Here is a 72,089-nt window from a genome sequence, read left to right as displayed (position 1 = left end):
TGCTCTAGTGGGCTGAAATTACCACTCATGTACCATGAGTTGGCACATGAGTTCAAGTAATTTCAGGATGGTATTTTGAAGGGTTTTAAGCTGACCGCGCAGTTCACCTTTTGTATCCTCTGCTATCTAGCTTAAGCGGGCCTCATTTTGCTGAATCTGTTTTCATAACTACGTTTGTGCCTTCCTCTCATTTCACCGTCATTATATGTGGGGGGCTGCTATTTCTGTGGGAATATTTCTCTGGAGGCAAGATAGGTCTGTGATTCTTCTGATAGGGGTAGCTAGATCTCCGGCTGGCGCAAGACGTCTAGAGTCCCCCCAGGAACGTTCCCCGGCTGCTGTTAGTTGAGTGTTGAGGTTCAGGATCGCGGTCAGCTCAGGTTCCATCACCCTAGAGCTCGTCCTGTTTTTGCCCGTGTTATGTGTTTAATTCCCTGCCATTGGGAACATGAAAGTATAGCCGGCCCACAAAGTGTTAATTGTTTGGGCTGAAGCAGGAGAAAAAGAAGTGTTGAAGGGAAATTTTTTTTTTTTTTTCCCTCAGAGTTTTTGCTGCCTAGCCCTTAATTGCTGTCTAGCTGCTTCTTACCTCCTCTTAACCCTTGAATGGCTCTGACCTTAGCTGTTTAACATGGATGTCCAGAGTTTGGCTTCCAGCCTGAATAATCTTGCTGCAAAAGTTCAAAACATACAGGATTTTGTTGTTCACACTCCTATGTCTGAACCTAGAATTCCTATTCCAGAGTTTTTTTCTGGAGATAGATCTACCTTCCTGAATTTCAGGAACAATTGTAAATTGTTTCTTTCTTTGAAATCTCGCTCCTCTGGAGACCCTGCTCAGCAGGTCAAGATTGTAATATCTTTCCTGCGGGGCGACCCTCAGAATTGGGCATTTGCATTGGCACCAGGGGATCCTGCATTGCTCAGTGTGGATGCGTTTTTTTCTGGCACTGGAATTGCTCTATGAGGAACCTAACCTGGAGATTCAGGCTGAAAAGGCTTTATTAGCCCTCTCTCAGGGGCATGATGAAGCGGAAGTATATTGTCAAAAATTTCGGAAATGGTCGGTGCTTACTCAGTGGAATGAGTGCGCCCTGGCTGCAAACTTCAGAGATGGTCTTTCTGAGGCCATTAAGGATATTATGGTGGGGTTCCCTGCGCCTACAGGTCTGAATGAGTCTATGGCTATGGCCATTCAGATTGATCGGCGTTTACGGGAGCGCAAACCTGTGCACCAGTTGGCGGTGTCTTCTGAACAGGCACCTGAGACTATGCAATGTGATAGAATTCAGTCCAGAAGTGAACGGCAAAATTATAGGCGGAAAAATGGATTGTGTTTTTATTGTGGTGATTCAGCTCATGTTATATCAGCATGCTCTAAACGCACAAAAAAGGTTGATAAATCTTTTGCCATTAGTACTCTGCAGTCTAAGTTCATTTTGTCTGTAACTCTGATTTGTTCACTGTCATCCATTTCCGTCGATGCCTATGTGGATTCGGGCGCTGCCCTGAGTCTTATGGATTGGTCATTTGCCAAACGCTGTGGTTTTAGTCTGGAGCCTCTGGAAGTTCCTATTCCTTTGAAGGGAATTGACTCTACACCATTGGCTATGAATAAACCGCAGTACTGGACACAAGTGACCATGCGCATGACTCCCGTTCATCAGGAGGTGATTCGCTTCCTTGTACTGTATAATTTGCATGATGTACTAGTGCTTGGTCTGCCATGGTTACAAACTCATAATCCAGTCCTGGATTGGAAAACAATGTCTGTGTTAAGCTGGGGATGTCAGGGGGTTCATGATGATGCACCTCTGATTTCAATCGCTTCATCTACTTCTGAGGTCCCTGCGTTTTTGTCTGACTATCGGGATGTTTTTGAGGAGCCTAAGCTCAATTCGCTCCCTCCTCATAGGGATTGTGACTGTGCTATAGAATTAATTCCTGGCAGTAAGTTCCCTAAGGGTCGTTTATTTAATCTGTCAGTGCCAGAGCATACTGCTATGCGGAATTATATTAAGGAGTCCTTGGAAAAGGGACATATTCGTCCATCTTCGTCCCCTCTGGGAGCAGGTTTTTTTTTCGTGGCAAAAAAAGATGGTTCCCTGAGGCCTTGTATAGATTATCGCCTTCTGAATAAGATTACAGTCAAATATCAGTATCCATTGCCATTATTGACTGATTTGTTTGCTCGCATTAAGGGGGCTAGGTGGTTCACTAAGATAGATCTTCGCGGTGCGTATAATCTTGTGCGGATAAAGCAGGGTGATGAGTGGAAAACCGCATTTAATACGCCTGAGGGCCATTTTGAGTATTTGGTAATGCCTTTTGGACTTTCTAATGCTCCTTCAGTCTTTCAGTCCTTTATGCACAATATTTTCCGTGAATATCTGGATAAGTTTATGATTGTGTATTTGGATGATATTTTGGTGTTTTCTGATGACTGGGAGTCTCATGTTCTACAGGTCAGGAAGGTGTTTCAAGTCCTGCGGGCCAATTCTCTGTTTGTGAAGGGCTCAAAATGTCTCTTCGGAGTCCAGAAGATTTCTTTTTTGGGGTACATTTTTTCTCCTTCTACTATTGAGATGGATCCCGTCAAGGTTCAGGCGATTTGTGACTGGACACAACCTACATCTGTTAAGAGTCTTCAGAAGTTCTTGGGTTTTGCTAATTTTTATCGTCGGTTCATTACTAATTTTTCCAGTGTTGTTAAACCTTTGACTGATTTGACTAAAAAGGGTGCTGATGTTGCTAATTGGTCTCCTACGGCTGTGGAGGCCTTTCAGGAACTTAAGCGCCGGTTTTCTTCTGCTCCTGTGTTATGTCAACCAGATGTTTCACTTCCTTTTCAGGTTGAGGTTGATGCTTCCGAGATTGGAGCGGGGGCGGTTTTGTCACAGAGAAGTTCCGATGGCTCGGTGATGAAGCCATGTGCGTTCTTTTCTAGAAAATTCTCGCCCGCCGAGCGCAATTATGATGTGGGTAATCGGGAGCTTTTGGCCATGAAGTGGGCATTTGAGGAGTGGCGTCATTGGCTTGAGGGTGCTAGACATCGTGTGGTGGTCTTGACTGATCACAAAAATCTGATTTACCTTGAGTCTGCCAGGCGTCTGAATCCTAGACAGGCTCGTTGGTCGTTGTTTTTTTCTCGTTTCAATTTTGTGGTTTCATACCTGCCAGGTTCAAAGAATGTGAAGGCAGATGCTCTTTCCAGGAGTTTTGTGCCTGACTCTCCTGGAGACTCTGGGCCTACTGGTATCCTTAGGGATGGGGTAATATTGTCCGCCGTCTCCCCAGACTTGCGACGTGCATTGCAGGAGTTTCAGGCGGATAAACCTGATCGTTGTCCACCAGAAAAACTGTTTGTTCCGGATGATTGGACCAGTAGAGTCATCTCCGAGGTCCATTCTTCTGTGTTGGCTGGTCATCCTGGAATATTTGGTACTAGAGACTTGGTGGCCAGGTCTTTTTGGTGGCCTTCCTTGTCAAGGGATGTACGCACCTTTGTGCAGTATTGTGAAGTGTGTGCTCGGGCTAAGCCTTGCTGTTCTCGGGCCAGTGGGTTGTTGTTATCCTTGCCTATCCCGAAGAGGCCTTGGACGCACATTTCCATGGATTTTATTTCAGATCTCCCTGTCTCACAGAAAATGTCCGTTATCTGGGTTGTGTGTGACCGCTTTTCTAAGATGGTTCATTTGGTACCCTTGCCTAAGTTGCCTTCCTCCACTGAGTTGGTCCCTTTATTTTTTCAGAACGTGGTTCGTTTGCATGGGATTCCGGAGAATATCGTTTCTGACAGGGGATCCCAGTTTGTGTCTAGATTTTGGCGGACGTTTTGTGCTAAGATGGGCATTGATTTGTCTTTCTCGTCTGCATTCCATCCTCAGACGAATGGCCAGACGGAGCGAACTAATCAGACCTTGGAAACTTATTTAAGGTGTTTTGTTTCTGCTGATCAAGATGACTGGGTTGCCTTTTTGCCACTGGCCGAATTAGCCCTTAATAATCGGGCTAGTTCTGCTACTTTGGTTTCTCCTTTCTTTTGTAATTCGGGGTTTCATCCTCGTTTTTCCTCTGGTCAGGTGGAGCCTTCGGATTGTCCTGGAGTGGACAGGCTACATCAGATTTGGAATCAGGTGGTGGACAATTTGAAGTTGTCTCAGGAGAAGACTCAGCAGTTTGCTAATCGCCGTCGCCGCGTGGGTCCCCGACTTCTTGTTGGGGACTTGGTGTGGTTGTCTTCTCGTTTTGTCCCTATGAAGGTCTCTTCTCCTAAGTTCAAGCCTCGGTTCATCGGTCCTTATAAGATCTTGGAGATTCTTAACCCTGTATCTTTTCGTTTGGATCTCCCAGCATCGTTTGCTATTCATAATGTGTTCCATCGGTCGTTATTGCGGAGGTATGAGGTGCCCGTTGTTCCTTCGGTTGAGCCTCCTGCTCCGGTGCTGGTGGAGGGAGAATTGGAGTATGTTGTTGAGAAGATCTTGGATTCTCGTGTTTCCAGACGTAAACTCCAGTATTTGGTTAAGTGGAAGAGTTATGGTCAGGAGGATAATTCCTGGGTGGTCGCCTCTGATGTTCATGCGACTGATTTGGTTCGCGCCTTCTATAGAGCTCATCCTGATCGCCCTGGGGGTTCTCGTGAGGGTTCGGTGACCCCTCCTCAAGGGGGGGGTACTGTTGTGGATTCTGTTTTTGGGCTCCCACTGGTGGTTACAGCTGGTACTGGGTGACTTTGGTGGGTTGCGGTCTCTGGTTTCCACCTGTCCATCAGAGGCTGGGTGTTTCCTATTTAACCTGGCTTTCCTGTCATTCCCTTGCCGGCTATCAATGTATCAGTGTGTCTCTGTTACCTTTGCTACCTGCTCCTAGGCCTTCAAGACAAGCTAAGTCTGGATTTCCCTGTTTCATGTTTGCTTTCATGTTTTTAGTCCAGCTTGCAGATATGTAATTCTCTGCTGCTGGTTGCTCTAGTGGGCTGAAATTACCACTCATGTACCATGAGTTGGCACATGAGTTCAAGTAATTTCAGGATGGTATTTTGAAGGGTTTTAAGCTGACCACGCAGTTCACCTTTTGTATCCTCTGCTATCTAGCTTAAGCGGGCCTCATTTTGCTGAATCTGTTTTCATAACTACGTTTGTGCCTTCCTCTCATTTCACCGTCATTATATGTGGGGGGCTGCTATTTCTGTGGGAATATTTCTCTGGAGGCAAGATAGGTCTGTGATTCTTCTGATAGGGGTAGCTAGATCTCCGGCTGGCGCGAGACGTCTAGAGTCCCCCCAGGAACGTTCCCCGGCTGCTGTTAGTTGAGTGTTGAGGTTCAGGATCGCGGTCAGCTCAGGTTCCATCACCCTAGAGCTCGTCCTGTTTTTGCCCGTGTTATGTGTTTAATTCCCTGCCATTGGGAACATGACAGGTGAGCCATGGGGGAGGAGAGATTCTCAATGCTGCAAAGCCTGCCTCTATCGCGACATTACCACCCTCCCAATGCGATAGCCATCTAGTCTTCTATAATTACGGAGAAGCTGGTTTTGGAGGAGGAGTGCTGAGTAATTATTAGGAGGTACTGTAGACCAAAGCTTTCTCTGATGTTATCAATCTTCTGCTTGAAGAATGAGGCAAAGTCTTCATGTGAGATGACAGGGAGGAGGTGCTGGGGGACGGAGGTGAGAATTGAAGGTGTTGAATAGCTGTTTAGCATTGTGAGATAAGGAGGAAATGAGAGATGAGAAGTAGGTTTATTTTGTTGCAGGGAGTGTGGACTTGAAAGTAATGAGGAACTGTTTGAATGTGATGAAGTGCTCATTGGAATGGAACCTTTTCCTTCTCTGCTCAGCAACCCTGGAAACCTGCCTCAGTTCTTTAGTGGCAGAAGGGACTCAGAAAGTGAGTGTAAATTAAGGTGTTTGAGATTTCTGCAAGGGTGTGCAAGTTTGTGGAGTGGGGATTGTTCACTTGGAGATGAGAGGGAAGAGAATGGTTAGATAGGGAACAGAGGCGGGTGACGAGGCTCATTTAGTAAGGCCTAAGGAGGAAGTGAGTGTTAGAAGCTTGGGGATAGCTGAGTGGGAATTATAAATCAAGATGTTGAAGTCACCCATGATGATAGTGGAGATGTCAGTGGAAAGGAAATGAAGCAGCCTAGTGCTGAAGTGATTGAAAAAGGTGATGGCTAGCTCTGGGTGGGTGGTAATAGACAGTTGGAGGAGAAGTAGATGAGGACAAAGTGCACCTCAACAGAAGGGACAGTAACGGTTGGTGGCAGTGGAATTGGGGTGAAGGAGCAGTTGGCTTTATCTGACAGGTGAAAATCAACTCCTCCACCATGCTTGTCGCTGGGGTGGGGGTTGTGAACGATGGAATTCATCATTTAAAAAAAAAAAAATATATATATATGCAGTTGGAGAAGCTGTATCAGAGGGCATGAGCCCGGTTTCAGTGATGCCGAGAAAGGAAAGTTTTGTCAGTGATGACGAGATCAAGGATTTGTGAAGATTTGTTGCAGACTGAGCGAGTGTTCCATAGAGCTCATAAGTGAGAACAAGAAAAAAAAAAATATGCACAATCTGGGGATCTAAAAAAAAAAAGGACAATTGTTTATTAACACAGTATGTATACAAACAAGTAAGTTAAAAACAATAAACAAGGCCACATGAAAACAACCAATCGACCCTTTATGGCGTCGTGGTATACCCTAACTCACACAGGACAAACAGGTAAGAGACTGAAATTCCAACACATGATCAAATATGAAAACACTGCATGATCCATAATGTCAGAAGATAAAGAAAAATATTCAACAATGTGTCTAAATATAAAAGTGTAAGTCCTTGGTAATGTCTTAACACCTTACCGACCACGAGTCCTGGTACTTATTAACGCGGGAAGGATTATTACGTCCAGGCGATTGTGTGCATGCTGATTCTGACAGCTGACACCCGGCACTAAGTGCCAGGAGCGGTCCCGCACAGCTCCCGGCACTTTAACCCTCGAAATGCTGCGATCAAACTCGATCGCAGCACTCCAGGAGCTGGCAGAGGGTGACAGTCCCTCTGTCCTTAGATCGGAAACCCCGAAGCGTGACGCGGGGTCCCCATCTTTGCCATGGTGACCAAATGTCAACATGACAAAATCAGGGTCACCAGAGCTAGGAAAGTTGATTGATCACACACACAGGCATGATCAGAAACTTTGTCAGTACAGCGCTGACAGTTTCTGCAGCATGGGGATGCTGCTGCATCCTCATGCTATGCATGTGATTAGCCTGCAAAAAATTATATTCCCCTAGTGGGACAAAATAAAAAAAATATATTTTTTTAATAATTGTAAAACTATATTTCTTTAAAAAATCATACGATATTGTATCAAGAAATAAATATTTGTGTAAAAAAACAATAAAAGTACACATGTTTGGTATCACTGTGTCCGGAACAACCTGACCTATAAAACTGTCCCACTAGTTAACCCAGTTAGAGAACACCATAAAACGCAAGGCAAAAAAAACAATGCTTTATCATCATACCGCAAAACAACGAGTGGAATAAAACACGACCAAAAAGACATATATATATATATATATATATATATATATATATATATATATATATATATATATATATATATAAACATGGTATGGCTGAAAACGTCATCTTGTCCCGCAAAAGCAAGCCGCCATACAGCTCCATCAGCAGAAAAATAAAAAAAGTTATAGCTCTCAGAATAAAGCGATGCACAAATAATATTTTTTTTTCTATAAAATATTTTTTATTTTGTAAAAGCACCAAAACATAAAAAAAATATAAATGAGGTATCGCTGTAATCGTACTGACCCGAAGAATAAAGCTGCCTTATCAATTGTACCACATGCGGACTGGCATAAAAAAATTCCCAAAAACATTTCCTGAATTGCTGGTTTTTGTTCATTCTGCCTCCCAAAAATCAGAATAGAAAGCGATCAAAAAATGTCATGTGCCCGTCTTTTTAAAATTGCATAAAAGTGCTGTCGGCCACAGTTTTGTGCACTTCTGAAAAGAAGAACAACGCTGAACAGAGGCCAGATGAAGTCCAGAGTAAGTCTACTGCCTCATTATAGTGAATGGATCCCTCGGAGGTTTCATCTGAATCACGTCACTCAGAGGTGTAGATGGAAACCCCAAAATAAGTGCTCAGCGTAGAGCGCCGGATAAATGTGATCCCAAACGTTATGTAAAATGTTCCCAATAAAAGCTTCAACTCAATCCTCAAAAAAAGCAAGTCCACACTCAGGTCCGTCATCTGTTAACGGAAATATAGGGGGTTTCCACGTTACTGGTAGTACAAAGGCTCTGGAGAAGCCAAATGGCTCCTCACCCGCCAAAAGAAATTCAGCAAATTCTCCACTCCCAAATCCAAATGCCCCCTCCCTTCTGAGTCCCAGTGTGCATAAACCACATTTAGAGCCCACATGTTTGTCATTTCTGTAGTGATGAGAGCCCTCCTAAGTTACTGGTGGATGTCTCCAGAAGTAGGAGCTGGGCATAATGTACTGGTGACTACAATGTACCGGTCACTACAGCGTACTGGTCACTACAATGGGCAGTTCGCAATTTTCACTCTGCAACATTCATTGCTGCTTGTTTCTGGAAAACCCCCTTGGAGTCAAAATCGTCACTACACCTATAGATAACTTCCCCAAGGGGTATAATTTACAAAATTGGGTCACTTGAGGGGGGATTCTGCTCTTCTATTAATTAGGGGCTCTGTATATGGAGTCCGCAAACTGTTCTAGGAACATCTGTGCTCCAGGAGGCAAATAGCTCTCCGTCCCTCCCGAGTCTCTCCGTATGGTTACAACCACATATGGGGTATTGCCACGTTCAGTAGAAATTGTGGAACAAATTTTGGTGCCATTTTTACCCACTTCTTGTGTCAAAATGTAAAATCTGGGGCTAAAACTAAATTTTGGTGGTAAAAATTTAGTTTTTTTTCCATCTTTGCCTAATGGTGTAAAATTCTGTGACACACCCATGGTGACAATATGATCACTGCACCCCTAGATGAATTCATTGAGAGGTGTTGTTTGTAAAATGGGGTCACTTATGGGGGGGTTCTGCTGTTCTGGCACCTCATGGGCTCTCCCAGTGGGCCATGGCACCTGCAAACCATAACAGTAAAATCTGGTGCTCCTTGCCTTCTGAGCTTTGCGCTGTGCCTGAAAAATATTTCCTGATTACATGTAGGGTATTGGCACACTCAGGACAAAACGGACCTCAGTTTGTTGTAAAAATGTCTCCTATTGGCCCTTAGAAAAATTAAAAACTCGGGGCTAAAACAACATTTTAGTGGTAAAAATGTAATTTATTCTTTCTTCACCGCTCAGTGGTATAAAATTCTGTGAGGCACATGTGGTGTCAATATGATCACTGCACCCCTAGAGGAATTAATTGGGGAGTGCAGTTTGTAAAATGAGTTCACATATAGGGGGTTCTATTGTTCTGGCACCTCAGGGGTTCTGCCCATGTGACATGGTACCCTCAAACCATTCCAGCAAAATCTGAACTCCAATATGGCGCCTCTTCCCTTCTGAGCTATGCACTGTGCCTCGAAAGTAGTATTCCCCCACATATATGGGGTATCGGAGTACTGAGGAGAAATTGCACAACAAATTGGTGCAATTTCTCCTGCTACCAGTAGCGTAACTACTGGGGGGCAGAGGGGGCTGTGGCCCCGCGCTCTGAGGGGGCTTACCCGGAGCTGCACTACTGTAACTGTATCAGCGTGCACGTAGCGCCGATACAATTACATTCTGTGGCAGAGCAGGGAGAATTGATCTCCCTGCTCTGCTGCCTTGCTGATATGGGGCCCCAGAGCAGTCGGGGGGAGCGATGCCAGTAGCGGGCCCCCTGCCCATCATGGCAAGTTCAACTGTATCAGCATCTAGCCATTACAGCTGACTGCCTTGATGAGAGAAGAAGCGTTAGGTTCCCTTTCCCATCATCCCCCTGTCAGCGTCTGACGTCACCAACACTGACAGTGGGGGCGCAATGATGTCACTACTCATCGCCTGGAGTCCGAATATGAGCGGGAGCTCGGAGCAGAGGAGGAACCAGGAGGAAGAGAGTTTTTTTTATTTTAATTGAGGCAGCTTTACACTATAGAGGCTGCCTATGTGGGTGCATTATACTATATGGAGGCCTATAGGGCTGCATTACACTATAGAGGCTGCCTATGGGGGTGCATTATACTATATTGAGGCCTATGGAGGTACATTATACTATAGAGGCAGCATATGGGGGTGCATTACACTATAGAGGCTGCCTATGGGGGTGCATTATACTATATGGAGGCCTATGGAGGTGCATTATACTATAGAGGCTGCCTATGGGGGTGCTGCATTATACTATATGGAGGCCTATGGGGGTGCATTATATTATAGAGTCTGCCTATGGGGGTACATTATACTATATGGAGGCCTATAGGGCTGCATTTCACTACAGAGGCTGCATATGGGGGTGCATTATACAATAGAGTCTGCCTATGGGGGTGCATTATACTATAGGCTGCTTATGGGGGTGCATTATACTATAGAGGCTGCCTATGGGGGTGTATTATCCTATAGAGGCTGCCTATGGGGGTGCTGCATAATACTATATGGAGGCCTATATAGGTGCATTATATTATAGAGTCTGCCTATGGGGGTGCATTGTACTATAGAGTTTGCCTATGGAGCTGCATTATTCTATAGAGGCTGCCTATGGGGGTGCATTATACTATAGAGGCTGCCGCATTATACTATAGAGGCTGCCTATGGGGGTGCTGCATTATACTATATGGAGGCCTATGGGGGTGCATTATATTATAGCGTCTGCCTATGGGGGTGCATTGTACTATAGAGTCTGGCTATGGGGGTGCAGTGTACAATAGAGTCTGCCTATGGAGCTGCATTACACTATACAGTCTACCCATACATCAGTGATATCATACACAGGAGCTTTGTATATAGCAGACCTGGGCAAAGTGCGGCCTGTGGGCCACATCCGGCCATCTGGCTGTCTCAGTGCAGACCGAGACAGCAGAGGGGCTGAAAACAATGGCTCACAGTCCGCACTGTGGCCCAACATCATTTAACCCCTTACAAACATCAGTTGCTGTGAAAATCTGCTGTTTGCCCATTTTGATGCCAATTCTGATGCCCAGAACCCATTTAGGCCAGGCTGGAGAGACCTGCGTTTGATGAGGGGCACCACTATCTGTGTATTCTTAGTGTGAGCTCAGTGGCCCAAAATCATTTATTTATTATTCATTAACGCCCTTCGGTGCCCACTTTGATGCCCATTTTTGTGCCAGTTTTATAATTTTAATAACTGTATTTTTTGTTGTTAAACCTATAAAAAATAAAAAAAGGAAAAATTGCAGAATAAGGCTACGTTCACATTTGCGTTGTGCGCCGCTGCGTCGGCGACGCAACGCACAACGCAAACAAAACTACAACAAAACGCACGCTAAAACGCTGCGTTTTGCGCCGCATGCGTCCTTTTTTGCCGAAAGTTGGACGCAAAAAAAAATGCAACTTGTTGCGTTCTCTGCGCCCAACGCTTGCGGCCATGCGTCGCAAAACGCAGCACAACGCATGTCCATGCGCCCCCATGTTAAATATAGGGGCGCATGACGCATGCGGCGACGCTGCGGCGCCGAACGCTAATGTGAACGTAGACTTTAGAAACCAACTTCAGCTCACCCGCAGAGAAAGGACATGCCCGCGTTTCTACCAGAACGCAGCATGTCTGGCAGCGCTTTGCACGCAGTGAACATACGCCGAATCCAAAGCGCTGCTAGTTCCGGATCGTCTGCACCCGGTCTGACTGAAGTTGAACGTAGCTGAGCTCACTGAGGCAGCAATGCCGTATAATAATTCTGGACCTGACCACTAGGGGGCGAACTCTTCCTTTCTGGCGACGCGCTTTCGGATGCTGCTGTCCTCTCCGCTGTGTACTGCGCAGAACAGCCACAACTCAGTGCCCGACAGCATTCTGTGCTACCAGCGGCGTGACGTCATCTTCGGGCGCCGGAAGCTGCGCTGCTGGCCTGCGAGTGTGTCCACGTGAAAGAAGTGAGGAGAGAACAGTGAGCTTTGGTGAGTGCGAGTCGCCAGCTGCGTGTATTACCTGGGCAGTCCGGGCACATGGCACGGTGGGCTCTCTGCCATGAGCTGTGTAACGTGCGTTGTCTGCTGCTGTAAGAATTATCCATGATGTACATGTGTATTAAGAAAGAATTCTTATAGTAGCAACTCCTGACAGACTTGTGGCCATATCAGCTATAGTCACAGTGATTCTAGAGGAGAGAGTCCGGGCACATCCTTATCAGCTATAGTCACAGTGATTCTAGAGGAGAGAGTCCGGGCACATCCTTATCCGCTATAGTCACAGTGATTCTAGAGGAGAGAGGCCGGGCACATCCTTATCCGCTATAGTCACAGTGATTCTAGAGGAGAGAGTCCGGGCACATCCTTATCCGCTATAGTCACAGTGATTCTAGAGGAGAGAGTCCGGGCACATCCATATCAGCTATACTCTCAGTGATTCTAGAGGAGAGAGTCCGGGCACATCCATATCAGCTATAGTCACAGTGATTCTAGAGGAGAGAGTCCGGGCACATCCATATCAGCTATAGTCACAGTGATTCTAGAGGAGAGAGTCCGGGCACATCCTTATCAGCTATAGGCACAGTGATTCTAGAGGAGAGAGGCCGGGCACATCCATATCAGCTATACTCTCAGTGATTCTAGAGGAGAGAGTCCGGGCACATCCATATCAGCTATAGTCACAGTGATTCTAGAGGAGAGAGTCCGGGCACATCCATATCAGCTATAGTCACAGTGATTCTAGAGGAGAGAGTCCGGGCACATCCTTATCAGCTATAGGCACAGTGATTCTAGAGGAGAGAGGCCGGGCACATCCTTATCAGCTATAGTCACAGTGATTATAGAGGAGAGAGTCCGGGCACATCCATATCAGCTATAGTCACAGTGATTCTAGAGGAGAGAGTCCGGGCACATCCATATCAGCTATAGTCACAGTGATTCTAGAGGAGAGAGTCCGGGCACATCCATATCAGCTATAGTCACAGTGATTCTAGAGGAGAGAGTCCGGGCACATCCATATCAGCTATAGTCACAGTGATTCTAGAGGAGAGAGGCCGGGCACATCCATATCAGCTATACTCTCAGTGATTCTAGAGGAGAGAGTCCGGGCACATCCATATCAGCTATAGTCACAGTGATTCTAGAGGAGAGAGTCCGGGCACATCCATATCAGCTATAGTCACAGTGATTCTAGAGGAGAGAGTCCGGGCACATCCTTATCAGCTATAGGCACAGTGATTCTAGAGGAGAGAGTCCGGGCACATCCTTATCCGCTATAGTCACAGTGATTCTAGAGGAGAGAGTCCGGGCACATCCATATCAGCTATACTCTCAGTGATTCTAGAGGAGAGAGTCCGGGCACATCCATATCAGCTATAGTCACAGTGATTCTAGAGGAGAGAGTCCGGGCACATCCATATCAGCTATAGTCACAGTGATTCTAGAGGAGAGAGTCCGGGCACATCCTTATCAGCTATAGGCACAGTGATTCTAGAGGAGAGAGGCCGGGCACATCCATATCAGCTATACTCTCAGTGATTCTAGAGGAGAGAGTCCGGGCACATCCATATCAGCTATAGTCACAGTGATTCTAGAGGAGAGAGTCCGGGCACATCCATATCAGCTATAGTCACAGTGATTCTAGAGGAGAGAGTCCGGGCACATCCTTATCAGCTATAGGCACAGTGATTCTAGAGGAGAGAGGCCGGGCACATCCTTATCAGCTATAGTCACAGTGATTATAGAGGAGAGAGTCCGGGCACATCCATATCAGCTATAGTCACAGTGATTCTAGAGGAGAGAGTCCGGGCACATCCATATCAGCTATAGTCACAGTGATTCTAGAGGAGAGAGTCCGGGCACATCCATATCAGCTATAGTCACAGTGATTCTAGAGGAGAGAGTCCGGGCACATCCATATCAGCTATAGTCACAGTGATTCTAGAGGAGAGAGGCCGGGCACATCCATATCAGCTATACTCTCAGTGATTCTAGAGGAGAGAGTCCGGGCACATCCATATCAGCTATAGTCACAGTGATTCTAGAGGAGAGAGTCCGGGCACATCCATATCAGCTATAGTCACAGTGATTCTAGAGGAGAGAGTCCGGGCACATCCTTATCAGCTATAGGCACAGTGATTCTAGAGGAGAGAGGCCGGGCACATCCTTATCAGCTATAGTCAGTGATTCTAGAGGAGAGAGTCCGGGCACATCCATATCAGCTATAGTCACAGTGATTCTAGAGGAGAGAGTCCGGGCACATCCATATCAGCTATAGTCACAGTGATTCTAGATGAGAGAGTCCGGGCACATCCTTATCAGCTATAGTCACAGTGATTCTAGAGGAGAGAGTCCGGGCACATCCATATCAGCTATAGTCACAGTGATTCTAGAGGAGAGAGTCCGGGCACATCCATATCAGCTATAGTCACTGATTCTAGAGGAGAGAGTCCGGGCACATCCATATCAGCTATAGTCACAGTGATTCTAGAGGAGAGAGTCCGGGCACATCGTTAACAGCTATAGGCACAGTGATTCTAGAGGAGAGAGTCCGGGCACATCCTTATCAGCTATAGTCACAGTGATTCTAGAGGAGAGAGTCCGGGCACATCCATATCAGCTATAGTCACAGTGATTCTAGAGGAGAGAGTCCGGGCACATCCTTATCAGCTATAGTCACAGTGATTCTAGAGGAGAGAGTCCGGGCACATCCATATCAGCTATAGTCACAGTGATTCTAGAGGAGAGAGTCCGGGCACATCCATATCAGCTATAGTCACAGTGATTCTAGAGGAGAGAGTCCGGGCACAACCTTATCAGCTATAGTCACAGTGATTCTAGAGGAGAGAGTCCGGGCACATCGTTAACAGCTATAGGCACAGTGATTCTAGAGGAGAGTGTCCGGGCACATCCTTATCAGCTATAGTCACAGTGATTCTAGAGGAGAGAGTCCGGGCACATCCATATCAGCTATAGTCACAGTGATTCTAGAGGAGAGAGTCCGGGCACATCCATATCAGCTATAGTCACAGTGATTCTAGAGGAGAGAGTCCGGGCACATCCATATCAGCTATAGTCACAGTGATTCTAGAGGAGAGAGTCCGGGCACATCCATATCAGCTATAGTCACAGTGATTCTAGAGGAGAGAGTCCGGGCACATCCTTATCAGGTATAGTCACAGTGATTCTAGAGGAGAGAGTCCGGGCACATCCTTATCAGCTATAGTCACAGTGATTCTAGAGGAGAGAGTCCGGGCACATCCTTATCAGCTATAGTCACAGTGATTCTAGAGGAGAGAGTCCGGGCACATCCATATCAGCTATAGTCACAGTGATTCTAGAGGAGAGAGTCCGGGCACATCCATATCAGCTATAGTCACAGTGATTCTAGAGGAGAGAGTCCGGGCACATCCTTATCAGCTATAGTCACAGTGATTCTAGAGGAGAGAGTCCGGGCACATCCTTATCAGCTATAGTCACAGTGATTCTAGAGGAGAGAGTCCGGGCACATCCATATCAGCTATAGTCACAGTGATTCTAGAAGAGAGAGTCTGGGCACATCCATATCAGCTATAGTCACAGTGATTCTAGAGGAGAGAGTCCGGGCACATCCATATCAGCTATAGTCACAGTGATTCTAGAGGAGAGAGTCCGGGCACATCCATATCAGCTATAGTCACAGTGATTCTAGAGGAGAGAGTCCGGGCACATCCATATCAGCTATAGTCACAGTGATTCTAGAGGAGAGAGTCCGGGCACATCCATATCAGCTATAGTCACAGGGATTCTAGAGGACAGAGTCCGGGCACATCCATATCAGCTATAGTCACAGGGATTCTAGAGGAGAGAGTCCGGGCACATCCTTATCAGCTATAGTCACAGTGATTCTAGAGGAGAGAGTCCGGGCACATCGTTAACAGCTATAGGCACAGTGATTCTAGAGGAGAGAGTCCGGGCACATCCTTATCAGCTATAGTCACAGTGATTCTAGAGGAGAGAGTCCGGGCACATCCATATCAGCTATAGTCAGTGATTCTAGAGGAGAGAGTCCGGGCACATCCATATCAGCTATAGTCACAGTGATTCTAGAGGAGAGAGTCCGGGCACATCCATATCAGCTATAGTCACAGGGATTCTAGAGGAGAGAGTCCGGGCACATCCATATCAGCTATAGTCACAGTGATTCTAGAGGAGAGAGTCCGGGCACATCCATATCAGCTATAGTCACAGTGATTCTAGAGGAGAGAGTCCGGGCACATCCTTATCAGCTATAGTCACAGTGATTCTAGAGGAGAGAGTCCGGGCACATCCATATCAGCTATAGTCACAGTGATTCTAGAGGAGAGAGTCCGGGCACATCCATATCAGCTATAGTCACAGTGATTCTAGAGGAGAGAGGCCGGGCACATCCATATCAGCTATAGGCACAGTGATTCTAGAGGAGAGAGGCCGGGCACATCCATATCAGCTATAGTCACAGTGATTCTAGAGGAGAGAGTCCGGGCACATCCATATCAGCTATAGTCACAGTGATTCTAGAGGAGAGAGGCCGGGCACATCCATATCAGCTATAGGCACAGTGATTCTAGAGGAGAGAGGCCGGGCACATCCATATCAGCTATAGTCACAGTGATTCTAGAGGAGAGAGTCCGGGCACATCCATATCAGCTATAGTCACAGTGATTCTAGAGGAGAGAGTCCGGGCACATCCTTATCAGCTATAGTCACAGTGATTCTAGAGGAGCGAGTCCGGGCACATCGTTAACAGCTATAGTCACAGTGATTCTAGAGGAGAGAGTCCGGGCACATCCATATCAGCTATAGTCACAGTGATTCTAGAGGAGAGAGTCCGGGCACATCCATATCAGCTATAGTCACAGTGATTCTAGAGGAGAGAGTCCGGGCACATCCATATCAGCTATAGTCACAGTGATTCTAGAGGAGAGAGTCCGGGCACATCCTTATCAGCTATAGTCACAGTGATTCTAGAGGAGAGAGTCCGGGCACATCCTTATCAGCTATAGTCACAGTGATTCTAGAGGAGAGAGTCCGGGCACATCCATATCAGCTATAGTCACAGTGATTCTAGAGGAGAGAGTCCGGGCACATCCATATCAGCTATAGTCACAGTGATTCTAGAGGAGAGAGTCCGGGCACATCCTTATCAGCTATAGTCACAGTGATTCTAGAGGAGAGAGTCCGGGCACATCGTTAACAGCTATAGGCACAGTGATTCTAGAGGAGAGAGTCCGGGCACATCCTTATCAGCTATAGTCACAGTGATTCTAGAGGAGAGAGTCCGGGCACATCCATATCAGCTATAGTCACAGTGATTCTAGAGGAGAGAGTCCGGGCACATCCTTATCAGCTATAGTCACAGTGATTCTAGAGGAGAGAGTCCGGGCACATCCTTATCAGCTATAGTCACAGTGATTCTAGAGGAGAGAGGCCGGGCACATCCTTATCAGCTATAGTCACAGTGATTCTAGAGGAGAGAGTCCGGGCACATCCTTATCAGCTATAGTCACAGTGATTCTAGAGGAGAGAGTCCGGGCACATCCATATCAGCTATAGTCACAGTGATTCTAGAGGAGAGAGTCCGGGCACATCCTTATCAGCTATAGTCACAGTGATTCTAGAGGAGAGAGGCCGGGCACATCCTTATCAGCTATAGTCACAGTGATTCTAGAGGAGAGAGTCCGGGCACATCATTATCAGCTATAGTCACAGTGATTCTAGAGGAGAGAGTCCGGGCACATCCTTATCAGCTATAGTCACAGTGATTCTAGAGGAGAGAGGCCGGGCACATCCTTATCAGGTATAGTCACAGTGATTCTAGAGGAGAGAGTCCGGGCACATCCTTATCGGCTATAGTCACAGTGATTCTAGAGGAGAGAGTCCGGGCACATCCTTATCGGCTATAGTCACAGTGATTCTAGAGGAGAGAGGCTGGGCACATCCTTATCAGGTATAGTCACAGTGATTCTAGAGGAGAGAGGCCGGGCACATCCTTATCAGCTATAGTCACAGTGATTCTAGAGGAGAGAGGCCGGGCACATCCTTATCAGCTATAGTCACAGTGATTCTAGAGGAGAGAGTCCGGGCACATCCTTATCAGCTATAGTCACAGTGATTCTAGAGGAGAGAGGCCGGGCACATCCTTATCAGCTATAGTCACAGTGATTCTAGAGGAGAGAGGCCGGGCACATCCTTATCAGCTATAGTCACAGTGATTCTAGAGGGGAGAGGCCGGGCACATCCTTATCAGCTATAGTCACAGTGATTCTAGAGGAGAGAGTCCGGGCACATCCTTATCAGCTATAGTCACAGTGATTCTAGAGGAGAGAGTCTGGGCACATCCTTATCAGCTATAGTCACAGTGATTCTAGAGGAGAGAGGCCGGGCACATCCTTATCAGCTATAGTCACAGTGATTCTAGAGGATAGAGGCCGGGCACATCCATATCAGCTATAGTCACAGTGATTCTAGAGGAGAGAGTCCGGGCACATCCATGTCAGCTATAGTCACAGGGATTCTAGAGGAGAGAGGCCGGGCACATCCATATCAGCTATAGTCACAGTGATTCTAGAGGATAGAGGCCGGGCACATCCTTATCAGTGATAGTCACAGTGATTCTAGAGGAGAGAGTCCGGGCACATCCATATCAGCTATAGTCACAGTGATTCTAGAGGAGAGAGTCCCGGCACATCCATATCAGCTATAGTCACAGTGATTCTAGAGGAGAGAGTCCGGGCACATCCTTATCAGTGATAGTCACAGTGATTCTAGAGGAGAGAGTCCGGGCACATCCATATCAGCTATAGTCACAGCTATTCTAGAGGAGAGAGTCCCGGCACATCCATATCTGCTATAATCACAGTGATTCTAGAGGAGAGAGTCTGGTCACATCCTTATCACCTATAGTCACATTGATTCTAGAGGAGAGAGTCCGGGCACATCCTTATCAGCTATAATTACAGTGATTCTAGAGGAGAGAGTCCGGGCACATCCTTATCAGCTATAGTCACAGTGATTCTAGAGGAGAGAGGCCGGGCACATCCTTATCAGCTATAGTCACAGTGATTCTAGAGGAGAGAGTCCGGGCACATCCTTATCAGCTATAGTCACAGTGATTCTAGAGGAGAGAGTCCGGGCACATCCTTATCAGCTATAGTCACAAGGATTCTAGAGGAGAGAGGCCGGGCACATCCTTATCAGCTATAGTCACAGTGATTCTAGAGGATAGAGGCCGGGCACATCCATATCAGCTATAGTCACAGTGATTCTAGAGGAGAGAGTCCGGGCACATCCATGTCAGCTATAGTCACAGTGATTCTAGAGGAGAGAGTCCGGGCACATCCATATCAGCTATAGTCACAGTGATTCTAGAGGAGAGAGTCCGGGCACATCCTTATCAGTGATAGTCACAGTGATTCTAGAGGAGAGAGTCCGGGCACATCCTTATCAGCTATAGTCACAGCTATTCTAGAGGAGAGAGTCCCGGCACATCCATATCTGCTATAGTCACAGTGATTCTAGAGGAGAGAGTCTGGTCACATCCTTATCACCTATAGTCACATTGATTCTAGAGGAGAGAGTCCGGGCACATCCTTATCAGCTATAATTACAGTGATTCTAGAGGAGAGAGTCCGGGCACATCCTTATCAGCTATAGTCACAGTGATTCTAGAGGAGAGAGTCCGGGCTCATCCTTATCAGCTATAGTCTCAGTGATTCAAGAGGAGAGAGCCCGGGCACATCCTTATCAGCTATAGTCACAGTGATTCTAGAGGAGAGAGTCCGGGCACATCCTTATCAGCTATAGTCACAGTGATTCTAGAGTGGAGAGTCCGGGCACATCCTTATAGTCACAGTGATTCTAGAGGAGAGAGTCCGGGCACATCCATATCAGCTATAGTCACAGTGATTCTAGAGGAGAGAGTCCGGGCACATCCTTATCAGCTATAGTCACAGTGATTCTAGAGTGGAGAGTCCGGGCACATCCTTATCCGCTATAGTCACAGTGATTCTAGAGGAGAGAGTCTGGTCCATCCATATCATCAATAGTCACAGTGATTCTAGAGGAGAGTGTCCGGGCACATCCATATCAGCTATAGTCACAGTGATTCTAGAGGAGAGAGTACGGGCACATCCTTATCAGTGATAGTCTCAGTGATTCTAGAGGAGAGAGTCCGGGCACATCCATATCAGCTATAGTCACAGTGATTCTAGAGGAGAGAGTCCGGGCACATCCTTATCAGCTATAGTCACAGTGATTCTAGAGTGGAGAGTCCGCGCACATCCTTATCCGCTATAGTCACAGTGATTCTAGAGGAGAGAGTCCGGGCACATCCTTATCAGCTATAGTCACAGTGATTCTAGAGGAGAGAGTCTGGTCCATCCATATCATCAATAGTCACAGTGATTCTAGAGGAGAGAGTCCGGGCACATCCTTATCAGTGATAGTCACAGTGATTCTAGAGGAGAGAGGCCTGGCACATCCTTATCAGCTATAGTCACAGTGATTCTAGAGTGGAGAGTCCGGGCACATCCTTATCAGCTATAGTCACAGTGATTCTAGAGGAGAGAGTCCGGGCACATCCATATCAGCTATAGTCACAGTGATTCTATAGGAGAGAGTCCGGGCACATCCTTATCAGCTATAGTCACAGTGATTCTAGAGGAGAGAGTCCGGGCACATCCTTATCAGCTATCTTCACAGGGATTCTAGAGGAGAGAGGCCGGGCACATCCTTATCAGCTATAGTCACAGTGATTCTAGAGGATAGAGGCCGGGCACATCCATATCAGCTATAGTCACAGTGATTCTAGAGGAGAGAGTCCGGGCACATCCATGTCAGCTATAGTCACAGTGATTCTAGAGGAGAGAGTCCGGGCACATCCTTATCAGCTATAGTCACAGTGATTCTAGAGGAGAGAGTCCGGGCACATCCTTATCAGCTATAGTCACAGTGATTCTAGAGGAGAGAGTCTGGTCCATCCATATCATCAATAGTCACAGTGATTCTAGAGGAGAGAGTCCGGGCACATCCTTATCTGCTATAGTCACAGTGATTCTAGAGGAGAGAGTCTGGTCCATCCATATCATCAATAGTCACAGTGATTCTAGAGGAGAGAGGCCCAACATATACATATTGTCTATAGGCACCGTCATTCTAGAAGAGAGAGTCCGGTCACATCAATATCATCAATAGTCACAGTGATTCTAGAGGAGAGAGTCCGGGCACATCCATAGCTTTAATAGTCTCAGTGATTCTAGAGGAGAGAGTCCCATAACATCCATATCATCAATAGTCACATGTTGGCTTACTGAAATGTATGTTCAGTAAATGTACTCAATACTTGGTTGGGGCTCCTATTGCATCAATCACTGCATCAATAAAAAAACACAAAAATCGAGCTTGGATTAAGTTGGTATACATGCAATACATAAACGCATGTTCACATTGACCATAAAGCATACAAAACCTACAAGAAACAAAATGAGCAAAAAACCCTGCTGTAACTAAATAAGTAAAAAGCAAAAGTGCATTTAAATAACTCGGGGTTCTTATTAATACTGTTTTTGATCAAAAATAGTATAAAAGCCATCCCACTGTTGTCTAGGTGCCCCTGATCAGGACGGAACTTATACTGTCTAATTTTAAAAACCTTACCCTGTGTCAGAGTTGACCTCAGTGTGTGAATGAGGGCAGACAAAAGGACCGGGTCCCAACCAGTGGACACCAGTCCGGGGAAGCCTTTAAGGCTGGCGTCACACTGGCAACTTAAATGGACTAGTGCAATGCGATTAAAAATCGCATTGCACTCGGACCAATGTTAAATTATGGGGCAGCTCCCAGCAGCCGACTTTTTGTTGGCCGTTTTCCTCGGTCCGAGACAATCGCAGCATGTTGCGATTGTCACGGACACTCGGCCGACTCTCGGCTCACTCGCACCCATATCATCCGAGTGCTGTGCGTTATAAGCGGACCCCAGCAATGGAGGAGATGGGGAAATTAGTTTATCCGCCTCCTCCACAGCTGTGCTCCGATCTGCTCTGTGCGAGAGAATCGGAGCACAGACGCATGACACTCGCAGCAGAGCAGGAGCAGAGGGTCATTAACATATAGCAACCGATGCTTTCGCATCGAATGTAATACGCTAGTGTGACGCCGGCCTAAATGTAATTTCCAGCTCAGGAAAGGGAGGCTCCTTTTGCATCAATTACTTGAATTGCTGTTTTTTTTGTTTATGCGCCCCCCAACCACCCCCCCTTCCCCCCCTAAAAAACTAACTAAAGTTACATGATTGTGGAGCCTACTGAAACAGACTAGGGGACCTTTTTAAATGCTTAGGAAGCCTTTGCAGGTGTTTGTTAATTATTCTAATTTACTGAGATAATCATTTTTGGGTTTTCATTGGCTGGAAGCCATAAACATAAACAGAAATAAACACTAGAAATGGTAAACAGTATCCATGTGCTTGATTGGCCAGCAAACTCACCTGACCTTAACCCCATAGAGAATCTATAGGACATTGTCAAGAGGAAGATGAGAGGCACCAGACCCAACAATGCAGACGAGCTGAAGGCTGCTATCAAAGCAACCTGGGCTTCCATAACACCTCAGCAGTGCCACAGGCTGATCGCCTCCATGCCACACCACATTGATGCAGTAATTGTTGCAAAAGGAGCCCCGACCAAGTATTGAGTGCATTTACTGAACATACATTTCAGTAGGCCAACATTTTGGATTTTACAATCACTTTTCAAACTGGTGTTATGAAGTATTCTAATTTCCTGAGATAATGACTTTTGGGTTTTCATCGGCTGTAAGCCATAATCATTAACATTAACAGAAATAAACACTTGAAATAGATCACTGTTTAAAATGACTATATAAAATATGAGTTTCAATTTTGGTATTGAAGAACTGAAATTAACTTTTTGATGATATTCTAATTTTGTGAGAAGCACTTGTATAATACCATCCACAGTGATTCTGTAAGGATATGTGTGTCTATGAGGCTGTAAGTTTGACTTAGGAGATTTGCAGCCCGAATATGGACTGTGACAGACACCCGCCTGAGCCCTGCCTTATATTGATGATCTATCCTCCTGTCATCAGTGTAAGATTTGTGGGGTTTGGACACCAGCATCCCCACCGAGCAGCTGTAATGAGTGTAAGGAGTGAATGTTTCTGGGTGCTGCATATAAGCTCCTATTCTTTCCAACGACAGCTGATCCGCACTACCCAGCAGCTGCCACTAAGTTGTGTACATTGCAGTTACAGCTCCATGTACTCTTACATTAGGTCAGCAGTGGTGGTAATAACAGCTGATCTGGGCGGTTCTGGGTGTCAACCCCCTGCAATTTTAAATTGATGACCTGAGGATCGATCAGATTGAGGTTCTTTTTAGCCACATCCTCTCATTTTTTTTTCTCTAGAGTTTCCTATCAACATAAATTTTGTACAATGGGCAAAAAAGGAAAAATAGGAAAGAGCCGAAAGGATAAATTTTATCATCTGGCTAAGGAAACAGGTAAGCAGTCTTTTCTCAGGAGGATGGGGGGATAATAGACAGTGACTATAATATTCCATCTGACCCCTCTGCATTTTTGACTACTGTGTGTTGTGTTCTTGTTTCCAGGGTACCGCTCCCGTTCCGCATTTAAGCTCATTCAGCTTAATAGAAAGTTTCAGTTCCTGCAGAAGGCTCGGGCACTCATTGATCTGTGTGCTGCCCCCGGAGGGTGGTAAGTGGTGGTGCATGCACTTGGCTTGCTGAATGTGTTGCAGTCACTTGTTTAACCCCTTAACGACCGCCGATACGCCTTTTAACGACGGCAGTTAAGGATACTTAAACCACAGCGCCGTTAATTAACGGCGCTGTGGAAAAAGTGAATAGCGCCCCCCAGAGTCGGATTTTCTCTGGGGTCTCGGTTACCGGGGGTAGCCGAGACCCCAGAGAACATGATTCGGGGTTTCTTTACTGACCCCCGAGTTGCGATCGCTGGTAATTAACAGTTTACCGGCGGTCGCAAAAAAAAACAAAACGCTATTTCTCATTTAATTTCTCTGTCCTCTGATGTGATCGCACATTAGAGGACAGAGAAATGGGGTCCCCGATCGCCCCCGGTAGACCCCCGATATTCACCTGTCTCCCCCGGTGCTCCTCGTGGCTCCCCATGGGCGCTGCCATCTTGTTCTGGCCAAAAAATGGCGGGTGCATGCACAGTGCGCCCGCCGGCCGGCACCCGGAAGATCTTTGGGGTCTCGGCTGCCGGGGGTAGCCGAGACCCCAAAGAACTTGATCGGGGTCGGTTTTTACCGACCCCTGTTTTGCGATCGCTGGTAATTAACTGTTTACCGGCGACCGCAAAAAAAAAAGCGATGTGTAATTCTCTGTCCTCTGATGTGATCGCACATCAGAGGACAGAGAAATAGGGGGATTCGGGGACCCTGTTATACTTACCGGTGTCCCTGGGTCCTCCTGTGTCCTCTCCTGGCCGCTGGCTTCTTCCTCTGGTAAGAAAATAGCGGGCCATTGCGCAGTGCGCCCGCCATGATCTGCCGGCCGGCAGCTAGAGGTGTTGGGGCTAAAATTAGGGTTAGGGTTGGGGCTAAATGTAGAGTTAGGGTTGGGGCTAAAGTTAGGGTTGGGGCTAAATTTAGGGTTGGGGCTATATTTAGGGTTAGGGTTAGGGTTGGGGCTAAATTTAGGGTTAGGGTTGGGGCTAAATTTAGGGTTAGGGCTGGGGCTAAAGTTAGGGCTAGGGTTAGGGCTACAGTTAGGGCTAGGGTTAGGGTTGGGGCTAAAGTTAGGGTTGGGGCTAAAGTTAGGGTTGGGGCTAAAGTTAGGGTTAGGGCTAATGTTAGGACTAGGGTTGCGGCTAAAGTTAGGGTTAGAGTTGGGATTAGGGTTAGGGTTTGGATTAGGGTTGGCATTAGGGTTACGTTTGGGATTAGGGTTAGGTTTGGGATTAGGGTTAAGATTAAGGTTGGGATTAGGGTTAGGGGTGTATTGGGATTAGGGTTAGGTTTGAGGTTAGGGTTGAGATTAGGATTAGGGGTGTGTTGGATTTAGGGTTCTGAATAGGGTTATGGTTGTTTTGGGGTTAGGGTTGTGATTTTCGTTAGGGTTGTGAGTAGGATTATGGATCGGGTTGGGATTAGGGTTAGGGGTGTGTTGGCGTTAGGGTTGGAGTTAGAATTGGGGGGGTTTCCACTGTTTAGGTACATCAGGGGGTCTCTAAACGCCACAGCCAATTTTGCGCTCAAAAAGTCAAATGGTGCTCCCTCCCTTCTGAGCTCTGCCGTGCGCCCAAACAGTGGTTTACCCCCACATATGGGGCGTCAGCGTACTCGGGATAAATTGGACAACAACTTTTGGGGTCCAATTTCTCCTGTTACCCTTGTGAAAATAAAAACTTGGGGGCTAAAAAATCTTTTTTTGTGGAAAAAAAATTTTTTTTTTATTTTCACGACTCTGCATTATAAACGTCTGTGACGCACTTGGGGATTCAAAGTTCTCACCACACATCTAGATAAGTTCCTTGGGGGTCTAGTTTCCAAAATGGGGTCACTTGTGGGGGGTTTCTACTGTTTAGGTACATCAGGGGCTCTGCAAACGCAACATAACGCCCGCAGATAATTCTATCAAAGTCTGCATTCCAAAACGGCGCTCCTTCCCTTCCGAGCTCTGCCATGCGCCCAAACAGTGGTTTAGCCCCACATATGGGGTATCAGCCTACTCAGCATAAATTGCACAATAAATTTTGGGGTCCAATTTCTCCTGTTACCCTTGTGAAAGTAAAAATTTGGGGGTGAAAAGATCATTTTTGTGGAAAAAATATGATTTTTTTATTTTCATGGCTCTACATTATAAACTTCTGTGAAGCAGTTGGGGGTTCATAGTGCTCACCACACATGTAGATAAGCTCTTTGGGGGGTCTAGTTTCCAAAATGGTGTCACTTGTGGGGGGTTTCTACTGTTTAGGTACATCAGGAGCTCTGCAAATGCAACCTGACGCCCGCAGACTATCCCATCAAAGTCTGCATTCCAAGCGGCGCTCCTTCCCTTCCGAGCCCCGATGGGTGCCCAAACAGTGCCCCCCCCAACATATGGGGTATCAGCGTACTCGGGACAAACTGGTCAACAGATTTTGTGGTCCAATGTCTCCTGTTACCCTTGAGAAAATAAAAAATTGCAGGCTAAAAAATCATTTTTGAGGGAAAAAAAAAAGGATTTTTTATTTTCACGGCTCTACGTTGTAAACTTCCGTGAAGCACCTGGGGGTTTAAAGTGCTCACCACACATCTAGATAAGTTCCTTAAGGGGTCTAGTTTCCAAAATGGTGTCACTTGTGGGGGGTTTCCACTGTTTAGGCACATCAGGGGCTCTCCAAACGCGACATGGCGTCCGATCTCAATTCCAGCCAATTCTACATTGAAAAAGTAAAACGGCACTACTTCTCTTCCAAGCTCTGCAGTGCGCCCAAACAGTGGTTTACCCCCACATATGGGGTATCGGCATACTCAGGAGAAATTGCACAACAACTTTTGTGGTCTAATTTCTCCTGTTACCCTTGTGAAAATACGAATTTGTGGGCGAAAAGATCATTTTTGTGTAAACAAATGCGATTTTTTTATTTTCATGGCTCTACTTTATAAACTTCTGTGAAGCACTTGGGGGCTCAATGTGCTCAACACACATCTAGATAAGTTCCTTAAGGGGTCTAGTTTCCAAAATGGGGTCACTTGTCGGGAGTTTCCACTGTTTAGGCACATCAGGGGCTCTCCAAACGCGACATGGCGTCCGATCTCAATTCCAGCCAATTCTGCATTGAAAAAGTCAAACGGCACTCCTTCTCTTCCAAGCTCTGCGGTGCGCCCAAACAGTGGTTTACCCCCACATATGGGGTATCGGCGTATTCAGGAGAAATTGCACAACAAAATTTATGGTTACCGTAAATTTCTGTTTTTACACTTGTGAAAATAAAAAAAAAATGGTTCTGAAGTAAAATGTTTAAAAAAAAAAGTTAAATGTTCATTTTTTTCCTTCCACATTTTCAGTTCCTGTGAAGCACGTAAAGGGTTAATAAACTTCTTGAATGTGGTTTTAAGTACCTTGAGGGGTGCAGTTTTTAGAATGGTGTCACACTTGGTTATTTTCTATCATATAGACCCCTCAAAATGACTTCAAATGTGATGTGGTCCCTAAAAAAAATGGTGGTATAAAAAAGAGAAATTGCTGGTCAACTTTTAACCCTTATAACTCCCTAACAAAAAAAATTTTGTCTCCAAAATTGTGCTGATGTAAAGTAGACATGTGGGAAATGTTATTTATTAACTATTTTTTGTGACATATATCTCTGATTTAAGGGAATAAAAATACAAAGTTTGAAAATTGAAAAATGTTAAAAATTTTCGCCATATTTACGCTTTTTTCACAAATAATCGCAAGTAATATCGAAGAAATGTTACCATTAACATGAAGTACAATATGTCACGAAAAAGCAATCTCAGAATCAGCAGGATCTGTTAAAGCGTTCCAGAGTTATAACCTCATAAAGTGACAGTGGTCAGAATTGTAAAAATTGGCTCGGTCATTAAGTACCAAATTGGCTCTGTCACTAAGGGGTTAATGCAAATACAACATTTATATCCATATTTTATGTTGGTGTGCAGCTGATGAGGTCACTGTGGCTTTTTCCCTGTATTTTCGATATGAATTTTTATTAGTTGGCTTATCTCAATGCTTCTGTCGTTTGCAACCCCTGAAGAGTTGATATTGTGTCTGAATGTACGTGCCAAAGTACTGTATATGTAACACAAGAATAAGACAAGTCTTTTAGACATATATGGGGATTTGAGTATAGAAGGAATTGTATGGGTCTCCTTTGCCATGATTGCCCTATTAGGCTATGTGCATACGGCATCTTGTTCAGGCAGATTGCATCCAGAGTCCTCCTGAAAAAGCACCGCAAAAGCTCCCCATGAAAGTTATAGTATAGTTATAGTAGATGATGTCGGCACAGGAGCCGCTAAAAGAATGATGGCAAATGACTGCCATTTTCCTGAAGTGGTTTTGTCTGGAAAAAACTTAATAGGTGTGCCTGCCAACATTTAAAAGACGCTGTGTGCACATAGCACTACTCATTTTTAATGGAGTAGATCAGGGCTGTTGGTCCTCTTTGAATTTTACTGCTAATGACACTTTCTAAATTCACTGTATAGTGATGAAACACATTTCTCAAAGGCTGGTGAAGAGATTTGTTCTGACAGTCAGTCTATGAATATACCATATATGTATGTGTGTGTATATATATCTATATATATATATATATATATATATATATATATATATATATATATATATAATGTATGTATATGTATAAAAATTGTACTTATTTTTTCATTTCTTTCAGGCTTCAGGTTGCCTCCAAGTTTATGCCGGTCTCCAGCCTCATTATAGGTGAGTGAAATATTTTCTTGAAGCTTTTTATTTCAGTACTTTCTTTTATTACATGGATGGTACCACTCTTTTCCACAGGCAGTGGCCTATAAATGCTTCAGCTGGTTAAGGAACAACACACCTAGTACTGATGGACTATGTTACACTGATATTATCCGCTCTATTTATATAAATGGCTTAAACTGTGTTTTCATATTCTAATAACTGTCTTTTATTATGTTTTTTTTTTCCAGGGATTGATCTTGTGCCAATTAAACCAATCCCTAATGTTGTCACGTTACAGGACGATATAACCAGTGAGTCCTGCAGACAGGTAATGCCAGTGAGACGCCCCAATAGTCTCACATCTTCAAATTATAGTTTAGTTAATGGCTACACATATTTCTTGATACGTAATATACAATATATTTTGGAAGCCTATCTATATATATATATATATCTATATATATATATATATATATATATATATATATATATATATATATATATATATATATATATATTCGTCTAAGGGGTCTCTTCCGTCTGTTTGTCTGTCACGGAAATCCCGTGCCGCTGATCAGCGAAGGGCACAGAGACGGGCACTGGTCTCATCACTCCTGGTTGTTTACTTCAACAGGCTTTGAAGAAGCAGCTTCAGACGTGGAAGGCAGATGTCGTGCTGAATGATGGAGCGCCAAATGTCGGCGCTAACTGGGTTCACGATGCATTTTCACAAGGTTAGGGTTTTTGCCTGTCCTGTCTACTCAACTCGTCAAACATGGTAATGTAGATTGAAAAATGTGACCTGAGGTGTTGGATCTCGACTTACATGCTTTCTATACCAATTCCCCTCCCCTTGGAGGCTCTATATAGAGCCTCACATCTACTGCTCCAAGAAAATCTTATGCCAGAGATGCACAACCTTTTTTTGTCCAAGGGTCAAATTTAGTGATTGACTCCCAAGGGCCGCATAAAAGCTGAAGGGGGATTCTGACCGCTAATGACAGCTTCCCTAAAGGGGTTGTATGAGGTTAGGATAGTCCCTGTATAGGGTTTCTGGGAAGTCACTATTGTGACTTCTAGAGTTGAGCAAATTTGTTCGGATTCGGTTCCAAATACGATCGGCAGCGAATATTGTTTTTACAACGATCAACAAACATAGATTCGGCGTGAATAGGGTTCAAATATGGCAAATTCAGATTCAGCGACCGAATCCGAACAAATTCGCTCAACTCTAGTGACTTCCTACAATTTCTCTAGGATTGGGGTAACAAGATGTCCTGGGAATGGTAACATGTAACAGCCCCTCCCTCCTCCCTGCAGTGGCTGATGAGTTACAGAGGCACCCAATATTTTGTGTAGAGAGTCACAATTGTTTGTCAGGCAAAGAAAAAGATAATGAATTTGTTACATAGGCATATGAGTCATACAGATTACAGTTTTTTAAGGGGGATAATCCAATTATGATGAACTTCTGATCTGCCATAGATACATGTGAGAAGCCCAGCGCTAATTTCCACATTGATATTAAACCTTTTGTCACTGATTTCTGAAATGTTGAGAATTCCAAGCGATGTATGGTTGATTTGCCTTTAAGTAATGTCCTGTATATGCTGTCCATTGAGTTCACTCTACAGTTAGTTTCTGTACCCTATAGGTTGTATATTGTTGGATTGTGACCTTCTCTTCTCTTTCATGCAGTTCACTTGTCTTTGATGGCACTGCGACTTGCCTGTGATAGTCTTTCAAGAGGCGGCTGGTTCATTACAAAGGTTTTCCGATCTGCCGATTATCAGTCCTTACTTTGGATCCTGAAGAACTTTTTCAAGAAAGTGAGCTCAACAAAACCTCAAGCATCTCGCAGTGAGAGTGCTGAGATCTTCGTTGTGTGTCAAGGTAAATGCAAACTTTCCATTACTCTGTGCCTGGCATTTATATATTTTAGAATTTGCTGTATATTTAAGAAGTGATTGATGTGATAAAAATGTTCTTGTGTATGAATTTTGCAAACTAACGAGCCATAGATCTAATGCCAGTCACAGTTCTATTCCTCCTCCAGGACTTTCAGCCACAATGCCCTCAGAGTAGTAAAACATGCCATGGCTATTCATGGTTAGAAGAGTTCCTCATCTAATATTTCATTTCATTTTTGGTTGGCTTTTATTTTTAGGATACTTGGCTCCTGATAAGATTGACAGTCGATTCTTTGATCCCAAATATGCATTCAAGAATGTAGAAAGCACTGTGCAAACAGTATCTCAGCTAGTATCCAATAAGAAGCCCAAGGTATGTTTCTTATTGTCTGTCCTATGAATTTATAACCTCCCCATGTTCCTCATGAGTGTGAGATCCAGATGTGCCGGACCTAATTGCTTACTACCATTGTTCTTTCCATAGGCAGAAGGATATGAGGAAGGACCTGTTTACCAACGAGCATCTTTAGTTGAATTCCTGAAAACTAAAGATCCAGTCAACTTTCTTTCCAAGATCAGTGAGGTGTGTATGTACAGATATAAAAAAAATAGATGAAATGTGGCCACGAGATTTATGATTAAACATAATTACCTATCCAGCGCTGGTTGGGTTTCAGCAATTGATATGTTGCCAGTTTAGAAAATTGCTGCCTATCAGTATCACCGGGTTGAAGTGCTGTTAGACTTGGCCACAGCTTCTGGAGACGGGAAAGTAGAGAGGAGTCAGCTGCGTATACGCACAGAAACCGCTATGGCATTGAGATCTCCTGCTTCTTGTAGACTACAAAGGAGAGCGCTAAGGACTTGTCCAGTGCTCTTCCTCTTGTTGCCAATGGTGCCTGGAACTATATTCTTCTTTGCAGTAGTCATGAATATTTTTCTCATAGATTGTCATAGATGACCAAGATTTAGAGAAACACTCGGCCACCACCAACGATATCACAGAATGCTGCAAAGATATCAAAGTCTTGGGACGGAAAGAGCTGAGGTACTGCTTTTGGGTGCGTCATTGCTTTACTGACAGTCATTGTGGATTCCACTGCTTATAAACAATGATCTTAACTTTTCAGGTCCTTATTGAACTGGAGATCTAAGCTACGTAGACATGTCGCAAAGAGGCTAAAAGAGGAGTCCAAAAGTTTAATGGAAGGAATAAAGTAAGACTTTCCTATTCATCCCTTCATTATTTTATTATTATATTATTTATTATAAGAATCTGTGTGAAACTCTTCATGACTTTTGCTGTATATTTACTGCAGCAGTTGGGTGGGATTGTACGGACAAGGTCCAGGAGCTGTGCTTGCTCCAGATTCACCAGAAACAGCCCATTTCACTGACCCATTCTCTTGAAGTTCTGTCTGCAAAGCAGACCAAAGTAGGACACGTGTCAATATTTTTTCTTCTTTTTAGGTGGACCATGGGTCCACGGCAAAAAAAGAAAAGATTATGAAAAAAAAATGGACATGATTAACTCCACAAAATGTAATGACCGCAAACCTAACAGAAGCTGATGCTTGTGCTTGAATTCTTCTCAGTCTCAGTTCTGATGAGGAGGCTGAAGGTTCTGATGCTGAAGAGAAGGCGGAAGAGGATGAGAATGAGAAGCTTGAACAAAAGTTAGCAGAATTAAAGGCAGAAGAACTGGCAGCATTAAAAAGGTCAGTAACCTTTCTTAAATTGTCTCCGGAAACTGATTTGTTATCACATTGTTTCTTCCCTATGTTGAGCTTATTTTTTCTTTAACTATTTACATATAATACTGATTGAAGGCTCGAGCGTGGCGTGATAAAACACTTACAATGCTCTCTTTGATTTGTAGAAAAAAAAAGCAGTTACTGAAAGTCCAGAGTCGTCAGAGGTTAAGAATGGAACTGAAGATGGATCTCCCTGGTGTTTCTATTGCTGATGATGGAGACACCGGCATGTTCTCCCTTAAGACAATAGGCAAAAAAGAGGTAGGCAACTGCAGAAAAAAAAAAAGTGAGGCCACTTGTTAAGAGCTGTCCACCTTGGCGTGCTGGCATGTCCTCATTTTCCCTGCAGTGTTGATGTATGCTCCTTGAGTGTCATGGATTAGCTTGCAGTATAAGGTCTTTCCATGATCCCTTGTTTGCCACTTTGTCTGAAATCACTTGCCCAGAGGAGATTTTGAGTCGCATGAATTTAAGCTCATCATTGTGATTCTCTTTGGACAGTAATGGTTAAGAAGGAAGGTTTATTATTTTGTAGGGGTAAATGAAGCCTTGTAGGTTGTGCACTGGTCGGGATGGTGTTGTGGCTTATAGTGCACTGTGTGTTATGTCTCTGATTCCCATAGGCTTTCTCCAAATATAGCTAGTCTTGCTTTGTATGCCAAGACTTAAGTATTACCAGCTTGGTATAGCCTAGGTAACAACCCTGTTTGGTTCTTTTAGCTACTGCAGACCCTTTCGCATGGAGACATGGCTGCCGCAGATGCACTGGTGTCACACGGCGACCCTAATGATGGAGAAATATGTTTCTCAGACCTTGAAGACATGGAGAATGAAGATGATGAAATATCCCTAGCCAGTGACCTGGATGAAGAAGACCTGACTGAAGTGAGAAAGCAGGAAAAAAAGTTGCAGCCAACAAGGCAAGAATAATGTTTTCTGTTTTTTTCTTTCAACATATTTTTTTTCCTTCCTTTTTTTACCTTCTTATCTTCTTTTCCTCAGGGACTCAGTTGCTGCTCCAGAGGTGTCAGAGGATGAGGATGAAACAAACCCTCTGCTACTGCCCCTGGAAGAAAAGTCAGACCGTGAACAGAGAGATAAAAATCTGTGGTTTGGAAAGGTACGTGAATGTGAATTGTAAGGTTCCTTCATAGGAGTTTCTGCTTTCTACCTGTATTTCATTGCACGCTACTTGTGACAGTGTACCATAGAAATACCTAGTTATTAGTTTGTATACTTTTCAGCACATAGGATATAACTTCCATATTGTTTGAGATCACTGAAAATGAATCATGTTCTTACAAAAAAAAGGTTTATTGATAGAAGCAGAAGGAGAAAAAGGTTTGTACTTCCTCCCAATAATCATCAAAACTCTTATCCATAGGTAGTGTCTGTTATTCCTGTCCATTCGCCTAAAAGAGCTAAGCTCAAAAGAAACTGGTCACTGACTGATACTGCTCCAACCATGGGTAGCATGAATCAGAGCCTGGGTTCGTGATTGCAGCCAGGTACGCTTCTCTCTAAACTGCTGTGGTGTTTCAGAGAAAAAGTCTGAAGATCTGTCTGGGGACCACACACAAGATAAGTCCGATGGGGTTCCCGGCCTGATTCTCCCTTCCCCACTCCACTTCAGTTGACTGACCGGTCTCTCACATATGTGTATGTTGGTGGGAGACCGGTCAATAATCTGCGGTGAGGAGAAACCAGCCGGCACCCCATCTGACTTGTCTTGGATGGATCTACAAACTATGTTCCCTTTGAAATGCCAGATCGTTTCAGAGAAAAATATACCTGGCTGCAATGGTGCATTCAGCCTCTGATTCGTGGTGTCCGTGGTTTGGGCAGCATGGATCAGCTGACAGGTTACCTTTCCATACCAGACTCTTCCTATGGGCAAAAGTGGACTGTTCCTATGAGGGAAAAAGATAGAAAAAAATTTATCTGTGTGCAACCCCTTTAAGTTTAGGAAATTGAGCCTCATTCATCACTTGTGTGTGTATGAGGCTAAAAAAATTTTTTTTGTTCCCCCCCCCCCCCCTAGAAACCATCCCTTTCCTCTTTTTGTTTTTCTCGAGCAGCGATGGCTTGTTATGGGAGAGATGTCGCTGATTATGTAATTTAGTCCAGGGGATAGGATACCACTGTGGCAAAGATTTAAATTCAGGTTTAGTAAGGGTACTGTCACACAGTGCAATTTTGATCGCTACGACGGTACGATTCGTGATGTTCTAGCGATATCCATACGATATCGCAGTGTCTGACACGCAGCAGCGATCAGGGATCCTGCTGAGAATCGTACGTCGTAGCAGATCGTATGGAACTTTCTTTCGTCGCTTGATCACCCGCTGACATCGCTGGATCGTTGTGTGTGACACCGATCCAGCGATGTGTTCGCTTGTAACCAGGGTAAACATCGGGTAACTAAGCGCAGGGCCGCGCTTAGTAACCCGATGTTTACCCTGGTTACCAGCGTAAACGTAAAAAAAACAAACAGTACATACTCACATTCCGGTGTCTGTCCTCTGGCGTCTCAGCTTCTCTGCACTGTGAGCGCCTGCTAGCCGGAAAGCGAGCACAGCGGTGACGTCTGACGTCACCGCTGTGCTTTCCGGCTATGGCGCTTACACAGTGGAGAGAAGCAGAACGCCGGGGGACAGACACCGGAATGTGAGTATGTACTGTTTGTTTTTTTTACGTTTACGCTGGTAACCAGGGTAAACATCGGGTTACTAAGCGCGGCCCTGCGCTTAGTAACCCGATGTTTACCCTGGTTACCCGGGGACTTCGGCATCGCTCCAGCGCCGTGATTGCACAGTGTGACCGCAGTCTACGACGCTGGAGCGATAATCATACGACGCTGCAACGTCACGAATCGTGCCGTCGTAGCGATCAAAATTGCACTGTGTGACAGTACCCTTAGATGCTTGTGTTTTAATTATGTGACTGATGTTTTCAGGGGATTTTTTCATCCGTCCTACAATCTGATGGAGATGAGGAGATCGAGATTAAACAAGCAAAGATCTTACAGGAGACCATGAGTGGTAAGTGCAGCAGACTGCATATAACAGAGCAGAGCTGTGGGTGGTCCACACAAAAGGAGATAAGCAAGTTTAGTGATTGCAAGGCCTGGGTGGTTCAGTCAGTCATCTGTAGTGGCTGATAACAGGGAATAATAGATTGCATTCAGCTGTTCTTTCTCTAAAGGTACCTTCACACTGAACAACTTAACAACGATAGCGATCCGTGACGTTGCAGCGTCCTGGATAGCGATATCATTGTGTTTGACACGCAGCAGCGATCAGGTTCCTGCTGTGATATCATTGGTCGGAGCTAGAAGGCCAGCACCTTATTTCGTCGCTGGATCACCTGCTGACATCGCTGAGTCGGCGTGTGTGACGCTGATTCAGCGATGTCTTCACTGGTAACCAGGGTAAACATCGGGTTACTAAGTGCAGGGCCGCGCTTAGTAACCCGATATTTACCCTGGTTACCAGTGTAAATGTAAAAAAACCCAAACACTACATACTTACATTCCGGTGTCTGTCGGGTCCCCCGGCGTCCGCTTCCCTGCACTGTGTCAGCGCCGGCCGGCCGTAAAGCAGAGCACAGTGGTGACGTCACCGCTCTGCTTTAGGGCCGGCGCTTACACAGTGCAGGGAAGCGGACGCCGGGGGACCCGACAGACACCGGAATGTAAGTATGTAGTGTTTGGTTTTTTTTACATTTACACTGGTAACCAGGGTAAACATCGGGTTACTAAGCGCGGCCCTGCGCTTAGTAACCCGATGTTTACCCTGGTTACCCGGGGACTTCGGCATTGTTGGTCGCTGGAGAGCTGTCTGTGTGACAGCTCTCCAGCGACCACACAACGACGAAACAGCGACGCTGCAGCGATCGGCATCGTTGTCTATATCGCTGCAGCGTCGCTTAATGTGACGGTACCTTAAAGGTACCTTCACACTAAAGGTACCGTCACATTAAGCGACGCTGCAGCGATATAGACAACGATGCCGATCGCTGCAGCGTCACTGTTTCGTCGTTGTGTGGTCGCTGGAGAGCTGTCACACAGACAGTTCTCCAGCGACCAACGATGCCGAAGTCCCCGGGTAACCAGGGTAAACATCGGGTTACTAAGCGCAGGGCCGCGCTTAGTAACCCGATGTTTACCCTGGTTACCAGTGTAAATGTAAAAAAAAACAAACACTACATACTTACATTCCACTTACATCCCCGGCGTCCACAGGGTTACGCGCTGCTGCTCAGAGCTTCCTGCACTGAATGTGTCAGGCGCCGGCCGTAAAGCAGAGCACAGCGGTGACGTCACCGCTGTGCTCTGCTTTACTGCCGGCGCTGACACATTCAGTGCAGGAAGCTCTGAGCAGCAGTGCGTAACCCTGTGTACGCCGGGGGACGTGACAGACATCAGAATGTGAGTATGTACTGTTTTTGTTTTTTTTTTAACTTTTACAATGGTAACCAGGGTAAATATAGGGTTACTAATCGCGGCCCTGCACTTAGTAACCCGATGTTTACCCTGGTTACCCGGGTGCTGCAGGGGGACTTCGGCATCGTTGAAGACAGTTTCAACGATGCCGAAGTCGTTCCCCTGATCGTTGGTCGCTGGAGAGAGCTGTCTGTGTGACAGCTCCCCAGCGACCACACAACGACTTACCAACGATCACGGCCAGGTCATATCGCTGGTCGTGATCGTTGGTAAGTCGTTTATTGTAACGGTACCTTTAGATATTGGCACTGCTGATGATCCAGAGTTGAAACTTGCAGTTGTCTTTTCAGGTACAATAACGAAGGGGAAGAAAGAGCTTAAGAAAGGACGAAAAAACACAAGTGAAGCCTCCTCCAAAGTGCTCAGTAAAGCAGCAGATAGAAGAGATCCTGAGCCACAGACAGAGGTCACTAAGCAGGAAGGACGGGAAGAAGATCTGAGCGAGTCGGACAGTGACAGCAGTGATGATGACAGGTGAGGTGACACATCAGATGGCCGCCTAGATTAACCATAGGCTATAATAATAACCCAATGTGGTTCTTCTAGGGATATTCGATCTATGAAGAAGAAATTTGGAAAAAGATCTGTTGAAGAGAGTGACGATTTTGAAGTGGTTCCTGTAGAACGTCCAGGTTGGTATAGGCCTAAGACCATTGTGTTACTGTAGGGTTGAGCAGATATCCATCTCTAGGTATATTGTGTGTCGGCCAGGCTGTACTCCTGATTGACACTTTACAAGACTGGTTAGTTTTGGAGTTGATTAAAAGCCACTGTGCCCTTATAACATTTCCCATGCGTTCCTTTAGTCTCTTACCTGGCCCTTCATGCTGCCTTTATCTTTAAGGCCATGGTCACATATAGAGTAAATGCTGTGGTTTTTCTTGCTTGTTTTTTTTGTGCAGATAACGTGCTGCGTTTTAACTATCCAAGCACAGCGGATTTGATTTAATGAAAACTCATGGCCACCATGCGTCTAGAGAGGCTGTTGAACGTGCTTTTTCTTTATTAGTTTTTATCTCTATAGGCTTCAATGAAAAGCTGTATGTAAAAATTCGTGTAAAAAAAAAATAAATTGTGTTTGTACGTTCATAATAAACACTTTTCTGTACATTAAAAACAATGCACCAAAAATGCATCAAATAAAAGGGAAACGTACAAAAAAGCAGTAAGAATGCAATAATCAGAGATTGTGATTGTGTGTTGTGATGCTGACACCTGCAGATAAAAAGCAGAAAAAAAATGCAACATTTACGCTATGTGTGAACACGGCCTAAATGTCACTGGGATGGTTGCGCGTAGCAGCAGTTAGAATTTGGATTTTTTGTAGTCTATATGAGAAACTATATGTCTCTGATATGGGCAGCATATCTTACATATACATATCTCACATATACTTTGTGTTTGTTGCATTGCCATGGACTGCTCCCACAGAGTCTTTAATGGGGTGCACAAACTCCTAGTACTGACGATGAGACAGGCTCCTGTCACACAGTTAGGGTGCTTTCACAATGGTGCATCATTTTCGGGAGTGTACGCCTTCTGGAGTCGGACACTCAAATGTAGTAGACTGCATCTGAGTGACCGCCTCCAGTAGGCGTAAACGCTCAAAAAATGATGCCCTGTTGGCACTATTGTAGTCTATGGCCCCTTTTTGATGGGGGTTTGGACGTATGCCCCGACGGGGCCATCGAGCGTGTACTAAATGCAATGTGAAAGCATCCTAATGAAGAAGAGACTGTGTACGCAAGTGCTCTTATCACTTTCCACCAAGCCGGCTGAGATATATCTACTTTAGCGGCACATGTGCCCTGTGCTGAGGATTGATAGCATTGCACTGGGTCCAGCAGAGGTTCCTCCTGAGCCCTGATTAGGGTTTCTCCAGAAGAAAACAACAAGTAAGACCTGTTACTCATACAGTGGGGAAGGCAATACGAGGTCTGTCTCCTCAAAGATGCTGAACGATAGTGGAGCCAAATTACAGAAGTTACAAAATTATAATATCATCAAAAAGTTAATTTATTTCAGTTCTTCAATACAAAAAGTGAAACTCATATATTCTATAGTCATTACAGAGTGATCTATTTCAAGTGTTTATTTCTATTAATGTTGATGATTATGGCTTACATCCAATGAAAACCCAAAAGTCATTATAACAGTAAGTTAGAATAATTAACAAAAACACCTGCAAAGGCTTCCTAAGCATTTAAAAAGGTCCCTTAGTCTGTTTCAGTTGGCTCCACAATCATGGGGAAGACTGCTGACTTGACAGATGTCCACAAGGCAGTCATTGACACACTCCACAAGGAAGGTACATTTTGCATTTCATTTGGAAATCAAGGTCCCAGAGTCTGGATGAAGAGTGGAGAGACAGACAATCCAAGCTTCGTGAGGCCTAATGTGAAGTTTCCACAATCAGTGATGGTTTGGGGAGCCATGTCATCTGCTGGTGTAGGTCCACTGTGTTTTATCAAGACCAAAGTCGGCGCAGCCGTCTACCACGAAATGTTAGAGCACTTCATGCTTCCCTCTGTCGACATTTCAGATTTTAAAATCATTTTTCAAGCTGGTGTTATAAAGTATTCTAATTTACTGAGATGATGACTTTGGGGTTTTCATTGACTGTAAGCCATAATCATCAACATTAAGAGAAATAAACACTTGAAATATATCACTCTGTTTGTAATGACTCTATATAATATACGAGTTTCACTTTTTGTATTGAAGAACTGAAATAAATTAACTGTTTGATAATATTCTAATTTAGTGAGTATCTCCTGTATGTGTTCACAACTTATTGACATGGGAAATAGCAAGACCAAGTTGCTTGTTGGTATATTTCCGGGGGAGAGTAATAGAGGAATGGCAACAAGGAGTTGTCAGTTCCCCAAAGACTGAATCTGTATAAGTGAATCACTCCTACAATGAAAGGATACTAGTTCTTTATTGGGTATTATAAGGGTTGTGGACACTCACCAGAACTTTCCTTTCTCTCCACAGTGAAACGGTCCCGTGTCTTGGACGCAGAAGGCCTTGCCCTTGGAACAGTCATTGCTACATCGAAAAAAGCCACCAGAGACCTGATTGACAAGTCTTTTAATAGGTGGGTGCGGTTTTAGCAGGACCCTTTGAATCCTATTTTATTACCCTAGCATCATTGTTTCATTGCCCGACTCCAATTAGGCGAGCCTTCAATGAAGCTGAAGACGAACTCCCAGATTGGTTTCTTAATGATGAAAAGAAACATCGATCAGTCCAGATTCCTGTAGACCGAGAAATGATGGAGGAGTATCGTAAGAGACAGAAGGAGCTAAACGCACGACCTATCAAGAAGGTTGCAGAAGCAAAGGCTAGAAAGCGAAGACGGGTGAGGCGTAGCTCATGGGACTCTGATATAATGCATTCTCATGGCTTTAGTTTAAAGGGTTGTCTGGGATTAGTAAAAGGTTCTTTTACCACCCCCACCCCCTCAAGATACAGCCGTCTTCTGTCCATGGGTTGTATCTGCTATTACGGCTCAGTACCTTTTGAGGTAAATGGGTCTAAGCTGCAATACCAGACACAGACCATAGAAGAGATTGGCACTGTCTCAGGAAAATTGTAGTTCAAATCCTGAAGAACCTTCTTATTTTCTGGAACTCCCTCTTATACCTGTGTCTTTATTTCCATTACTTTGTTTTATCACAGGAGTTGAAAAAGATGGAACAAGCCAAGAAAAAGGCAGAAGCAGTTGTTAACACGGTAGACATTTCTGAGAAAGAAAAGGCGGCTCAGCTGCGCAGGTAATCCGCGGTTTCCTATTCTATTGTTTGTTTGCTTTGTATGAAATTATAAATACACATCTGCTTTCTTCCGGTAATGGCAACCACATTTGTCTATAGGCCGGTTCTGGAATTGCAGCTTAGCCAATCTCCAGTGCCGCAGTACCCGACAGACAAGAGTTGCTCTGTTTTGCCCCATTTTCCGTCTATGACAGAAGCTATTTGCTGTTTTGCAGATAGAAGTGGCCCCTTTACCTCTTGCGCCCCTGGGCGGTCGCATCGGTTGCATCAATTATATGTCTGTCCCTGCTTATTATAAATTGTACTAATTAATCCAGATATTTTCTATCAGTGGGAGGAATCTCTTTAATTAAATATGCACAGTTGCATACAGTTCTCTTTAAGGGTTTTTCTACTCCTTGGACAACCCCTTCTTAAACTAAACGTTCGGCCCTGATAAAATAATAAAGCCTATACTCGCCTCCCATGTCGGCACTCGCTCTCTCCATTGCTGTGATGTGGTGTTGTGACACGTGACGCCGGTGTCCAATCAGCGCTGGCGTCACTGTCTCCGCCTTCATACGAACAGAACAGGAAGAGGAAGCCAGGGCTGCAGCTGATCCTGAACTTCCTCTTCATGTTCAGTTTGAGGGCGGAGACAGTGACGCCAGTGCTGATTGGGCGCTGGGCATCACGTGTCGTTCCGCCGCAACACAGCCCTGTGGCCGCGAGTGCCAACACTGCTGGAACGGAGCCAGCACAGGGGGTCAGTATAGGCTTTGTTATTTTATCAGGGCTGAACATTTCGATTAAGAAGGGGTTGTCCTAGTAGTGGACAATCCCTTTAATGTCCCAAGTGAATTAATGTTCTTTTGGCACAATTTTTGTCTCATTAACAAGTCAATATAATTTCTCCATTCCATGCCATCATGTGTCCTGCAAACAGTGCCATCGATTCTGTCAGTCCACCATGCACTATGATTGACAGCTGCATGACATCTTTAGATATAATTCTTATATTGATTGTAAGGTTATAATGTAACAAAATAGGTAAAAAGCCAAGGAGGGGTGTGGTATGTGAATACTTTCCACTGCTGGCGTAGTTTATGATTTTTGTTATTCTGCTGCAGTGTTTCTACGTGTGACTCCTTGCCATCTCTTATCTTTATCTTTCCAGTATATACAAAAAGGCGGGTCTGGGAAAGGAGAAGCGACAAGTGACCTATGTAGTGGCCAAGAAAGGTACTGGAAAGAGAGTCCACCGCCCTGCTGGAGTGAAAGGTCAATTTAAGGTGGTGGATGGCAGGATGAAGAAGGACATGAGAAAACAGAAGAGGAGGAGATGAACAATTACCGGTGTTTGTTTTTATGTGCTGATGGCAGGAGACCTCACATTCTGATCATCTCTCTGGACATCTCCATCTTGAGTCCTGAGGTTATTCTGCTCATGGAGGAGATCTGGATGCCGTGCTTTTCTTGTACAATATCGTGAATTTTAATAATAAATAGTACGCATGAGAAGCCTACACACAACTATTAGGGGGGCAAAAGTGCTCCAGACATCACCTTAAAGTGACTGCCTTGCTCTTACTTGAAGAGTTGTGTGGTCTTTCATAGCAGATGTGCAACTTCTCTTTAAGACTTTTTTCCTATCTTTCGAAGCAGGGACTGTAACTCTAGTGCACTTCATCTACGATGTGATGCTTGCAGTGATCTTATTTATATAGCTGGCAAAGCAGCTCTTAGGTTGGACACACTGCAAAAACACTGTGTAGGATGTTCCTTTCCGTAGATACAGCAGCTCGAAAACCCCAGCTACTGTAAAACCCGAGAACAGATTGGATTCACCTTAGATTGAGGAAAAATTCAGCAACTTTGCCCTTAGCCTTAGAAGAGGCACTCTGGGTAGATTACACCTTTTTAGGGCTCATTCATAGCACCAAATTTTTAGTCTGATGTTATCCAGTGGACACTGCAGATGACCTATTTTTTCACTAACAGTCTATGTATGAAAAAAAAATTGCAGCATTCACTAGTTTCTTCCGTAAATTGGATGAGACTCGGCTATTCAAGACTATGGGTTCAGAAAAGGAACCTGATGCCACAGTATAGAATATGATTTTTATGGATACATTGCAATTCTGTAACAAAGGAAACTGTAAATGGTTTTATGAATAATTAATAGCTGCTGTAAAAAAAAATGGATTATACATGGATGACAACTGAGAAAAAAAATCGTTCCACTTTTCTGGATGAAACGGGTGAATTTTTTGCAGTCGTGGGAACCTAACCTTAGTGATTCTACTGTCTGTTTAAAGTGAACCTGTCAGCAGGATTGTGCACAGTAACCTACAGACAGTGTCAGGTCGGTGCCATCATACTGATTACAATGATACCTGGGTGATGAAATCCGTCTTGTGGTTGTTATTTAATCTTTATTTTCAGTTTTGTGTTAATGATATGCCCGTGGAGCGGTGGGGGGGGGGTCTTTATGTGGTGCTCTGATTAGGTATTCATACTGATGGCTTCTGACAGGTCACTGATCCCTCACTGACCTGCTCCCTATTTTACATAATGAACATTATACATATTTTAAAAAAAAGCTATTAGGTTAATCCTTTTTTTTTATTGATAGATTCTGAATGCGGCGATACCAAATATGTGTATGTTTTATTTTTTTATTGTTTTATTTTGAATGGGGGGTGATTTGAACTTGTATATTTTTGAAAAAAAATTAAAATCTTTTTAACCCCTTAATGATCTGGGGTATTTTCATTTTTGCATTTTTGTTATTCGCTCCCCTCCTTCTCAGAGCCATAACTTTTTTATTTTTCTGTCAATATGGCCATGTGAGGGCTTATTTTTTGCGGGACAAGTTGTACTTTTGAACAACACCATTGGTTTTTACCATTTTGTGTACTAGAAAACAGGCAAAAAATTCCTAGTGCGGTGAAATTGAAAAAAAAGTGCAATCCCACACTTGTTTTTTGTTTGACTTTTTTGCTAGGTTCACTAAATTTTAAAACTGACCTGCCATTGTTATTCTCCAGGTCATTACAAGTTCATAGACACCAAACATATCTAGGTTCTTTTTTTATCTAAGTGGTGAAAAAATATTCCCAACTTTGCGTAAAAAAAAATTGCGCAATTTTCCGATACCCGTAACATCTCCATTTTTTGTGATCTGGGGTTTGGTTGAGGGCTTTTTTTTGTGTGCCAAGCTGACTTTTTTAATGATATCATTTTGGTGCAGATATGATCTTTTGATTGCCCGTTATTGCATTTTAATGCAATGTCGCGGCGACCAAAAATACATAATTCTGGCGTTTTGATTTTATTTTATCGCTGAGCCGTTTAGCGATCAGGTTAATCTTTTGTTTTAATTGATAGATCAGGAGATTCTGAACGCGGCGATACTAAATATGTGTAGGTTTCATTTTTTTTATTTTGAATCGGGTGAAGTGATTTAAACTTTTATATTTTTTTTATTTTTTCATATTTTTAAAAACATTTTTTTTTTATTTTGGCATGCTTCAATAGCCAGATGGCCAGAAGCGCTTGTAAATGCCGCTGTCAGAGTTTGACAGCGGCATTTAACTAGTTAATAGGCGTGAGAGGATCAAAACAGCTGACATGTCCCGGCTTTGATGCAGGCTCACCACCGGAGCCCACATCAAGGCGGGGGTTCTGCCCTCTGACGTACTACTGCGTCCGAGGGCAGAAAGGGGTTAAAAACTTTTTTTTTTTACTTTTGACATGCTTCAATAGTCTCCACGGGAGACTAGAAGCTGCCATAACCTGATCGGCTCTGCTACATACAGGCGATTATCAGATCGCCTGTATGTAGCAGAATTACTCATTTGCTATGAGCGCCAACCACCGGGTGGCACTCATAGCAATCTGGCTATGATAACCATAGAGTTCTGCAGGAGACCTCTGGTTGTCATGCCGACCCATCGGTGACCCGCGATCACGTGACTGAGTCACCGATGGGCAGATTTCTGGCGCGATTGGCGGAAGCGCATGTTAAATGCTGCTGTCAGAGTTTGATAGCGGAATTTAATGGTTAATTAGCTGCGGGTGGATCAAGATTCTCCCTGCAGCTGGTCCGGGCACATGTCAGCTGTTCAAAACAGCTGACATGTGTCGGGAAAGATGCGGGCTCACCGCTGGAGCTCACATCACACATCAAAGGGAGGGTGTCCTACATCGGCGTACTATTACACTCGATGTCGGAAAGGGGTTAAGGTGCATATCTTGCAGCCAGCTGTAGATGTGATGTCATCAGCCCCATTTGTCTGCTCATGTGGAAATGAGCGCAACCAGATTACCCCTTTAGGGCTTAAACTCATTTGCGCGAGACTCAGATGAGTCTCGCACGGCAATAGCTGTCACTGCACCTGGCACGGAGGAGCGGCGCGTGCGGCTGCATGTATTTCTATGCGACCGCACGCTCTGATCTGAGTGCCGCCGCAGCGCCAGGTATTGCCGTGCGAGACTCATCCGAGTCTCGCGCTAGTGAGTATAAGCCCTTAAGCTGATATAATGATCCTGTGTTCCAAAATCCAAAGATTACCACAGACAATCCCATTTTCAATTTTGGTTATAACTTGTTGATTTTCACTATTCTCCAAAAGGGTAGCACAGACATGGATGGCACATTGCTACAATATACATTAAGTGGTCTGTCCCAATATTAGGGATCCTCCCAAATGGTAATTCAATATTACATACTGGTAACTTGAATGTACTTGCCTCCCAAGAACACAACTTATAATAGGTTGATTTTTTAGGATGGTCAAAGATTGAATGCAAGCAGAGCTGAAATTATGAATGATGAATATACACTCACTGGCCACTTTATTAGGTACACCTGTCCAACTTTTTGTTAACACTTAATTTCTAATCAGCCAATCACATGGCGGCAACTCAGTGCATTTAGGCATGTAGACATGGTCAAGACAATCTCCTGCAGTTCAAACCGAGCATCAGTATGGGGAAGAAAGGTGATTTGAGTGCCTTTGAACGTGGCATGGTTGTTGGTGCCAGAAGGGCTGGTCTGAGTATTTCAGAAACTGCTGATCTACTGGGATTTTCACGCACAACCATCTCTAGGGTTTACAGAGAATGGTCCGAAAAAGAAAAAAAATCCAGTGAGCGGCAGTTCTGTGGGCGGAAATGCCTTGTTGATGCCAGAGGTCAGAGGAGAATGGGCAGACTGGTTCGAGCTGATAGAAAGGCAACAGTGACTCAAATCGCCACCCGTTACAACCAAGGTAGGCCTAAGAGCATCTCTGAACGCACAGTGCGTCGAACTTTGAGGCAGATGGGCTACAGCAGCAGAAGACCACACCGGGTACCACTCCTTTCAGCTAAGAACAGGAAACTGAGGCTACAATTTGTACAAGCTCATCGAAATTGGACAGTAGAAGATTGGAAAAACGTTGCTTGGTCTGATGAGTCTCGATTTCTGCTGCGACATTCGGATGGTAGGGTCAGAATTTGGCGTAAACAACATGAAAGCATGGATCCATCCTGCCTTGTATGGAGCATCTTTGGGATGTGCAGCCGACAAATCTGCGGCAACTGTGTGATGCCATCATGTCAATATGGACCAAAATCTCTGAGGAATGCTTCCAGCACCTTGTTGAATCTATGCCACGAAGAATTGAGGCAGTTCTGAAGGCAAAAGGGGTCCAACCCGTTACTAGCATGGTGTACCTAATAAAGTGGCCGGTGAGTGTATTTCATAAAGTAAATGACATGATACTTGTTTGCAGTTACAAATGATGATGTTGAGAGCCTTGTAGTATATACCTGTATAATGGTCTATCTACACCTATCTCATATAATCAAATTGTATTCCTATGTTTCCATATGTTCTCCCAACTGAAGCCAGAATATAATATGTATCTAAGCAATTCCATTCCTATATCTGAGCAATATAGGCCAACAAAAAAACGCTATAAACATCTGGGTCGCATCCCTTTAATATGATACTAGATGGTGGCCCGATTCTAACGCATCGGGTATTCTAGAATATGTATAGTAGTATATAGCACAGCCCACGTAGTATATAGCGCAGAGACGTAGTATATAACACAGGCCACGCAGTATCTAACACAGCCCACATAGTATATAGCAATGTGGGCACCATATCCCTGTTAAAAAAAAGAATTAAAATAAAAAATAGTTATATACTCACTTTCCGGCGGCCCCCGGATCCAGCCCAGGTGTTTAGCAATGATCCTCGCGACGCTCCGGTCCCAAGAATGCATTGCGGCAATAACACGTGATGGTGTAGCGGTCTCGCGAGACCGCTACGTCATCTCTGGTCATTGCTGCAATACATTCTTTGGACCGGAGCGTCGCGGGGAGCGGGAAGGTGAGAATATGATTTTTTATTTTTATTATTTTTAACATTAGATCTTTTTACTATTGATGCTGCATAAGCAGCATCAATAGTAAAAAGTTGGTCACACAGGGTTAATAGCAGCGTTAACGGACTGTGTTACACCGCGTTATGCTGCAGTGTAACGTCTGTTTAATGGACTGCTAAACCGCAATGAGGGCTCTGACTGAGGGGAGTAGGGAAGGGCGAATTCGCGGCCGGACTGTGCCCGTCGCTGATTGGTCGCGGCCGGCCACGACCAATCAGCGACGCGGGATTTCCGTAACAGACGGAAGTGACCCTTAGACGATTATATAGATCAATAAGACACCAGTTGGATAAAATAAACATGTTATGTAACACGATTTTAGGAGAGATATAAAGCACAATGTACTGCCACTCAATGAGCAAAGTAAAGTTTAGTGCGCTGCCGCGGTAATGAAGAACTTTTTTTTACCTTCCAAAAAAGTAGGAAATTGAACTGTAAAAGCTTTACTTAGAGATGTAATGGTAAAAACTGAAACAGACCAAATACTGCTGAAAGTCTGAATGAAGCCTGGAGTTCTCCGAAGTAAATGTGCAGTCAAAATACTAATAATGATTATAAGTGTAGAAAAAGACAAATTATATTGTAAAAGTATCGAGTATACAACCCCTGGCAAAAATTATGGAATCATTGGCCTTGGAGGATGTTCATTCAGTTGTTTAATTTTGTAGAAAAAAAAGCAGATCACAGACATGGCACAAAACTAAAGTCATATCAAATGGCAACTTTCTGGCTTTAAGAAACACTAAAAGAAATCAAGTACAAAAAATGTGGTAGTCAGTAATGGTTACTTTTTTTTTAACCAAGCATAGGGAAAAAATTATGGAATCACTCAGTTTTGAGGGAAAAAATTATGGAATCACCCTGTAAATTTTCATACCCAAAAATAACACCTACATCAAATTAGATCTACTCGTTAGTCTGCATCTAAAAAGGAGTGATCACACCTTGGAGAGCTGTTGCGCCAAGTGGACTGACATGAATCATGGCTCCAACATGAGACATGTCAATTGGGAAGGTTGTTAAAGGCAAACATACTGGTAGACCAAGGAAGACATCAAAGCGTCAAAACCGGAAACTTAAAGCAATATGTCTCCAAAACAGGACATGCACAACAAAACAAGTGAGGAACAAATGGGTGGAAACTGGAGTCAACGTCTGTGACTGAACTGTAAGAAACCGCCTAAAGGAAATGGGATTTACATGCCGAAAAGCTAAATGAAAGCCAATCATTAACACCTAAACAGAAATAAACAAGGTTACAATGGGCTAAGGAAATGCAATCGTGGACTGTGGATGACTGGATGAAAGTCATGTTCAGTGATGAATCATGAATCTGCATTGGGCAAGGTGATGATGCTGGAACTTTTGTTTGGTGCCGTTCCAATGAGATTTATAAAAATGACTGCCTGGAGAGAACATGCAAATTTGCCCAGTCATTGATGATATGGGGCTGCATATCAGGTAAGGCACTGGGGAGATGGCTGTCATTACATCTTCAATAAATGCACAAGTTTATGTTATTGTTTGTATGTTTATGATATTTTGGACACTTTTCTTATCCCATCAATTGAAAGGATGTTTTTGGGATGATATCATTTTTCAAGATGCATCCTGCCATAGAGCAAAAACTGTGAAAACATTCTTTGAAAAAAGACACATAAGGTCAATGTCATGGCCGGCAAATAGTCCGGATCTCAATCCAATTAAAAATCTTTGGTGGCAGTTGAAGAAAATGGTCCATGACATGGCTGCAACCTGCAAAGCTGATCTGGCAACATCAATCAGAGAAAGTTGGAGCCAGATTGATGAAGAGTACTGTTTGACACTCACTAAGTCCATGCCTCAGAGACCGCAAGCTGTTATAAAAGCCACAAGTGGTGCAACAAAATACTAGGGATGCGTTGGAGTTTTTTTTGTTTGCTTGTTTTTCATGATTCCATAATTTTTTCCCTATTCTTGGTTAACCCCTTCACGACATGCGCCGTACTAGTACGACAAAATGTTGTGCCTCCTCCTTTGATGTGGGCTCCGGCGCTGAGCCCACATCAAAGTCGCGACATGTCAGCTGTTTTGTACAGCTGACACGTGCGTGAAATAGTGGCAGGGGGAATCGCGATCCACCCGCCGCTATGAACTAGTTAAGTGCCGGTGTCAAACGCTGACAGCAGCATTTAACTACCGCTTCCGGGCCATTGGGCCGGAAATGCGCGCATCGCCGACCCCCGTCATGTGATCGGGGGGGTCAGCGATGCGTCGGCATAACCAAAGGTCTCCTTGAAACCTCTATGGTTGTTGATGCCGGATTGCTGTGATCGCCACCCAGTGGACGGTGCTCATAGCAATGCAGGGATTCAGCTACATAGGAGCGATCTGAGCATCGCTTCTATGTAGCTGAGCCGATCAGGCTATGCCAGCTTCTAGCCTCCCATGGAAGCAATTAAGCATGGCAAAAGTAAAAAAAAAAAAGTTTTAAAAAATATGAAAAAAATATAAAAGTTTAAATCACACCCTTTCGCCCCATTCAAAATAAAACAATCAAAAAAATCAAACATACACATATTTGGTATCGCCGCGTTCAGAATCGCCCGATCTATCAATAAAAAAAGCATTAAGCTGATCGCTAAACGGCATAGCGAGCAAAAAATTCGAAACGCCAGAATTACGTTTTTTTGGTCGCCGCAACATTGCATTAAAATGCAATAACGGGTGATCAAAATAACGTATGTGCATAAAAGTGTTATTATTAAAAACGTCAGCTCAGCACGCAAAAATTAAGCCCTCGCCCAACCTGAGATCCTGAAAAATGGAAACGCTACGGGTATCATAAAATTGTGCACATTTTTTTTTTTTTTTTTTTAAGCAAAGTTTGGAATTTTTTTCACCACTTAAATAAAAAATAACCTAGACATGTTTGGTATCTATGAACTCGTAATGACGTGGAGAATCACAATGGCAGGTCAGATTAAGCATTTAACAAAAAAGCCAAACAAAAAACAAGTGTGGAATTGCACTTTTTTTGCAATTTCAACACACTTGGAATTTTTTTCCCGTTTTCTAGTACAAGACATGGTAAAACCAATGGTGTCGTTCAAAAGTACAACTCGTCCCACAAAAAAACAAGCCCTCACACGGCCATATTGAAGGAAAAATAAAAAAGTTATGGCTCTGGGAAGGAGGGGAGCGAAAACACAAAAACGAAAAAGGGCTGCGTCTTGAAGGGGTTAAAAAAAGTAACCATTACTGTCTACCACATTTTTTATTCTTGATTTCTTTTAGTGTTTCTTAAAGCCAGAAAGTTGCCTTTTCAAATGACTTTAGATTTGTGCCATGTCTGTAATCTGCTTTTTTTCTACAAAATTAAACAACTGAATGAACATCCTCCAAGGCCGGTGATTCCATAATTTTTGCCAGAGGTAGTAGCATTAAAATGTTTAAAAAGACATATTATAGTAACTGATCTCATGGGCGGCAATAGAACCTGATACTAGAAAGTACTAAATAACACTGAACTTGAAATGAAAATTAACAACAATATATACACCAATGTTAATGTGTTTGTTGAACCTTGGGGAAAAAGCCTGCAGTGACTCTGTGACTGCAGACTTGTTAATTTTCACTGTTTGCTGCGATATATGACTGCAAGTATGTGATTTGCATACTTCCGGCCACATTCCAACTAGACGTATCCTCACTTAACACACTTGCATTGAGCAAAGCCACGCACGTCTAGTCATCACGTGACCACATGTATGCAAATCGCATACTTGCAGTCATGCACCCTCCCACTCCTGGAGAATTCTGACAGTGCACACTGTGCGCGCTGTGAGGATTCACAAGTGTGCAGTCACATAAAGTAACTAGATTTGTACGCCAAGGCGGACAACTGCTTTAACGGTGACTCAGTCTGACTGTGTGCCATTAATAGCCATTAGTGATGAGTGAACGTGCTCGGACAAGGCGTTATCCTAGCTTGCTCGTGTGCTAACCTAGTGTATTTGACGTACTCAAAAACTATGTACAAGTCCCCGCAGCTGCAAGTCTCCCGGCTGTTAGACAGCCACAACACTTTTACCCAATGTAAAAATGCATACTAGACTTCATGTCAGAAAAAACAGAAAGGCGCATACTTGAACAGGTCGATACATATTTAACCCCTTAAAGCGAAGCCTGTGATTATACCCTGATGAAGAAGCCAGTTGAGTTTGAAACGCGTAGATATTAAAAGCCACATATCATTTATGGAGTCTCCTGGATCATTCCTGTGGATTTTCACCAGCAGCTCAGAGGAACCACTTTAACTTGCCATTTATCAATTTTTTTTAATTCTGATTTCTAGGAGACAGTAATAATAATAAATAGCAATTTAGGATTTCTTTTTATATTTTACGCTATTCTCTGTGTGGTATAAGTGCTAAGACAGCGTTATTCTTTGAGTCAGTACCACATTTATATATTTATTTTGTATGATTTCCTAATTTTGCACACTAAAAATATTTCATACAATATATGTAGCTCTTTTATTTTTCCTCCAGCAAAGCCTTGATTTATCTGGTACAAGTTAAGATTTTCAGTGATATCATATTTCCAGGACGTCCCTCCTGACAGCATGATGGAGGTTGTCCTACTCCTCCTTACAGGGACAGGAAAGCACACGAGAGGTTAAAAGGTCCCACACCGCCCCCTTTCCTCAGTGTTTTTCCAGAAGCAGCAGCGACAGATTACCGGGGCTCAGGGGGATTGTGCGGCTGGTCCAATATCCTTCCCCCTGTCAAGCGGCCCAGGGCCGAAACTCCCCAGCTGGGGAGTCCCTCTTCCCCAAAGACCAGTCAAGCGGACGTGCTCCTGAATGAGCTGCTCCTCCCTGCGGGAGGCTCTCGGCTCGGACGCCGGCGGGCTTCTTCTGGAAGTCGCGCTCCGGAAGGACTCTGCACTTCCGGTGACGTCACCAGCGGCATCTAAGGTCAGCATGCGTTCCAGGAGGAACACGGAACAATAGCGATTCCAGTCTGTCTCACTGGATTTCGCAGGGCATTCAGTGGTAACATGGAAGAGCCGGGCAGAATGGACCAGGATGGCGGGGTAAGTGCGCTGTGCGCAGAAAATCCCCCAGCTCCAGTGGCCACCTACACCTATCCCCGGTGGTGGTCAGCCTAACCGTCCCTCTCTTGCAATATGCAGGACAATGGAGCCCCAACTACGCCCCTGCCTATGCCCAAGTTATCAGGCAAAGCTGCAGCAAAATTTAAGCGATGCCCCATCTGCCGTACAAAGCTCCCTGACACCTATGACAGGACCTCTTGTGACGTATGCGCAGCTAGGATCGTAAGGGAGGAACAACCTTCATTATCAGAATTGAGGTCCCTCATCCGGGAGGAGGTACAGGCCTCCATATCTAGCCTCCCTCGTCTGCAGCCTCCCAGTCCAGGTCCATGTCCTAAAAGGCCTAGGTGGGAGATAGAACAGAGTTCTGAGGAGGAGTCCCAACCCCTGGAATCTGACAAGGAGGAAGAGGGTGAAATATCAGCGGAAATTCAGGAGTGGGGCAGGAAAAACCTGTTTTCTGTCGCAGACACAGACGAGCAGGTACAGGCAGTGAGAGACACAATGCAGATAGAGGAGGATCCAAAACCACAGTCCAGACAGGACTTGATGTTCAGAGGCCTCAGAGCACAGAGGCAGCGAGTATTCCCAATTAGTGAGCACATACGGGCCATGGTGCTGGAGGAGTGGAAAAATGCCAAAAAATGACTGGGGGTGTCTCGGGACTTCAAAAACCGTCTCCCCTTTGATCCTGAGGACATAAAGGTCTTCGAGGAAATCCCCAAGATTGATGTGCCAGTCACCAAAGTGGCTAAGAAGACTTCTGTTCCTTTTGAGGACTCTTCTAGCCTAAGAGACACTATGGACAGAAAGGCCGACATCCTCCTAAGACGGACTTGGGAGTCTTCCGCGGCCTTAATCAGAACTAATATTGCCGCAACATCTGTGGCTAGATCTATGTTCTTTTGGCTGGGTCAATTAGAGGATCAGTTATCCATCAAGACCTTGGGAGACGATATCTTGACCACCCTCCCACTGATGAAATCGGCCACTGCCTTTCTGGCCGATACATCTGCTGAATCAGATTCACAGCTAGGAATAGCTCCCTGTCCAATGCGGCCTGCAGAGCTACTTGGCTAAGATCTTGGTCTGGGGATAACGCTTCCAAGACCAAGTTATGCTCCATTCCCTTCTCGGGGGACAGGGTGTTCAGACCAGCATTAGATAATATGCTAGAGCTGGCCTCGGATAATAATAATCTTTATTTTTATATAGCGCCAACATATTCTGCAGTGCTTTACAGTTTTGCACACATTATCATTGCTGTCCCTGTTGGGGCTCACAATCTAAATTCCCTATCAGTATGTCTTTGGAATGTGGCAGGAAACCGGAGTACCCGGAGGAAACCCACACAAACACAGAGAGAACATACAAATTCTTTGCAAATGTTGTCCTTAGTGGGGTTTGAACCCAGGACTCCAGCGCTGCAAGGCTGCTGTGCTATCCACTGCGCCACCATAGAAAAAAGGATTTCCAGAGGATAGATTTAAAAGAAAATCAGTCCTTTTGGAGAGGAACCCCCTTCAGGAAGCAATCAGAATACAAGAGTCAGGGAAAGACCAGTAGGGGTTGATACAGCGGTTACTATGGGAGAGGAGGAAAGAGTAAGAGCTCCTTCTTTGGACCAGGTTCGCGCTATAGAAAACAATGACGCCATTCCGATAGGGGGAGACTCAGACACTTTGCGTCAAATTTGCGCCAGATTACCCAAAGCCAGTGGGTTCTCAGGACTATCACAGAAGGATACTCAATAGAGTTTACCTCCCCAGAAAAATACATTGTCCCCTCTACAGTGTTGGCGGGATCCGCCATGTTAGCGGACTTGGAACAGTTAGACAGGTCAGAGGTCATAATTCCAGTTCACTCGGCAGAGGTAGGCAAGGGCCATTACTCATCCCTGTTCTCCATAATAAAACCGTCAGGAGATGCCCGTACCATAATCAATCTAAAACCATTAAACCTCTGGGTCAGATACAAGAGGTTCTGGATGGAGTCAATAAGATCTACAGTCCATCTCTTAGACAAAGACGCCCTGATGTGTACTCTTTGTTAGGGCTGGCGGAACGCACCGAGTAAATATAGAGATGTTATTTGGTGCGTTCGCAGCCCGGGGTCCACCGTGCAGGAAAAGAACCTGCTGCTGGCAAACGGCGGCACTATATGGCGGTAGAAGCGATCTCTGTTGCTTCACAGAGTCGCTATAAAGAAAGGGCTGTGTCCTGTTAAACTCCACAGGAATACACAGTAACTGCTGAGCAGATAGCAGCTTGTGGTCACGCAGTCAAGGAAGCAAACATACAATCTCCTCACCGGAGGAGCCGGTATTCTAGGTGGCTTATTTCAGCCGGGGTCCTGAAACCAAACACAATCTCCTCACCGGAGGTGCCGGTATTCTAAGTGGCTTATTTCAGCCGGGTCCCTGAATCCACGCAAGCGTGACCACATTCTCGCAAAACTCATGACATGCATTGATACTTGCTAGAATGGAAGCCTATGGGAGCCGGAAGGTGCCGGATCTGGAAAAAGGCAGATTCGGCGGCCTGATCCGTTTTTTTAAACTGAGCATGCTCCAAATTTTTTTTAATCCAATAGTCTACATATGCTAGCCGGATCCGTAAAAAAAACCCAGATCCGTCTCATCGGTTTTTCACAATCTGCGCCGGATCCAGTCTTTCCAACATTCGCCGGATTTAGCCTGACACTGAAAACCTGATGTGTGAAAGTAGCCTAACATAGCAAGGCTACAAAAACAACATCATCACCTATAATCTTGCAGTGTTTGTGCAGAGGAAGGTAAAATGCACTGGAAATAAAATAGTTAAACATGTAAAACCTAGAATATTAGACTTCCGATGGACTGTTGATGTCACCCCATTTCTATAGATTATCTTTTGGCCATTACAGAGCTGACTGTTTATAGCTGCACTTGGAGAACACATTTTTGCCTGCAGCCTATTGGGAAGCAATTAATCATTCTTTCTTCACGAGTACATAAGAGCAATAAAATCAGGAACTTAATTTACTAATGGAGGGACTGATCATTGTGCTTCATATTATTTCCTCATAGCCAATATACAGTGGTGTTTGAAAGTTTGTAAACCCTTAAGAATTTTCTATTTTTTTTGCATAAAATAAAGTCTGATGTTTTCAGTCAGTGGGATGACAACCAAGTGTGAGTGGGTGACCTGGGTCATTCAAAGAACAGGGATCTGTCAAAGAGTCATCTTCACAACATGTTTTTGGAAGTGTATCATGGCTTAAACAAAAGAGATTCCTGAGGACCACAGAAGAAGAGTTGTTCATCAGTTTGAAAAAGTTGCAAAACCATGTTCAAATCTTTTGGACTTCACTAATTTGCAATTACATTGAGTACACGTTGAAGAAAATCAAGACTATTATCACCATGCCCAGCAGTGGTTGACCAACAAAGATCACTCCAAAAGAAAACCAAAAAAAAAGCAAATAATAGCCAGAGGCCACATAAATTCCTTAGAGGTTACTTTGGGTTTCTAAGGCCTCTCTCACATTAGTTAATGTTGGTGGTCTTGAGTTCTCCATCAGGAAGACTTTAAACAGCAATGGCGTGCATGGCAGGATTGCAAGAAGAAAGCCACTGCTATGCAAAAAGAACATTGTTGCTTGTCTGCAGTTTGCTAAAGATCATCTGGAGAAGCCAGAAGGCATTTGGAACAATATTATGTGGACAAATGAGACCAAAATAGCTGACGTAAATACTTTCATGAATCGGGCCCTATATGGTTAGGAAAGCTAACAGCACTCAGAATAAGATCCTACAATATTTTTAGAACATCTATAAGGCCACCATAGTAGCAGTACTAGGATGGTATTAACCCCTTAACAAACGCCGATACGCCTTTTAACAGTGGCAGTTAAGGTTACTTATTCCTCAGCGCCGCTTTTTCACAGCGCTGAGAATTGTAAAAATTGGCTTGGTCATTAACCCCTTCATGCCGCGGCCCTTTTTCGTTTTTGTGTTTTCGTTTTTCGCTCCCCTCCTTCCCAGAGCCATAACTTTTTTATTTTTCTGTCAATATGGCCATGTGAGGGCTTATTTTTTGCGGGACGAGTTGTACTTTTGAACGACATCATTGGTTTTAGCATGTCGTGTACTAGAAAATGGGAAAAAAATTCCAAGTGCGGTGAAATTGCAAAAAAAGTGCAATCCCACACTTGTTTTTTGCTTGGCTATTTTGCTAGGTTCACTAAATGCTAAAACTGAGCTGCCATTATGATTCTCTAGGTCATTACGAGTTCATAGACACGTAACATGACCAGGTTATTTTGTATCCAAGTGGTGAAAAAAAATTCCAAACTTTGCTTTAAAAAAAAAAAAAAAAAAAGTGCCATTTTCCAATACCCGTAGCGTCTCCAATTTTTGTGATCTTGGGTCGGGTGAGGGCTTATTTTTTGCGTGCTGAGCTGGCGTTTTTAATGATACCATTTTGGCGCAGATATGTTCTTTTGATCGCCCGTTATTGCATTTTAACGCAATGTCGCGGCGACCAAAAAAACGTAATTCTGGCGTTTCGGATTTTTTTCTCGCTACGCTGTTTAGCGATCAGGTTAATGCTTTTTTTTAATTGATAGATCGGGCGATTCTGAACGCGGCTATACCAAATATGTGTAGGTTTTGTTTGTTTTTTATTGTTTTATTTAGGATGGGGCGAAAGGGGGGTGATTTAAACTTTTATATTTTTAATATTTTTTTCACATTTTTAAAAACTTTTTTTTCCCACTTTTGCCATGCTTCTATAGCCTCCATAGGAGGCTAGAAGCAGGCACAGCCCGATCGGCTCTGCTACATAACAGCGATCATCAGATCGCTGTTATGTAGCTCAAATGCAGGTGTGCTGTGAGCGCCGACCACAGGGGGGCGCTCACAGCACGCCGGCATCAGTAACCATAGAGGTCTCAAGGACCTCTATGGTTACCTTCCTGACTCATCGCCGACCCCCGATCATGTGACGGGGGTCGGCGATGACGTCATATCCGGCCGCCCGGCCGGATGCGGTAGTTAAATGTTAAATGCCGCTGTCTGCGTTTGACAGCGGCATTTAACAGGTTAATAGCGGCGGGTGAATAGCGATTTCACCCGCCGCTATTGCGCGCACATGTCAGCTGTTCAAAACAGCTGACATGTCGCGACTTTGATGTGCGCTCACCGCCGGAGCGCACATCAAAGCAGGGGATGCGACATGCGCAGTACATGTACGGCGCATGTCGCGAAGGGGTTAACCCCTTAACCCCTTTGCATGTAAATGACCGGGCCAACTTTTACAATTCTGACCACTGTCCCTGTCTGAGGTTATAACTCTGGAACGATTGCATGGATCCCGGGGACTCTGACATTGTTTTCTCGTGACATATTGTACTTCATGTTAGTGGTAAAATTTCCTTGACATTACTTGCGTTTATTTGTGAAGAAAACAGAAATTTAGCGAAAATGTTGAAAATTTCACAATTTTCCAACTTTAAATTTTCATGCCTTTAAATCACAGAGATATGTTGCACAAAATACTTAATAAGTAACATTTCCCACATGTCTACTTTACATCAGCATGATTTTGGAACCAAAATTGTTTTTTTGGGGGGGAGTTATAAGGGTTAAAATTTGACCAGCAATTTCTCATTTTTACAACGCCATTTTTTAAGGGACCACATCACATTTGAAGTCACTTTAAGGGGTCTATATGATAAAAAATACCCAAGTGTGACACCATTCTAAAAACTGCACCCCTCAAGGTGCTCAAAATCACATTCAAGCAGTTTATTAACCCTTCAGGTGCTTCACAGGAATTTTTGGAATGTTTTTTAAAAAAATAACATTTAACTTTTTTCACAAAAAATTTACTTCAGATCCAATTTGTTTTATTTTACCAAGGGTAACAGGAGAAATTGGACCCCAAAAGTTGTTGTACAATTTGTCCTGAGTACCCCATATGTGGGGGTAAACCGCTGTTTGGGTGCATGGCAGAGCTCGGAAGGGAAGGAGCGCCGTTTGACTTTCCAATTCAAAATTGGCTGGAATTGAGATAGGACACCATGTCGCGTTTGGATATCCCCTGATGTGTCTAAACAGTATAAACCCCTCACAAGTGATACCATTTTTGAAAGTAGACCCCCTAAGCAACTAGATGTGTGGTGAGCACTTTGACTCACCAAGTGCTTCACAGAAGTTTATAATGTAGAGCCGTAAAAATAAAAAATCATTTTTTCACAAAAATGATATTTTCGCCTCCAATTTTTTATTTTCCAAAGGGCAACAGAAGAAATTTGACCCCAAATGTTTTGCAATTTGTCCTGAGTACGCTGATACCCCATATGTGGGGTTAAATCACTGTTTGGGCACATGACAGAGCTCGGAAGGGAAGGAGTGCCGTTTTACTTTTCAATGCAAAATTGACTGGAATTGAGATAGGAAAGCCATGTCACGTTTGGAGAGCCACTGATGTGCCTAAACAGTGAAACCCCCCAACAAGTGACACCATTTTGGAAAGTAGACTCCCTAAGGAACTTATCTAGATGTGTGGGGAGCACTTTGAACCCTCCAAGTGCTTCACAGAAGTTTATAATATATGGCATGATCCGTTCCGGAGTTTAGTCCTGCCTGCTCTTTCTCTGGGTGGATCATGTCAAGGGTTAACTTTGCTCTGCATCATTCTGGGCTCGGGGTTGCTATTTAGCTCCCAGGTATCCTGAGGGTGGTGTCAGCTATAGCTCTGTCTTCGGCGTGTGAACCTGACTCTGGAAGCTCTTGATTTGTCCTGCTGTGAACCCTGACTTGTCCTGTGTCTGTTATCTCCCCCTGCCTGCCCTTTCCCAGTGTCTCTTTGTTTGTCTGTAGATCTGCTTGAATCCCTGGTTTTGACCTCCTGGCTTGGCTTTGTGACTCCGTTTCAATTTGTCCCTATTGTACCGTATTTTGCCCGTCCTGGTTTACTGATCCCTTGCTATGTCCTGACTATCCATTCTGTCTTAATCCTTTTGTACTGTAATTCTGTCTTGGGCTCTGACTTGGCTTTCCTGACCTCTCTCTCGCCACTAGGTGGCATCTGTTCAGCTGCTTTGTGTGAGCAGTCTCGCTTCCCTACCAAGCTCCCCCTGGTGGAGGTTCCGCTGTACTGCACTGCAGTTGCATGACAATATAGAGCGGTAAAAATAAAAAATCATATATTTTCACAAAAGTTATCTTTTCGCCCCAATTTTTTATTTTCCCAAGGGTAACAGGACAAATTGCACAACAACTTTTGGTGTCCAATTTCTCCTGAGTACGCTGATACCCCATATGTGAGGGTAAAACACTGTGTGGGCGCATGGCAGAGCTCGGAAAGGAAGGAGCGCCATTTGACTTTTCAATGCAAAATTGACTGAAATTGAGATAGGACACCATGTCGCGTTTGGATAGCCCCTGATGTGCGTAAACAGTGGAAACCCCACAAGTGACACCATTTTGGAAAGAAGACCTCCCAAGGAACTTATCTAGATGTGTTGTGAGAACTTTGAACCCCCAAGTGTTTCACTACAGTTTATAACGCAGAGCCGTGAAAATACGAAATCTTTTTTTTCCGCAAAAATTCGTTTTTAGCCCCCAGTTTTGTATTTTCCCAAGGGTAACAGGAGAAATTGGACCCCAAAAGTTGTCCAATTTGTCAAGAGTATGCTGGTACCCCATATGTTGGGGTAATTGTAAACCCCTGTTTGGGCGTACGGGAGAGCTTGGAAGGGAAGGAGCATTATTTTACTTTTTCAACGCAGAATTGAGATCGGATACCATGTCGCATTTGGAGAGCCCCTGATGTGCCTAAACAGTGGAAGCCCCTCAATTCTAACTCCAACCCTAACCCCAACACACCTCTAACCCTAATCCCAACCATAACCCTAACCACACCCCTAACCCTGACACACCTCTAATCCCAACCCTAATCCCAACTGTAAATGTAATCCCAACCCTAACTTTAGCCCCAAAGCTAACTTTAGTCCTAACCCTAACTTTAGCCCTAACCCTAATGGGAAAATAGAAATAAATACATTTTTTTTATTTTATCATTTCGCTCTAACTAAGGCGGTGATAAAGGGGGGTTTGATTTAGTATTTATAGCGGGTTTTTATAGCGGGTTTTTATGTTTGGCAGCTGTCACACACTAAAAGACGCTTTTTATTGCAAAAAATAGTTTTTGCGTTACCACATTTTGAGAGCTATAATTTTTCCATATTTTGGTCCACAGAGTAATGTGAGGCCTTGTTTTTTGCGGGACGAGTTGACGTTTTTATTGGTACCATTTTTGGGCACATAACATTTTTTGATCGCTTTTTATTCCGATTTTTGTTAGGAAGAATGAACAAAAACCAGCAATTCATGAAATTCTTTTTTTTGGGGGATACCGTTTATACCATTCTTGATAAGGCAGTTTTATTCTTCCGGTCAGTACAATTACAGCGATACCTCATTTATATCATTTTTTTATGTTTTGGCGCTTTATACAATAAAAACTTTTTTATAGAAAAAATAATTATTTTTGCATCACTTTATTCTGAGGGCTATAAGTTTTTTATTTTTTCGCTGATGACGCTCTACGGTGGCTCGTTTTTTGCGGGACAAGATGATGTTTTCAGCGGTACTATGTTTATTTATATCCGTCATTTTTATCGTGTGTTATTCCACTTTTTGTTCGGTATGATGGTAAAGCATTGTTTTTTGCCTCTGTTTTTTACGGTGTTCACTGAAGGGGTTAGCTAGTGGGACAGTTTTATAGGTCAGGTCATTACGGACGCGGCAATACTAAATATGTGTACTTTTATTGTTTTTTTTTTTCATTTACATATAGAGATGTATTTATTGGAACAATATTTTTCTTTAGTTAGGAATTTTTTTTTTTACACATGTTAAAAAATTTTATCTTTTATTTTTGCACCTTTTATTTTTATTTTTTACTTTATCCCAGGGTGGGACATCATTGTATAGTGTCAGATCAGCGATCTGACACTTTGCAAAGCACTGTGTCAGATCAGCGATCTGACAGGCAGTGCTGGAGGCTTGCCGGCCCCTGCTCTCAGCAGGCGCTTGCAAGCCACCTCCCTGCAGGACCCCCATGGCCCTCTTGGATCCGGGGCCTGCTGGGAGGAGGACGGAGGATACGCTCGGAACAACGCGATCACATCGCGTTGTTCCGAGGGTCTCAGGGAAGCACGCAGGGAGCCCCCTCCCTGCACGATGCTTCCCTATGCCACCGGAACGCTGCAATCATGTTTGATCGCAGTGGTCCGTGACCACTCCTGGCACATAGTGCCGGATGTCAGCTGTAATAATCAGCTGACACTCGGCCGCGCTCCCCCTGTGATCGCACATGATATACTATCCCATCCCTGGGAATTAAGTCCCAGGTCACCTCGACGGGATAGTAAGTCAGATGGCGGAAAGGGGTTAAGGTCAAAATTGGCTCTGTCACTGAGGGGTTAAGATAATTGTTAAACTAATTTGAAGGGGAGATCAAGAGAGGTACACCTTGATAGAAACTTACAACTACCATTGTAAAATGTAAAGAAAACAAGAATGCAACAATTTGGAAATCTCTTATAGCCATATTTTATTCACAACAGAACACAGTTGACAGATATTTTCCATTTTAATTGAAAAAATTAACTTGTGGCAGCATGGTGACTCAGAGGTTAGCTTTGCAACCTTGTAGTGCTATGGTCCTGTATTCAAATTCCACAAAAAGCATCTGCAAGGAGTTAGCAGTATTTATTTGACATGTGGGAGGAAACAGACAAAGCAATTTAGATTTTGAGCAACAATGAGGACAGTGATTGTGATGTCTGTGGATGTTAAAGAAAAACAGCTGGAGGGTCAATTTTCAATTAAGGTGCATGACTGTGTAAAAAAAAGCATGTTAGAGAGGCAGAGTCTCTCAGAAGTAAAGATGGTCAGGCATTAACTTCACCAATCTGTGAACAATTGAACTGGAACAATTTCAGAAAAATGATCCTCAACGTAAAATTGTAAATACTATGACAATTTCACCATATACAGGTCATAACATTATAAAAATTCTGAGATTATGGAGAACTCCATGTGCACAAGGGAAAAGGTCGATGGTTAATATTGCATGCTCGGGATTAATGATGGGCAAATCCCTGGATGTTTGGGCAGATATTTAAAAAAAGTTTAGTTCGGGTACCAGAACAGAACCTGAACCTGGACCTCATTCAAATGAATAAGGGGCCCGAACATACGTTGTCATCTGCATGAAGGGCTCTGATCGGCTGTAAGATTATTACCGCTGGTCAGAGCACTGCAGTTCACAAGCTGTCACATGATAGCGTGAGCCAACAGCTGTGACCGGCAATAAGTTTACTGACGCTCATAGAGGCATCGGCTGATGTGAGTACTACATCCACCAGCCAACGCCTGAGCTCACTGATAACAGCAAGAGCAGGCGCCGCTGCTATAAATAAATAAAAAAATGATGTGGAGTCTGTTCTATTTTTGATAACCAGTGCAGGAAAAACTAACCCTCAGCTGTCAGCTTTATCATGGCTGGTTATCAAGAATAGAGGGGTTCCCAAGCCATTTTTTTTTTTTAATTATTTAAATACATAATTTTAAAAATGTTTTGATGATGTCACCGCTAGTCACTAAAGCTGCGCTTACAGCACCTCATTCTCCCATGGTTTTCAGAATGAACGGTCGCATAATGCCACTGTTCAGGTTGTAAACCACATTTCGCAGACATGGATTACAGTGTTGGACAGCATTGCTAATCTTCACATTTGACAGGTAAGGGATATGATTAAGAAAATTTCAGAAATACTACACAGGTTAAATGTATCACCTAAAGATGGATACAAAGTATCCATAAACCACTATTACTCAAGAATAAAATCAATAAAGTTTATTGAGCAAATGTTAAAAGACAAACAGAGAACATATATATGAGGTATTCATAGAGAGGATATGCCAAGCAAAAAAGAGAGAGCAGTGGTGGTAAGTCAAAAAAGGAAATCATATAGGGTAATGGGTTAACAATGACCCCCAATACGTATAAATCAGCCAATCATCCTATGAACAGTATAACCATTTCAAAGACTTTCTCCAAATAGAAGGATCGATCGCTGGGGCCATCCATATAAAGCTAATGACAGCTCAGTGCTTACCCATCATGCAGTCAAGCAGATCACAGACACCATAACCATCCCAACGCACGTTTCGCCCACGTGCTTTCTCAAGTAAAGTGTGCCGGCAATCTCCTGTCACTCGTATGTACCTAAGACTCCTCACATATGGGCCAGTGAAAGTAGCGCATGCGGAGATGCCCTCCGCATTCCCAGGTGCATTGATTCCAGAACTCTGCTCCGGTGCGTGTTAGAGAGCAGTAAAGAGAGGCCTTCATCAATGCAGGGACCGTGGGTTCGAGTGCGCATACACGCACAGGCAGTTGCCATATTTCCTGGTCTGATCAAAAGACTTAAACAAATACTGCAGATAAATCTGTGTAAGTAACCAACGTTCCCATAATGAAATATAAGTAAAGTGCATCAGTGGTAAATGAAAGTGCAAAGTGCTTGAGGCAAGAAAAAGACAAAGGGGAGAAATAGAAGTAAAAATAATAACATTCATAGGTATGAATACCTTATAAGAAAAATATCCCATTAGTGGTGTATACCATCTCATCTTGGGATATTATCAGCCCCAGCAGAGAAAGAGGATGATATTAATTAAAGAACTACAGCTGAAATTCTAATCCCCCATCTTACCAACTATTTTAATTCCCTGAGAGACGGTAATAAACCAGGGGGAGCCTCTTTGATAGCAGCTATATCTATGATACCAAAGCCCAATTCCGACCAACTACTATGGTCCAATTATAGACCAATATCCCTCATCAATATAGATCTTAAAATACTAGCTAAAATATTATCTTGGAGTTTAAATTCAGGCCTGGATGCCTTGATACATAGAGATCAGGTCGGTTAACAGACAAGTATCAGATAATATAAGAAGGGTCTCTCATCTGTTGCACCACTGCAAACAACGTAATATACCAAGCATGCTATTATCGCTTGATATCAAAAAAGCCTTCGATTCTATTTCTTACGCTTATCTGTTTGCGGTCCTACAAAGATGGGGATTCCCTGATCACTTCCTTTCATGGATTCATACCCTCTACAGTTCCCCTTCGGCATATTTAAGGTACAATGGCTTTTCCTCCACACGCTTTTCCTTTAAAAGAGGCACTCGCCAAGGCTGTCCCTTATCACCTATATTATTTCTTTTGACATTTGAACCCCTAGCTATACATCTTCGACTCAACTATGATATACAGGGAATCAACATAGCATCAGTCCTCCATAAGCTTTTTTTGTTTGCTGACAACATGCTGCTTCTTTTAACAACACCCCAGTCATCCCTGCCAGCCCTACTTCAAACTCTTAACAATTTTGAGCATATTTCTGGCCTACAACTGAATCCCTCTAAATCTTATGCTATGAATATATCTCTTCCCTCTTCAACGGTCGCAAAGCTATAACATGACTTTCCGTTTCAATGGACCACAAATCGTTTGGACTACCTGGGAGTGAAACTAACTCCGGACTATGACTCCCTATATGCTGCTAATTATCCTTATATGCTCTGTAAAATTCATTCAATACTTCAGTCTTGGGGTAAATTGCACCTCTCCTGGCTTGGCCGAGTGCGTGCATTAAAGATGACCATACTTCCTAAACTGCTTTACTTATTTCGAGTTCTGCCAGTCTCGGTCCCTTCCCATTATCTTAAAATAGCCCAACGACTAGTTAATACCTTCGTTTGGAGGGGTGGCCTCCCCAGAGTAAATAGAGCTACCCTTTACCGGCACCGTCTAAATGGAGATTTGGGGGTACCAAACCTTTCTAAATACTATCAAGCAGCCCAGCTGGGTCAATTGACCCTATATCACGCTTATTCTGAACCCCCTATGTGGTTTACCCTGGAGGCCTCTGAATTCCACTTGAACACCCTTGATACAATATTATGGATCCTTCCAACTCAACGTAGGAATATTTCAAATCCCATTCTAGTTCACTCACTTAAACTTTGGGACTCACTGAAATATTCCTCGCAATTAATATCACCATTCCTGCCCTTGGCCCCCATCTGGGGTAATACCCAGTTTCTCCCGGGGGTAGAATACCTCAGGAACTTTCGCTTATGGGTCGCGGCGGGAATATCCAGAGTACATCATCTTTTCAATGTTGATGGGATTATCCCCTTTTCGGTCCTGTGTGAAAAATATCATCTTCCCCGGAGAAATATTTCGCTATCTACAGCTTAAAAATTTTGTCCAATCTTTATTAAAAAATTCCACCCCTCCTTACTCTTTCACTCCATTTGAACAGAGATGTCACCAAAATCCACATGCCCCTGGCATTATATCTCTCCTCTATTCACACATCAATTCCCCATCTCATAGGCGCTGCCTAGGTTATACATCTCGCTGGGAGTCCTCTACTGGAGGAATGTTAAATACCCTCATGTTGGAAACAAATTACAGAGTACTAACCAGATGGTACCTGACCCCAGCTAGAGTGGCAAAGGCAGTCGCTAATTATTCTCCTAATTGCTTTAGAGGATGCAATTCCACAGGAGATATGCTTCATATTTGGTGGCTATGCCCAATTGTACGCAGATTATGGACCAGGATATATCATCCTTTCCATAACAAACATCAACCTAAAAAAAATCCTTGGGAAGCACTATTAAATAAACGTATTCCCAATATCCCGAAACATTCTCGAGTCCTCATTTCATTCATATTTTTAGCAGCCAAACAAACCATAGCGTCATCTTGGAAAAAAACAAATTTAGACTTATCTACTGTTAAATCGCGTCTTTCCTGGTACATGATAAATGAAAAACTATCAGCCGTACTCACAGACAAAGTTGGCAAATTTGAACGTATTTGGCTTCCATGGGCAGAATATGCAAATCATACCCCATTTGCTATACCAGTATTTCACCTGACTAATCCTGACCCTCAGAACTCTGATTGAATTTCTAACAAGAACTGGACGTATTGTATTTCATTCTCGGGTCCCTTCCCCCCCTCCTCCCATTCCCCCTCCTCCCCATTCCGTTGTTTATTTGTTCGTTTGTGTATTGATTAAATGGGTATTTCCCCTTTTTTGCATATTGCAATGCATGATTATATTACAGTTTTTCCTTTGTACTATATATGCAAACTTCAATAAAAATGTATTGTTAAAAAAAAAAACTACAGCTGACAAAGTGCATAATTATATAAATTATAATGTGCTATGATTCCCACTAATAGAGCCAAGAATATTAATATAAAGGGAACAAGGAAAAAAAGAAAAAGTTGGGGAGAAGGGAAGGAGAAGGATGGAAAAAACTAAAAATTAATAGGAGAGTCTGTGGAATCATCACCGACCATGAACCATGAATTATCACAAATCCCAAAAATATTGCACAAAATTTTACATAAATGCCCCATGCCCTATAGCTATAAGTCCTACATGAATATACATCCTCACTATACAATGCATGATTGTCTATAAATGACACAAACTGGATGTCTTCTTCATAATATCATGGCAATGGCATTTCAGAAAGTCCACAAGTTTCAACATGGTTACTGATTCCACCCATCACTGGTATGTCCTCTGTGCCAACTCTTCTCCAGAAAAGGGGGAAAAAAAGGAAATGGAACATCCGGAGCTTCCCATGAAGTCAAAGATACGGTACCTTACTATTGATAAGACAAAAAAAGAAGTTAAAAACACACTAAAAAACAAGGAATTATAAGTAAGGAACAAAACTGATTTTTTCATTTAATCCATCTGGGCACATGGTTCCCAGATCCACTATCCATCTGGACTCAAACTGTGCCAGGGTCTGTTTTACATTTCCTCCCCTGGCACAGCTCTAGTCCAGATGGATAGTGGATCTGGGAACCATGTGACCAGATGGATTAAATGAAAAAATCAGTTTTGTTCCTTTCTTATAATTCCTTGCCAGTCTGAGAATACCAGCCCCAGCTGTCTGATTTAGCTTGGCTAAAATGATGGGGACACCACACTGTCATTTTAAATTATTTAAATAATTTAAAAAAAACGGCATGGGGCCACGCCAATCCTTCATAACCAGCCATGATAAACTGACAGCTGAGGGTTGCAGCCCACAGCTGTTAGTTTTGCCTGTGCTGGTTATCAAAAACAGAACAGACCACAAGTCAATTTTTTAAATGTATTTATTTATAGCACAGGTGTCAGCAGATGAATACTCCCAACAGTGGCGCTTGCTCTTGCTGTTATCAGCTACAGCAGGCTTAGGCTGGTGGAAGTAGTACTCTCTCATCAGCCAAAACTTATGACCACCGGTAAACTTTTTATCACTGGTCACAGCTGCTGGCTCACACTGTCATGCAGATGACAGCATGAAAAACACCCGAAGTTCAGGGTGCCGAACACGAACAGTAACACGGACTTCCTGGTGTGGACCCCAAACTCTACTGTTCGGGTTCGCCCATCTCTACTCAGGATCTGTAGGCCCTTAGGCGTGCTTCGGTCATAAAAAAACAGGCATGATTCGGTCATAAAAATCATGCATGGGTTCAAGAATACTTCCAGAGCTCATTGTCTGATCACATTTCAGCGTGCAATCTACAAATAAAAGTGAAAGTTCTATCATGCAAAGAAGAAGCCATATATCAACACAATCCAGAAATGCTGCCGTCTTCTCTGGGCCAAGGCTAATTTAAAATGGATTGGGGCAAAATGGAAAATCTTTGGTCAGATGAATCATTGTAAAATTCTTTATGGAAAATTACAGATGCGGTGTTCTGTGGACTCAAGAGCATTGGGACCATTCAGCTTGTTATATTATGTCAACATCCTGCATCCATGTTGGTATGGGGTTGCATTAGTGGCCATGGCATGGGCAACTTACACGTCTTGAAAGGAGCTATCAAGGCTGAGCATTTAATACAGGTTTTAGATCAACATATATGTAATTTAGTTTTGGGCACCACTTATAGAAAAAAAGGTACTAGGTAGAGCCACAAAACTGATAAGGAGCATGGGGATCTTAGTTGTGAGGAAAGATCAAACAAATTAAATTTATTTAGTCTAGAGAAAAGGTATATGTAAAACTGATTCCCAAACAGTCCAGTAGACTGACAATTTTGATCAAAAGGGAAACATAAGCTCTTCTCGGGTAGACTGGATCATGCATTGTGGTTAAAAATTCTTCTGTTTATCCTTTCCCATCCTTCGGATACACATAGTGGAAATTTAACTTTTTTTTAACCATTTTAATTATGTAACATATACTTCAATGCAAACCACTTGCAACCATCACAATAGCATGGCTTGACAGAAGAATTCATTGTCATGTTATGAAACAAAAAATCCAGCCAGATACCACATGATATTTTTTCTACTGGTACCATACATGAAGCTATCCAGATCCTGGAACAACTGAACCAAAATGGAAAAAAAAAGTCGTCTAAGTTTCAATCTTTACCTCTATGTTCCGCTGTGGACTTATTTGTCAAGCTAGTCTCGCAGGAGTTTGAAAAAATGTCTAAATCTATGTATCAAGATAGCCTCTTATAGGCTCAGTGTATGATTATAAAAAAATTGCAGAGTCTGGATGATGTTACAATCCAACCAACTGTCAAAGGAGGGAATATAGTCATTTGACCATGTTCTATGCGTAAAAGTGAAGCCTGTAGGCAACTGTGTGATAAAACCTTTTATAAAAAATTGACATACAACCACTTTTTGTTTTTTTAGACTTGAGTTACCAAAGGTTCTTGACATGGCTTTATCAAGATATTATTCCTGTGGAACTGTGTGATAAATTGTCAATCAAGGAATCGTGTATTTCTAGCTTGCACTAACTTATGAAATTACAGGGGTGACAAGGTTAACTGTAGGACCAGCCCATAGTTGAGCTTAGTTTCTGGTTTTAGAGACAGTTGGAGTTTTAGTGAATGAAAGAGTGTGATCTCTCAGAAGCAAAGTACGTATTAGGTGTGTGCCAGACGTAGAGCAGAATTAACAAAAGGTAGCATGCTCCTCATCACCAACGTAACAGAAACAGCAAGAGCATCCATAGCAGGCAAATTGGTGACCTGTTGCAAGAGACTAGTAGTGCAAGTTGTCAGTGTTAGCCAAACCTGGAGGAATCAGTGAAAGATTACAGGATCAGCCAGGCTGGAGCACGTCCATAAGGTGACAACTAGTGAGAGCTTCCTTACACCGTTCACAGAGTACAGTTAGGGTGCAGTAGGCACAGTGTTACACGTTGACCCATGTGTCACTGCACTAGGAAGATTGAGTTCCCCAATTTGTCCTGTTGTTTCTAAGCAATTTTCATAAAACGTATTGTGCTGCTGTCCATAACCACTAAGAAAGTGGCTCAGTATTGTGCAGTAGATAAAGAATACAAGTATTCCACGTGCTACCTAATGTATATAGTTTTAATCAACAGTAAATCAGAGGTTATTTTATCAATTAAGTCTGGCTCCTTCACAGAAATAAAGGGTCCCCATATGCCCCAAAATTTGGCAGAATGCACACCTAGAATAATGGTTGTTGCAGCAAATGCAGATGCACACACCCAGGGATCCCTATGTAAGGTGTTAAGGAGCATGGAGATAGCTGTCGACCAAATTCCTCCTTAAGCCCCCGTCACACTAAGCGAGGTCGCTAGCGAGATCGCTGCTGAGTCACAAGTTTTGTGACGCAACAGCGACCTCAGTAGCGATCTCGCTATGTGTGACACGTAGCAGCGACCAGGCCCCTGCTGTGAGATCGCTGGTCGTGTCGGAATGGCCTGGACCTTTTTTTGATCGTTGAGGTCCCGCTGGGTAGCACACATCGCTGTGTTTGACACCTTACCAACGACCTCGTTGACCACAACGTCACACAGGACGTCCCTCATCGAGGTCTGAATCGTCATAATAGCTGCCATGTGACAGGGTCACAACGACCAACGACATAGTTGTACAGGTCGCTACAGGTCGCCGCATCGCTGCTGCGTCGTTGGGAAGATTTCACTGTTTGACATCTCACCAGCGACCACATAGTGACGCAGCAACGATCCCTGACAGGTCGTATCGTTGTCGGGATCGCTTTAGCGTCGCTAAGTGTGACGGGGCCTTTACACTTTCTCAGAATTTTTTTTTACCTTCAACGGGTCCTTCTTACTGTTAAGGGGCAGGCTTGTGTGCCTTTTATGCTAATTTGATCCTGTGGGAAAGGGACCTTCCCTTGTCCGATTTTCAAGTCTCAATGGGTCATGCCATTGTACTGACACGGTACATTGATGACGTGTTCATTATCTGTCATCTTAATAATAATCTGAATATTCATCTTACGTACAGATATGATTCATGTCAGATTGAGTTCCTTGATGTAACAATCATGCTGGATCTGAAGAGATTTATTAAAACTGATTTTTTTTCATAAAGATGCTACAGTGAATTCATATTATCATGCATTCTCTTCACATCCTCAACAGACCATCATTTCCATTCCCAGTGGACAAATCTTTCACTTAAATAGAATCTGTTAGTAGCTATCTGTATGGGGATGCACTTCATCAGAAGCTGACTAAAATGGTGCCTTGATATACATGAAATCCACATTTTTCTTATATGTATATGAGCTGTTCCACGCTATGGACCAGACACTGATCTGTAGGAGAATCGACATCCAGAAATTATTAAAAATAAAAGGTGGCGCTACACTAAACTCGGTCTCCATACAAATCCTTTTGCTGTAACTCTAACAGCTCTGCTGTATTGCAACACTGTGTGCCTGTGAGATTGAAGCTGAGAATAACCTACAGATGTGTCAGTTATAATCACACAACTCTGCAGTGAGATCAAAAGAGCAGAGAGTGGCCATTACACATCACAGTGGTAACTCGCTGTTTCATGAAAAGTAAGCTCTAAAGGCAGATTCTCATGCAGAACAGTTTTCGACCCATAGCCTGGAAGAGCTCATTTACATATGAGAAAAACTTTAATTTCTCTCGAATTAGACATCAGATCATAAAAATCAAGCTGTTTATTCAGCTTCCTATGACCTAGGTGCCCGTACAGATCAATTAGGAGGGTTGAATCTACTGACATATTCCCTTTAAAAATGAGTTCCAACTCTTGAGGACTTTGAGAAACAAGCTAACAATTTGCATTAAAATTTCATTAATTTGCATTCAAGCATTCAAGGTTCATCAATAGAGGGTATAGCATGAGTTCTATCAGTAAGTCTTATACTCGTGCAAGAAACACAACTCGTCATCAGCTCCTGTCCGTTCTACCTCCTACAAGCAAGAACAAACAACCTCTGAGATTAATTACGGAATATCAATCATGATGTATGGAAGTGAAGTCCTGCATGACTAACTATTGGCCTATATTGCTGACAGATTCTACATTAAAACAATACTTACCCTTACAACAAAATATTAAGGCACATAATCTGCCTTCAAACATGCCACCATCACACCCATCCTCAACAAATAAAACCTTGACCAAACTGCTATGCCCAGCTATCGCCCCATATCACTGCTCCCGTTTGCTTCAAAACTCCTTGAGCAGCATGTCCATGCTCAACTTTCCTCCCATCTATCATCTAACTCTCTCTTTTGACAACCTCCAGTCTGGCTTCCGCCCCCCACCACTCCACCGAAACTGCCCTGATCAAAATAACTAACGACTTACTCACAGCCAAAGCTAACAGACAGTTCTCATCCTCCTCCTTCTCGACCTGTCCTCTGCCTTCGACACAGTCGACCACTGCCTACTGCTACAGATTCTTCCCTTGGCATCAAAGACCTTGACCTGTCCTGGATTGCCTCATACCTTTCTGACTGCACATTTAGCGTTTCCCACTCCCACACTAACTCCTCATCCTGCCCTCTCTCTGTTCGTGTCCCTCAAGGCTCTGTCCTGCAGCCACTACTTATTTCCATCTATACCCTTGGCCTAGGACAACTCATAAA

At 43.8% G+C, this 72,089-nt stretch overlaps 1 protein-coding gene across 1 annotated transcript; it reads left to right on the top strand.

Annotated features, from left to right (window-relative positions):
* Positions 1-11,984: 11,984 nt before the first annotated feature.
* FTSJ3 (FtsJ RNA 2'-O-methyltransferase 3) lies at positions 11,985-42,104 on the top strand. The gene is made up of 22 exons (XM_077251118.1): positions 11,985-12,117; positions 23,576-23,668; positions 23,777-23,882; positions 28,557-28,603; positions 28,837-28,916; positions 29,223-29,322; positions 30,287-30,481; positions 30,756-30,871; positions 30,983-31,081; positions 31,446-31,546; positions 31,629-31,715; positions 32,094-32,216; positions 32,378-32,513; positions 32,973-33,172; positions 33,255-33,372; positions 35,209-35,293; positions 37,047-37,230; positions 37,303-37,388; positions 39,754-39,856; positions 39,937-40,120; positions 40,441-40,535; positions 41,692-42,104. Exons 2-22 carry the CDS (start codon positions 23,602-23,604, stop codon positions 41,858-41,860), a joined length of 2,481 nt encoding a protein of 826 aa, XP_077107233.1. The 5' UTR covers positions 11,985-12,117; positions 23,576-23,601; the 3' UTR covers positions 41,861-42,104.
* Positions 42,105-72,089: the final 29,985 nt, after the last annotated feature.

This window comes from Ranitomeya variabilis, chromosome 4 (assembly GCF_051348905.1).
Source record: "Ranitomeya variabilis isolate aRanVar5 chromosome 4, aRanVar5.hap1, whole genome shotgun sequence".
In the NCBI taxonomy this organism is placed as follows: Eukaryota; Metazoa; Chordata; class Amphibia; order Anura; family Dendrobatidae; genus Ranitomeya; species Ranitomeya variabilis.
This window is presented reverse-complemented; position numbering and strand designations above follow the sequence as displayed.

Coding starts and splice junctions, on each gene's coding strand:
- FTSJ3 (XM_077251118.1), top strand. CDS start 23,602: ATGGGCAAAAAAGGAAAAATAGGAAAGAGCCGAAAGGATAAATTTTAT. Junction 23,883..28,556: donor TGTGCTGCCCCCGGAGGGTG/GTAAGTGGTGGT, acceptor CATTTCTTTCAG/GCTTCAGGTTGCCTCCAAGT. Junction 28,917..29,222: donor CCAGTGAGTCCTGCAGACAG/GTAATGCCAGTG, acceptor TTACTTCAACAG/GCTTTGAAGAAGCAGCTTCA.